Source organism: Dermacentor andersoni, chromosome 5 (genome assembly GCF_023375885.2).
Source record: "Dermacentor andersoni chromosome 5, qqDerAnde1_hic_scaffold, whole genome shotgun sequence".
In the NCBI taxonomy this organism is placed as follows: Eukaryota; Metazoa; Arthropoda; class Arachnida; order Ixodida; family Ixodidae; genus Dermacentor; species Dermacentor andersoni.
In genome coordinates, this window is record NC_092818.1 from 28,678,391 (window position 1) to 28,750,479 (window position 72,089).

Consider the following 72,089-nt stretch of genomic DNA (forward strand, 5'->3'; position numbering starts at 1 on the left):
GCCTTGTCGGTGGTGTCTTGCGTCGTTGACAATCTCGGCATGTCTTGACGTAACGGGCGACGTCGGCGGTCAGACGCGGCCAGTAATACCTTTCCTGTATTCTCGACAGCGTCCGGGAAAATCCGAGGTGCCCAGCGGTTGGATCGTCGTGTAGGGCGTGCAGTATCTCTGGACGCAGCGCTGACGGTACAACAAGAAGGTAGCTGGCGCGGACTGGTGAGAAGTTCTTCGTCACGAGTAGGTTGTTTTGAAGCGTGAACGAAGATAATCCACGCTTAAATGCCCTAGGGACAACGTCGGTGTGCCCTTCCAAATACTCGACTAGGGCTTTTAGCTCCGGGTCCCCTCGTTGTTGTTCGGCGAAGTCTTCCACGCTTATTATGCCAAGGAAGGCGTCGTCATCCTCGTCATCTTGCGGCGGTGGGTCAATGGGGGCGCGTGATAGGCAATCGGCATCTCAGTGTTTTCTTCCGGACATGTATGTTACAGTGATGTCGTATTCTTGTACTCTGAGGCTCCACCGCGCCAGCCGTCCTGAAGGGTCCTTTAAGTTAGCTAGCCAACACAACGCGTGATGGTCGCTGACCACTTTGAATGGCCTGCCATAGAGGTAAGGGCGAAATTTCGCTGTAGCCCAAATGATGGCGAGGCATTCGTTTTCGGTTGTAGAATAATTGCCTTCCGCTTTTGACAACGACCGGCTACCGTAAGCTATCACGTGTTCATGTCCATCTTTTCTCTGGACTAGGACGGCACCGAGGCCTAGACTATTGGCGTCAGTCTGTATTTCGGTATCGGCGTGCTCGTCGAAGTGCGCAAGTACGGGCGGCGACTGCATGCGTCATTTGAGTTCTTGAAATGCGTCGGCCTGCGGCGTTTCCCACTTGAACTCGACGTCACATTTAGTTAGCTTTGTCAGCGGCTCAGCGATGCGTGAAAAGTCCTTGACAAAGCGCCTATAGTAGGCACACATGCCAAGGAATCTGCGCACTGCCTTCTTGTCGGTTGGCTGCGGGAACTTTGCGATGGCAGCTGTCTTCTGTGGGTCGGGGCGTACTCCTGATTTGCTGATCACGTGGCCTAGGAACAAAAGCTCATCGTAAGCGAAACGGCGCTTTTCCGGCTTCAGAGTGAGCCCTGATGACCTGATGGCTTCTAACACTGTCGCAAGCCGCCTAAGGTGATCGTCGAAATTTCCGGCGAAGACAACGACGTCATCCAGGTAAACAAGGCACGTCTGCCACTTCAGTCCGGCTAACACCGTGCCCATGACGCGCTGAAACGTTGCAGGCGCCGAGCACAGTCCGAATGGCATGACCTTGAACTCGTAGAGGCCGTCTGGCGTGATGAAGGCAGTCATTTCGCGATCTCTCTCGTCGACTTCTATTTACCAGTAGCCAGATTTGAGGTCCATCAACGAGAAGTATTTAGCGTTGCAGAGCCGATCCAATGCGTCGTCTATCCGTGGAAGGGGGTACACATCCTTCTTCGTGATCTTGTTCAGTCGACGATAATCGACGCAGAAGCGTAGGGTTCCGTCCTTTTTCTTTACCGGGACTACAGGAGAGGCCCACGGGCTTTTCGACGGTTGGATGATGTCGTCGCGCAGCATTTCGCCGACTTGTTGCCTAATAGCTTCACGTTCTCGCGTCGATACTCGGTAAGGGCTCTGGCGGAGTGGTCGAGCGCTCTCTTCGGTTATTATGCGTTGCTTTGCAACTGGTGTTTGTCGAATCCTCGATGACGTCGTAAAGCAGTCTTTGTATCGTCGGAGAAGACTTCTGATCTGTTGCTGCTTACTCATAGGAAGACTTGGATTCACGTCGACGTCTGGTTCGGGGACAATGCTCATCGGGGTAGATGCGGCTGAATCCGAGAGGACAAATGCATTGCTGGTTTCCACAATTTCCTCGATGTATGCGATTGTCGTGCCCTTGTTGATGTGCTTGAACTCTTGGCTGAAGTTGGTTAGCATAACTTCCACATGTCCTCCGTGGAGTCGAGCGATCCCTCTTGCGACGCAAATTTCACGGTCGAGCAGTAGATGTTGGTCGCCCTCGATGACGCCTTCTACGTCAGCGGGTGTTTCAGTGCCGACGGAAATAATAATGCTGGAGCGCGGCGGGATGCTCACTTGATCTTCGAGCACACTCAAAGCGTGGTGACTACGAGGGCTCTCCGGCGGCATCGCTTTATCTTCCGACAGCGTTATTGACTTCGACTTCAGGTCGATGATTGCGCCGTGTTGGTCCAGGAAGGAACGGCCGTCTCCCTTTCAATGTTAGCCACCTCCTGGGAAAGGAACTCAAGAATACATACAGACTGGTCTGGTGTCCAGGACACGCAGGCCTGGAGGGGAATGAGAGGGCTGACGCTCTAGCTCGAGAGCTCACGAACCGAGCGGAGCAACCATCGCACTCCCATTCACAACCCGCCGCTTCACAGGGATGCCGTCGCGAGGAGGAGAATAACGATCTGACACGTATGGCACCACGCGATATTCTTGCTCACCAGCGCGGCATGCGGCAAAAATACGGCGCACCCCACACATCTTTGCAAGGGGAAGACGCAATAGATCTCCGCAGGATTCAAACGGGGGTCTACCCAAATTTATTAAGATTGAGCAAAATTTTCCCAACGATGTACGGGCGTGCCTGTCCGTGGTGTAGCGACTCACCACCGTCTTTGTACCACATCTCATGGGGATGCCAAAATAGACCGCCGAATTTAAATGCCTACTTAGTTAGGTATAATCTAACCAACACACTGGAGCAATGGGAGGCACAACTCGCCAGCTCAGACCCGAAGGTGCAGGAGGCTCTTCTTGGTCACGTTCGGCTAGCGGCAGAAGCCAGTGGAGCCCTGGACTTGGGGCACCACCCATCAAGCTCCTAATCCCCTATCCCCATTTCCCCAGTTCAATAAAGTTATTCTCTCTCTCTCATTTAAACAACTTGCGGTGGATGGAGGAGCACTGCGTTTTTCCAACGCGGCGCGCGTTCTGAAAACAAATTTTCTCCGTGGCTGCAACGCTAGAGCGGCAACGCGTGGAGCATTTTCTTGGTGGGTTTCGTGAGGCTGGCTGCACCGTAAACGCGATTGCTTTTCTTCGATTGTGCGTGGTTCATCCTACACGGAAGCGCAACAATGCCTGGTTGTTGTTGCGCACCAAACTGCAAGTCCAATTATGACGGAGGACCAAGCGTCCGGGTGCACAAGTTCCCATCTGACCAAGCCACTTGGGAAGCATGGACGAGAGCAGTTCCTCGGCAGGACTTCTCGCCAACGAAGTACACAGCGGTAAGTATTTCTTCTCTCTGTGGTTATTCTGGGTTTCCAGATGAATGGGTTTCGTCAACATAGTGCGCAGTGTATTCTTGCACGCGTCCACAATAGATGGGTCTCTGCACCTGTCGACGCGCTTGTAAATTCAACGTTTTCGTCGAGCTTCATACCTGTAACTGCTTTCTTTTTTTTTATTTCAGCTCTGTGAAAAGCATTTCTCGCCATCGGATTACTTGAAGACGACATCTTACACGGACGTCAAGACAGGAAAAGTAGTCGAAGTTGCCACGAAAGACATTCGTCTGAAGAAAACTGCAGTTCCTAGCTAGTTTCCCAATTGCCCTGCCTATTTATCGCGTCCGCAAGCGTGCGTTCAAGAATCGCCGCGTGCGAAAAGAGCGCGCTTGGAAGCCACATATTTGCAAAAAGCAATAATACTTTCTCAGCAAACCCAAGCAGAAGAGGACGCCAAAAAGGTGGTTGGTAGCTTTGCGGACTTGCTCAAGGCCTTGCCAAGCTTTCAGAGTTCGGGCTTCTGGACAGTTTTGAACAAGGGCTCCAATGTTTTCTTTTTGGACTTGTCACTTCAATTTGCTCCTGCAGTCCGTACTTCGGTGATCGTGTACACCGACCTGCGCGTCGAAGTATATTTTGGTGAAACGCGTGTGAGGAAGTGTGGTGATGTGTTAGTTCCTGAAAAGCTGTGGGACTAGAGAGATTTGAAAAGTGTGTTACACATGATCGAAGAGACACATAAGGATATCAGCACTGAGCGTTCTGAAAAGGCCCGTCATCTACTGACACTGGTTTCGACATTGCTAGAGGAAGTAAGTGGACAACATTTTTCACGCGAGTTGCAAGAATGGCATTTGGAAATGCTTAAATTCTTGAAGAGTCAAGTTGATCTTGTTTTGAATAATGCTGGCCGATATCCCCCCGATTTATTGGTTTTTGCTAGCCTTTTGTTCACAATTTCATCTCATGCACACAGATTCCTGAGAAGTTCGATGAAGCTTAAGATGCCGCATCCTGATACGATCAGAAGACTGTGTTCATCGTACGATGTACGCCCTGAAAAGGAGCAGCAAGAATGTAGCTTTCTTTCCTATGCATAGCGTATTGTAAGCACATATAAAGAGCATGAAAAGACTAACTTTAATTATTGATGAGATTCACCTGCAATCACTTTTTGATTACAAGGCGGGCTTTGTTACTGGTGCTGCGGTAAATTCATGGACTGCAGGAAAAACTGCCCACGTATTTATGATACAGAGTCTGCTTTCTTCAAACAAGGATGTTGTACACATTCTTCCTGTGGCACAAATCGATGCTAAGGCGCTGCACGACTTCCTTCGGAAGATTGTTCTTGATCTAGAGGCATCTGGTTTTAGAATAATCGCAGTGATCTCGGATAATAACTCTATAAACACAAAAGCCATGTCCTACTTCGCTAAGACGGCAAGTGTCAGCATTGTTTACCAGCATCCTGCTGACCCATCACGACCCCTGTTTTTCGTGGTGGACCCAGTTCACATACTAAAGTGTATAAGAAATAACTGGCTGAATGAAAGAAACATTGGCAAATGCATGTACTTTCCTGAACCGAAGAGTGATGAGGCTGAACCAAAGGTACTTACAGCATCTTTCAAGGTATTATGCCAGTTGCACGAAGGTGAAAAGTATGAGCTCTTGAAGCTAGCGCCAACGTTCACTTTGAAGGCACTGAACCCCTCGAACATGGAACGGCAGAACGTTAAACTGGCCTTAAAGATTTTTAACTCATCTACTGTTGCTGTTAGTGTCGCAACGTTCCAGCATGCAAAGGAAACATCTCAATATGTCGACACCATTTTGACTTGGTGGAACATTATTAATGTCAAGACGCCAAGAAAAGGACAGCGGTTGCTAGATCAGTTGCAAGGTCCAATAGTTTCATCGTCGTGTCCTCAACTAGAATTCTTAGAGAGAATAGTTCAATGGCTTGATCACTGGGGAAGCCTCAAGCATGACAATGGCCGCCTGATACGTGAAACGCACAAAGCTTTCAGCCACACTACCCACGCCTTGCACGAACTTGCCATATACTGTCTCGAAGAGCTTCATTTCGAGTATGTTCTTTTGGGCAAATTTCAAACTGATAGTTTGGAGGATCGCTTTGGATAGTATCGGCAATTGTCTGGTGCCAATTACCACGTGTCTATAAGGCAGATATATGAATCTGAAAACAAATTGCTTTTGCAGAAGGTTCTGGGCCTGCCAGATTTGGACATGCTACTACCACCGAGGGCGAGCACGTTGGAGACAAGTGTAAATTGAGGAAACGGCCAGTTTCACGTCACTGTGACTGACTCTGACATTGAAAAAAAAACATTAGGGCTACCGGCACTAACATATGTTGCCGGCTATTGTGCCCGTGTAGCTCTAAAAAAGTTGACATGCGCATCTTGCAGTGAAAGCCTTGTGATGCAAGACGTCGATCTAGATGACCCTGAGAATGCATTAATCACGAAGATGACGAGGGGTGGCCTGAAGTTTCCACGAGCAGTTGTAGTTAATGCTGTACTCTTCACTGAAATTACATTGTACAAGCTCAGGACACCAGAATATGCCGTACGATTTTTCTGGCTTCCTAGGCAGAAAGATGCTCTTGTCGGCCTTGTGTTCGCTACGCTTCATGACTTTGAGGATGTAGATGTGTGTGATTTCGGTCATCCTGCACAGGAGGTAATGGACATGTTGTAAGTGCTGCAGTGAATACACTGCTGAACAACTTGTGCCGCACAGAAAGCGACAAATTACGCAACGCCAAGAACGACCGAAAATTGCACACCTTGAAGGCCTGAGGTATGTTTCTCATTATTTATTTTTATTCATGAAGCTCTGAATCTGGATCCACGAATAGCGATGTTTCGTTCTCACATCAGTTAACAGACGTCAAGAACAAACTGGATCAGCTTACAACAATTGTAGAAGCACTTGTGGTTAAGATGGAAGAACTTCTGGAATTCAAAACCTCGGGAGAAAAGCTGAATGAGTCTGTTGGGGTAATACAGAAGTCTATTGAGTTTCTGTCCTCAAAATACGATTCCGTACATTCGGCGGTGTCGGATAGCCAAGCTGAACTTGGCCAGCTTCGTGCCCAGTGCGAGACGTTGTCATCGACAGTCTCTTCTCAGGCTGCAGCCCTCCACAGTATGACCACTGAATTCAATGCCCTCGAGCAGTACACCAGAAGGTGTAATTTTGAGATACACGGTTTCCCCGTTCAGCATAACGAGGACCTGATATCTGTACTGGGTCAAGTGGCGGAAAAGCTTGATATAGAGTTTCAGCCTTCAGAAGTTTCTGCTGCACACAGGCTACCAGCTCGCAAGGATTCCATCCCGGCCATTCTTGTGCAAGCACAAACTGTAGCGATCAAGCAAAAGTGGCTCGATTCTCGCAGTTGTCTCCCAAGTCTTGTCTTTAATGGAATGGCTCCAAATCCTCGGCTATATTTCAACGACAATCTCACACGCGCTAACCGAGATTTATTTCGTCAGGCTCGCCTAAGAGGGAAGCAAAAGGACTACAAGTTTGTCTGGACACGCAACGGAAGGGTGCTGGCCAGAAAGGCTGAGGGTGCTCCTGTCATTCGCATTGATACTTCCATTGACCTCGAAAAGCTCGTATAAATATGGTTGTAGCTAGACCACTCTCGTTTTATACCTTCTCAGACGTTCATAACTTTTTTATTGCTAACACCGGTAATGCCTTCACTGCCACCCATGTTAATATCCGCAGCATCCGTAAACACTGGAATCATTTTTGCGCTTTAACTTCGCCTTTCCTGTCCATCTGTGACGTCTTTGTTTTGACAGAAATTAATGTTCCTGCGGACGCTATGTCTTCTTATTCTATACCAGGTTATAAGTTGTTTTCATACACTCGCACGTTGCGTAAAGGTGGGGGCGTGGCGGTATTTGCGAAAGACAAATGGTCTGTATCAGAAATACCGCTTTCCTTTTCGCAAGCTGAAGTTGTTGCTCTGCGACTATGCTCATCTGGGACTTCATTGCTTCTTTTGTCTATGTACCGGCCGCCTTGTTGCAATGTTCGCTTATTCTTATCAGAGCTTGACACAGCCCTATCATCCCTATCTCTTGACGAAAACGTGTGTGTGCTAGGCGATATAAACATCGACACCCTCCGCCCCACTCTGCCACCGGTCGCCGATTATCTCGATCTATTATCTAAATGGGGATTAGAAGGCATTATACATCAAGCAACGCGTGAAGAATTTCTTTGTGGAAAGTTGGTTCAATCCTGCATTGACCATATTAATGTTCGGTGCTCCAATTATGTGATGCAGGCAGCTGTTGTTGAAACTAAGGTCGCTGATCATTACTTCGTCTGTTGTCGTCTTGTAGAAGATGCCACGCCTTCGAAAGTCACCAGCACGAAAAAGGAAATTTGCATTGTTGATCCTAAGCTCTTTGACGAATGCGTCACAAAGCATGACTGGCAGTCCATGTTATATACACTCTCTCCAGCTGATATATACGACCGTTTCGTTCAGATTCTCCACAATTACAGAAACAAATGCACCCGGTTTGTAAAAGTGAGATTACGTCGAGAAGAGAACAAATGGCTATCGCCACAAATTTTAGCGGCAATTAAGGAAAAAGACCTTATGTGGGCCCAAGCTAAAAGGGCTCCAAATTGTCCGGAGCTACTACTGAAATTTAAAACATGTAGAAATCGAGTGAATTCCATGACTCGGCTAGCAAAGCGAAATCATATGCGCCAAAAATTCAAAGAAGCTCGTTCGGACGTGAAAAAGACGTGGTCTCTTGCAAATGAATTAAGAGGTAAATTCAAACATGATGGTCGCCTGTTCCCACTTGAGCCCCATTTTTCTGCAGATGGAGCAACTGTTTCAAATGAATTTAATACATACTTCTCGCAGGTTTCTGGTACTGCTAAACCACACCCTGATCACTGTACTTTAAGGAACAGCGTATACAAATCTGCACACCTTCCTCCTCTATCAGAACTTGATCTCAGATCAATTCTTTTTAATCTAAAGACTGGTAAATCACCGGGCGTTGATGGCATTACTGTGGACGAATTACGCAGAAATTTCGACGCTGTTAAGTATGTGCTGTTATCACTGCTGAATCACATTCTAACCAATGGTATTGTACCTACAGAAATGAAAAAGGCCATAGTCATACCGCTCTTCAAGAGTGGTGCACGAAATAGATACGAAAATTATCGCCCAATTTCAATTTTGCCGTGTATCTCTCAAATATTAGAAAAACACCTTCTGCAAGTCATGTCATCGTACCTCGACACCAGTAGCATTATTTCAAGTACGCAGTACGGTTTTGTTCCAGGCAGAGGCACACAGGCTCTCCTAGAGGATATTTCAGACATTATAAATTCAGCTTTTGATGCTAACCAGGTCGTATGTGCTCTTTTTCTTGATGTTAGCAAAGCTTTCGACAGTGTTTGCCATAGTCTTTTGTTATATAAACTTTCCTTGATGGGATTTCGTGGGCCTTTCCTAAAACTACTCTCTAACCTTTTGGAGGATAGAACGCAGTTAGTCTCCATTGGTCAGTACCGGAGTAATACAACTTCAATAAAAGCCGGAGTACCTCAGGGATCTATATTAAGTCCACTTCTTTTCAATCTATATGTGAATGACCTTGCCGCTGCTACCCCTATTTTTACATTTCAGTACGCAGACGACACAGTTATCTTGTCTCAAGCTCCCCGTTTTTCAGATGCAATCTCCCTTTTACAAGATGCAACGATCAGCGTTATGAACTGGTTTAATAACAATGTCATTAAAGTAAACGTCTCGAAAACACAGCTTATATGTTTTCATAATCCTTTGAAGAAGGTCAGTTTAAACTTTCCATTACTGGCACACTCTTCATCTTGCTCCCCCTGCACCTGCTCACCCGTTCCATATGTTTCAACAGTGAAATACCTCGGCGTTTTCCTCGACAGTGACTTCACATGGAATACGCATCTGGCCCATATATGCTCAAGATTACGTGCAGTTTCAGGTACATTATACCATATCAGATATTACATGCCACTCTCAGTTCGTAAAATGGTTTTGCAAGCTTTGGGTTACGGCATGCTTCGCTATGGGATTACGGTGTACGGTCACTGCGCGATTCGATGGAAAAATAGAGTCAACTCTATCCTTCGATCAATTCTGAAAATTATTGGTTATGATTTAGGTTTAACCACCGGCATCGACCTTTTCAAAGCCTTAAGGTTGCCAAATTTTAACGCCCTTCTAGCGGAAACGGCCATCCTGAGGCATTTCTGGTCGCACAAATACAAGGTTGAATATGTTCCTGCTCGTTGTCTCCGGCCGAAAGACCGTTTTCGGGTGCCTCGCTGTTCTACCAAGTACGGTCAGCGCACTCGTCATTACTTCATCCCTTCCTCTCTCAATAAACTACCAGCAAGCGCCTTTCGCGCGAAATCAAAGTATAAATTAAAACAAATTCTTCGTCGCATTAACCTCTAATCCATTATGCGGTTGGTTTCTTTCATTTGTATTAAAACCCTACATAAATTTAGGGTCAATTTATTTGTTTCATTTTACGCCTACTGATGTGTGTGAATAGAGCCTGGAAAGAATACTTTCGTTTTGTTTCAATGCCCTGCTCCCTGCTGACCTCATATGTATATTCCTGTCTCTTTTTGGTTCCTATTTTCATTTTGTCTTTTTTGGCTGTTGTCAATAGGATAATTGACGGATTTTAAGTGACATACAAATGCCTGATGTATGTTTTCTTGCTCTGTTTAAGTATTGTGGGTTATGTTACTTTTCATCGCAGGATACGTGGTTTGTGTGCAATTTTTTGCCTCCTCATTGCTGTTTGTGTATATCCCTTGTGTCCGTGCCTGTTAACAATGCTTCTGCATATCTTGCGTTATCCGCGATATTACATCGTGTTAAACGCTGTCTGTCGGCTCTGCCCTTCAAGCCCAATGCGGCTTTGGCAGGCCTATTATGTATTAGTGTTAGCGGAATTCTGTGTCAATAAAGTATTATTATTATTATTATTATTATTATTATCTACGTATGTTTGTGTTGACATCTACGTTGTTTGGTTAAAAAGAAAGCTTTGGCGTAGCTAGGACTTATTTGCCTACATTATCGAAATTTAAACCCTGCATTTTGGCGAATTCAAATGTTAGCGTTTGAGTGCATTGTGCTACCTGTTTATGATTCGAACTCTCCAGGCTACCGCAATCCATTAATTGCATGTTTTCCTTCAGGACTGAGAGTGGGCCTCTCGTTTCTGACTTACCTTTTGCCCAGTATCTCAGCATTTTATGAAGACCAAAAAGGCCTGCAAACAAGGTCGGTGGAAATAAAAGAACCACAAGAAATGGTACGACAAAGACGGAAGCTTATTCTATTTGACAATTAGTCGTGCGTGACCCTATAATAATAAAATTTTCACAATAAAATGAACCTCGATATTCGTGTGTCCAGCGAGGACTGTTTTACGCAATGCAAGAGTGAAAATGATAATTGCATATGGAAGATTTAAAATGCTTGTTTTTGAATGCAGTTCTTATCATTTGTGAATAAAGTATATTCTGTGTCTTCAATATGCAGTTTTCCTCTTTCTTTCTTTCCGTCTAAGGTTGAAGTGACTAAGCAGCATGCAGTTTGCTTGTCTTAGTCTCGACCAAACATCACAAGCACAATAAGGCCGGTCGTGTTGTGATACACGCAAAAAAAAAAGAATGTCGCTAGTCAAGTAATCTAACGTATGAAATAATCTTGCTTTCTATGGTGGTGTTGACTGCAGTGAACCAGCGGCTCCCCCTTAATTTTTTGCGTCAGCTATACGTGTCTTGCTTTGGAGCCGAAGCATATGCATTTATAGGTTGCTGTCACTTTAAAGACAGCACTAATTTTCCCATGCCATAGTATTCGCGGCGCGCAAAGAGACGCCCTGCAAGCGCAACGAACCTAGGTGCGGAGACGCCGATGGCGTCGACTGTCCGGCCCATCCGACTAGCGTGACGTCACACCGGCGCGCGGAGGCCTTACATTTTTTTCTAGGTGGCTTTGGTCTAGCAAAGCAACATCGGTGCCACACGAACGCTGTTCGACTCAGCGCAGGCTCTGCCGCTCAGGGAGCGGTGGCCCTCCCGCCGGCCAGCATCTCGCCCACTGGCAGCAGACGCCGTCGGACGCCCACGTCCACCTTTGTCTCCGCGATCCTCCGCACCTTGCCACGGACGTCTCACCTGGCCGGAACTCTCGCCTCGTTCGGCCCAGGACCTTGGAACTATTTCCCACCTCGTTCGAACACTGCGAGAGTGCGCCTCACGCCACCGTGCTCGTGCACTCATTGCCTTCTTCGTTCTTCACGGATCTTGGTGGCAGCTCCGATCTTCAAGCGGCACCTCGCGGCACTCAGATATAACACCATCTATTCGGGACAAAGAAGCATAGCTTTCATCATGGAGGAACGAAACAAAGTAGGATAGGCCCTGACGTCAGGTTTTTGAAGCCCTCAGTGCAACCATGTTGGTATGCCATCTCCCTTTGTGCGTCCAGCCAGCTCGTCGGAGCTGATAGGCGAGAGTTTTGAAATTGCATTGCTACGAGCGGCTGGAAGGGTGTGCTGCTGACGCACATCAGAACAAAGCCCGCGAAATTTCGGTAACAGTTTTAGTGGAACATACGCACTCCTGTGCTTATCCTCAGCACATTGAAGAAGACGAAGAACCGCGACGTGAATAGTTGAGTGTGTCTCATACTGGCTGACACTCAGATCCATACATCTTAAACACAGCTTTCAAGGTTATACAAGGTTACACACCACGCTCCAAAGTCAGCTCGCCTCCCGAACAAAATGTGTTTTGAGAAAGACACTGGCGTAAAAATCTTATTTCACTCTTCAGAGGCCGAAAACAGCAGCGAGAGCTTCAGGAGCGCGGTTTCTATGCGAACTTTGACATTCGGGGTAACAATCCCAGTGCTCCTTGGCGAAAACTATGTGACTTTCGCCAAGCTTTCTAGAGCATGTCCGTGCTGGCTGAGGCCCTCCTCATCCGAAGGTATCGCACCTCCTCATCCGAAGGTATAGAGCACTTGTTGCAGTCGGGGGTGTACAATACAGCACATGAAGTAATTGAGGCCCACCTGTAAGGCCAATGTGCCAGAATAGCCAGAAAGGAAACGGGACGCAAAGTACTGGAAGATCTAAATATCGGCGGTCCACTATACGGCAACATGACAAGACATTCCGAAAGAGTGCAGTGGCAATTTTGCGACACTGCCCCTTCCAAAAAACATGCATCTAGAACATCATCAAAAAGCCAAGAAGGTGGACGAGATCTATTTGAAATTAGAGGAAGCCTTCTTCGTTGATGCTGCGGATCTGGTGGGAGGAGTCTCCACCATAGCTGTGGTGCATCAAAAGCAGACGGTCAATGGACTTTTTGTTCGGCACGGGGAAATTGCGTAATTGGAAGAGGTTCCGATCACCATGGCAGCTTCCCATCCTAGTTCCGAATACATGATTACGGACTCGCAAACTGCATATAGAAATTGCATCGGGGCCCAATTGCACCGCTAGCTTGCAGGATCCTGGAACAATCTATGGTCTTCGTTTCGCGCAATGAGCTGATTTGGGTGCCAGATCACGAAGGTGTAGAGTGAAATGACTGTGCACACGCTGTCCTTTGATCTTTTCTCCGCCGGGGTCCCTCCTCCTCCCTCGCCGAAGATTCAGACTTCCAAATGCCAATAGTAACTTCTGTCGATATATTACACCACTTGCGCTTATAGCGACGAAATTACCCGGGTCCGACCAAGCGATTAGATAAATCAGAAAAATGTCATTTACGAAGATTACAAACCATGTCACTTATTATGCAAAAAAGAGGTGGGGCGTGCAGACAGGACACAAGAGTAGAGAAGTGGACAACACGAACGCCGACTATCAAGTGAAGGGAGCACTGAGGCAAAAAAGGAAAGGAGACACAAAACTCATCTGCGCAAGCTCAGGAATGGCATCACCACGTGTCAGTCAGGTACATGTGTCGGTCCATGTGAGAGACAAGTGTTAAGGCAATTAATGTCTTCCTTCTGTAAGGTAATCGAAGGCGGACTCACGCACGCACTTCCTTCTTTATAGATATGCCATGGCTCTACCATAAGACGCGTATCTTCATTCCTATGCCTGTACAACATCACGTATTCATCTAACTCTGGCGTGCAGTTACAATCTTGGCAACGCAGGGAAAGGTAAAAGGCGATCCACCGGTTAACGACCTTTTATGCTCCATTAGCCTTTGATTGATACACCGCCCCGTTTGCGCTACGTAGAACTGGCCACAGCTACGGGCAATTTTATAAACCACACCCATACGACAGTCAAACCTGTTATTCCTATTGCGCTTCACTGGACAAATATCTGTTCTTTTTTTGCTTTTTACCTGCCCCTTTTCCCTCTGCACGGCAGCGCATATCTTATCTAGCTCATTGGGAGCAGTGAAAGCAACATTAACATCATATCAACTTGCAACTTTTTTTAAGCCTCTGCGACACTGAATGAATGTAGCAATAGCCACTACTCTTTTTTTTTTTTTTGCTATTACTGCTTTCTGTAATGCCGTCCGTCCCCCTCGAAACCGACTTTTTTAGGCGCTCAGCCACAGTGGCCACTGCTAGACCAGGATAACCTGCTTCTAATAGGCGCCGGGACCTGCGCATTAAAACTGGTGCTCATTTTGTGCATGCAGGATCTGGTGGGAGAAGACTTAAGGCACGACATTGCAATTCCGTTTTTTACTACTTTGGAATGCTTGGATTGAAAGTTTAGCCATGGCTTCGAAGGTCTTGGGGAGTACTGCCAACAAACGTGATATTGTTCTAAGACCAAGGAAATGTAAAAAAAAAAAACTGAATCACGCGTCGCTGAGGAAATTTCTTGCTAAACTTTAATCCTCCTCCATAAAGTTTAAATTGCTCACTTACTGAGGTAGCAGCGGAATCGAATTCTTCCCTATTGCAAAAAATCAGGTAATCATCAACGTAACGAAATATCTTGATAGCGCTGTCACCTACGGCTTTCTCTAAGCAGCTGTAAACGTTACTCAGGTAAATATTGCTAAGAATAGAAGCAACCTTCAGAAATGCCTGATTTCTGCAAAAAAAACGCCATCTCTCCACCCAATCAGCGCCGACTTCAATTAATTCAAAGAATTTCTAGAAAAGCTACCGTGGAAACACCGCATCTGTCAATAAAAGCCGACTTTTGCACTTGTTCTTGAATGCACTCATTTACGGAATACAGCAACTCGTCGTGCGGCAATGAATAATACAGGTCTTCGATATCCATACTAAAAGCTGTACAATGACCAGGATTTTCCTCTCTTAAATACTAAACTAGTGCCTGAGAATTACGCTAGCAAAAGGGGACTGAAAAAACTAGTGAAGCTAAGCGGTTCTGTAGGTGACTAGCGACACTGACCTGCCACGTCCCTTTCACTGAAACTATAGCACGAAAAGGAATTTCTTGCTGATGGGTCTTCAGCGAAAAAAAAAAACAGTTCTATGGAGAGGGATTTTGCTTTCTTGACATTAGAGACTACCCTATCAAGATTATGTCTTGACACGAGGTCAACCGCATGTTGCTTAGCTGCCGAAGGCTTAAGTTCTACTGGCTGTAAATTCTTTTCTATGGCTGAAATCACCTTTTCTGAAAACATGTCATCTGGCATAATTACCAAATAACCTTCCTTGTCAGATATTACTGGTCTAAGTTTATGCTCCGCAAGACAATTAACTAACGGCCGGGCAGGGTCAGACGTCTTAAAATGACAATTTGATTGTTTAATGCTAGCAATGCAATCTGAAATGCAGCGCGAGCGTTCGTCTTTCGGGACGAGCCTTGTTATACAGCGCGGCAGGCTTAAAACGTCAAAGGGTTTTATGTTAGGCTTAAAACAGTGCTTAGGACCTAAAGCAAGGGTTTTTCTAAGGGGATCGCCTATGGTGGCGTTTCCAAGGACCAGTACATTATTTGAAGTTGAAATATTAGAAAGGTGTTCCCTCTTGCTTTGTTGAAGCTCCGGAAATTTCATCCTCCACAGGAAGTCCGCGTGTTGCACGGCTAACGTATTCCAATCTTCGTAGGGGCGGTTCCAATGGCGTCCGGCTGCCATAATGAATCCTTACCAACTAGCTCAACTTTCTATCGTTCTAAGCGTCATTTAATAACCCAGTCATTCCGCCTAGATGGTATTGAGTCACAATTCTTTTCCACCGACTGTAAATTATGCGGGCCGAAGGCAGATTTGTACCATATGGTATGGGCGTTCAAGGCTAGTAGTGCCTTATGGACAATACAACAGCCAACTTGCGAAGGATCTGAGGCAGCCCTGTCCCACTCAATCCTCCAGGACCAGCGAGCCCTCGTGGGAAGAGCCAGGGCGGTGGCGTCAGCCAATGGAAATCCGGAATAAGAATCCTCCCACCCTTCTCCCAACTCCCCTCCCCTTTTATTGTCAGTAAAATATTTTCATCATCATCATCATTGATGCTTACCCGAGGAACCTGAAACAATTGACCACTTTCTATGAGCATGCTTGTCAAGTTAAATAACAGGAACGAATACGAATTGTCATTCTGGAAATTGGGTATTTGTTAAATTACTCAATATATCCTCACCTTCGGGCCTTCTTCATTGTGCGTTAGCGACAAGAGCATCTTCATGACAATTTGCGACTATCTCTGCGACACATAAATCTGGCATATTATTTGTTGAATTTAATAATTGGATAGCTCATGAGGACGCTAATTGTGTGTTCGAATTTATTCTAGTAGCACCAAAAAATAACAATGAAATTGCTGTTTGGTTATACTTACAATTATATTTATCTCTATATATACCAGGTAAATCCATTCCTAATTACCGTAAACGTTATGTCTATGTCTCACCCTGGTTTACTTTTTCGCTTAGATAATTCTCTGTCCGCCTTCGCTCCATTCTTTTACCGTCGGATACATGGGTAATTCCCCATAATGGGTCAGTGCCACACGTGACGAAGAAACTATGCTTTGAGGTGTTTGAAGTTACAGCCTACAAGGATGCTTGATAAGTTGCGGACATGTCCATTTCATCATCATCAGCCTGGTTACGTCCACTGCAGGGAAATGCCTCTCCCATACTTCAACAACCCCGGTCATGTACTAATTGTGGCCATGTCGTCCCTGCAATCTTCTTAATCACATCCGCCCACCTAACTTTCTGCCGCCCCCTGCTACGGTTCCCTTCCCTTGGAATCCAGTCCGTAACCCTCAATGACCATCGATTACCTTCCCTCCTCATTACATGTCCTGCCCATACCCATTCCTTTTTCTTGACTTCAACTAAGATGTCATTAACTCTCGTTTGTTCGCTCACCCAACCTGCTCTTTTCTTATCCCTTAACATTACACCCATCATTCTTCTTTCCATAGCTCGTTGCGTCATCCTCAATTTGAGTAGAACCCTTTTCGTAAGCCTCCAGGTTTCTGCCCCGTCGGTTAGTACTGGTAAGACGCAGCTATTATACGCTTTTCTCTTCAGGGATAATGGCAACCTGCTGTTCATGATCTGAGAATGCCTGCCAAAGGCACCCCAGCCCATTCTTATTCTTCTGATTATTCCCGTCTCATGATCCGGATCTGCCGTCACTACCTGCCCTAAGTGGATGTATGCCCTTACCTCTTCCAGTGCCTCGCTACCTATTGTAAATTGCTGTTCTCTTCCGAGACTGTTAAACATTACTTTAGTTTTCTGCAGATTAATTTTAGACCCACTCTGCTGCTTTGCCTCTCCAGGTCAGCGAGCATGCATTGCAATTGGTCCCCTGAGTTAGTAAGCAAGGCAATATCATCAGCGAATCGCAAGTTACTAAGGCATTCTCCATTAACTTTTATCCCCAATTCTTCCCAATACAGGGCTCTGAATTCCTCCTGTAAACACGCTGTGAATCGCATTGGAGATATCGTATTACCCTGCCTGACACCTATCTTTATTGGGATTTTGTTGCTTTTTTAATAGAGGACTACGGTGACTGTGGAGCCACCATAGATATCTTTCAGTATTTGTACATATGGCTCGTCTACACCCTGGTTCCGTAATGGCTCCATGACTGCTGAGGTTTCGACAGAATCAAACACTTTCTCGTAATCAATGAAAGCTATTATAAGGGTTGCTTATATTCCGCACATTTTCTATCACCTGATTGATAGTGTGAATATGGTCTATTGTTGAGTACCCTTTACGGAATCCTGCCCGGTCCTTTGCTTGACAGAAGTCTAAGGTGTTCCTGATTCTATTTGCGATTACCTTAGTAAATAGTTTGGAAGCAACTGACTGTAAGCTGATCGCTCAATAATCTTTCAAGTCTTTGGCGTCCCCTTTCATATGGATTAGGATTATGTTAGCGTTCTTCCAAGATTCCGGTACGCTCGAGGTCATGAGCCATTGCGTATACAGGGTGGCCAGTTTCTCTAGAACAATCTGCCCACCATCCTTCAACAAATCTGCTGTTACCTGATCCTCCCCAGCTGCCTTCCCCCTTTGCATATCTCCCAAGGCTTTATTTACTTCTTCCGGCGTTATATGTGGCATTTCGAATTCCTGAACTATTTTCTCTTAAATTATCGTCGTGGGCTCCACTGGTACTGAATAAATCTCTATAGAACTCCTCAGCCACTTGAGCTATCTCATCCATATTAGTAATGATATTGCCGCCTTTTTCTCTTAACGCATAAATCTGATTCTTGCCAATTCCTAGTTTCTTCTTCACTGCTTTTAGGCTTCCTCCGTTCCTGAGAGCATGTTCAATTCTATCCATATTATACTTCCTTATGTCAGCTGTCATACGCTTGTTGATTAACTTCGAAAGCTCTGCCAGTTCAATTCTAGTTGTAGGGTTAGAGGCTTTCATACATTGGCTTTTATTGATCAGATCTTTCGTCTCCTGCGATAGTTTACTAGTATCCTGCCTAACGGAGTTACCACCGACTTCCATTGCACACTCCTTAATGATGCCCACAAGGTATTTGTTCATTGCTTCAACACTAAGGTCCTCTTCCTGAGTTAAAGCCGAATACCTGTTTTGTAGCTTGATCTGGAATTCCTCTATTTTCGCTCTTACCGCTAACTCATCGATCGGCTTCTTATGTACCAGTTTCTTCCGTTCCTTCCTCAGGTCTAGGCTAATTCGAGTTCTTACCATCCTGTGGTCACTGCGGCGCACCTTGCTGAGCACGTCCACATCTTGTATCATGCCAGGGTTAGTGTCGATTTAAAGCGATGCATTAAGCTTCCTCGACACAGTCACCAGTATGCTGCGTTCGTGACCCTTGATTTAGCTAAAGCAGGCGCAAGTGTGGAGCACGTCATACTCCTTAACATTTCATTTAGCACGATTTTTTTCCGGTATATTCATTTGAATTATTAAATTTTTAAAATATAGGAAATTATCATGTTTTGAAGGTTGCTTTTTTACGAAAAAATATAATTGTCACTGCTTGTCACCCGTTCACCATCGGCGCGATGCCGTCGACGGGGTATACAAGCGGGTTGGCCGTTCTGTACTCAAGCGGACAAAGCGAATGAATGGATGAAACCACGTTTATTCCACATTAAAATGCGCTGAAGACGCTGCGGTGGAAAGAGGAAGGGTATTATTGCAAAAGGGGAAGGGTAAGGCTGCCACTGTTTTATTAATGAACGTCCTGGAGGCAGCTATGTGGGGACCGCATGACGCTTGTGGCTGTCGCAGCAGAGCCGATCGCCGACGGGTGGTGCTGCAGGGTCCTGAAGGAACAGCAGCAGTGCTCGCCAGAGCTCGATGGCATGGTCCGGAGACGTGGTATCCGATCAAGCCGACGTCCGGAGAGAAGAAGGCGAGGGTCCCCGCTGTATGGTGGCCAGGGCTCGAAGCGTTGGTGGGATGTAGAGGGGGCACTCCCAACAAAGGTGGTTTAGATCCGCAAGACATGTGCTCATGGAACAGAACCCACTTACGGGTGGTGGCGTGCCCGCCTTGTGGAAACGGTTCAACAAGTGAGGAATAAGGAGGGTGCTTGTCTGGATTCTCCGAAGCAAGACTGACTCTCGCCGTGTGAATACCTTCGGTGGAAGTGACGGTATAGAGAGTGGATTGCCCACTGCTGCGAGGTAGGCGGCACGTCGTTGTTTGGTCGCATGCTTGTCTGCCATTAGGTCTGCTACCTCAGGTGTGGTAGCTAGGAGAGGATAAGGATTATCGGAGGCTCAGGCTAGCGCGGTAGAGAGATGAGCGCGCGCCAGTCTATGAGCCTTCTCGTTTCCGGGGATACCGCATTGCGCAGGGACCCAGTGAATGGTAACATCGTGACCACAGTCGCGGAGCAGGCGTGCTTGGTGCCGCACCTTCTGCAGTACGGGACCTGTGTAAATAACATGAGCACATGCCTGATGGGCAGCATGATAATCTGTGTAAACATGGTGGCGAACAGGCTTAGTTTGAGACGAAGTTGCCAGGGCCCACTCCAAATAATCTGGGATGGCCATTGTTGTGTCATCACCTCTTAGATAAAACCTGTAGTGGCACTCTGACGTCACTGAAGTCTTGAATCGTGTATATTAGATAGAACGCACGTGCTTGTGTGTGTGTGTCTGTGATGTCACTGATTAGTGGCACTGTATAGCTATATAAGACGGCCACGTAAGGGCCTTGTGGTTCTTTTCCGTTGTATTGCAAGTGGCAATAAACATGTGTTCTTGCAAGTAGGCTGCTGCGTGCTTGAAGACAACAGTGGTGTCGAAGATGGTGTTCTCATAGCGGATGATAACCAGGCCACGGCTGAAGCGCTGATTGCGGCTCCAGCAGTTTGGGAACAGCGGGCGTCTAGGCGGACTACCACAGCATGGCTTCCTTCGGCCGCTTCGAGCCGTTCATGGAGGAGGGAGACGAAGACTTCGAATCTTATGTGGAACGCTTTGAACACTACATCCGTGCCACCGAGGTCAGCGACGACTTGAAGGTATCCGCTTTTGCGACGGCCTTTGGAAAACAGACTTACCGCACGTTGAAGAATTTGTTGGCCCCAGTGAAGCCCAAAGTGAAAACATACGACGAACTGGTCAGGGCTCTCAAAGGGCACTATTCACCGACGCCCTTGGTGATAGCGGAAAGGTTCCGGTTCAACCGTAGGTCGCAGCAGGAAAACGAACCAGTTGCTACGTTAGCATTAGAACTGAAAAGTTTGGCTGCATCCTGTGAGTTCGGGCAATTCCTGGATGACGCTTTGCGGGATCGGTTCGTGGCCGGTCTGAGAAACGAAACAGCACAAGCTGAGCTCCTGAAGAAGAGTACCCAGACGTTCCACGCTTCTTATGACCTTGCCAAAAGGGGGGGAACTCGCTCGCACCGAAACAAGGAAGAATCATCCTAAAGACCTCAGCGAGGTGAACTTGGTCCAGCAACCCCAACAAAGAAAACCCAAGGCCTCTGCATGGGCAAGACGGGCAGCGAGCAAGAACACGGAGCGGCAAGTCGAATCAACTGACTGTTTCCGTTGCGGATCAACGCACACCGCCGCAGCCTGCCCCTTTCGCAAATATCGATGCCGGGCCTGCAAAAACGTGGGACACCTGGCAAGGGTCTGCAGAACGACACCACGTTCGGTACACACCCTTGAAGAGAGCACTGGTTTAGAAGGCTCGTGTGACTCGGACAGTATAAGTGGTGAGGACGATATTTTGCTGAGCCATATTTTTTCATGTAACAGTAATGACGGTAGCTACATTGTGAAAGTTAGGATTGCAGGTAGGAATGTGATAATGCAAGTTGACGGAGGAGCATCTGTGTCTATCGTACCAGAAAAGATGTACCGGCAATATTGGTCTGATTTACCTATAGAAAGTTGGAGTTTACGGCTAAAAACGTACGGAGGTGTCCCGCCGGCAATTACAGGCAAGTTGACTGTGCGCGTAGAGCACAATGGTCAAACAGCGACCTTGCCTTTAATTGTAGTCCAAACACCACAAATGTGTGACACTTTGTTGTTGGGACGTAATTGGCTTTGAAAGCTTTGAAGCTGGATTGGACGAGCGTGTGTAATATCGGTCTTGATAAATCAGCCGCTGTCATCGAAGAATTTTCGGAAGTGTTTGAGCCGGCTCTAGGACTGATAGGTGACACATCGGTGAACTTTGTGCTAGAAGACAGCAGTACACCTGTTTTATGTAAGCATCGACCTGTGCTATTAGCACTCAGGGATGCCGTAGCACAGGAATCTCATTCACTAGTGGAACCCACCTAGGCCTTTTTCGATACACTCGTATGCCGTACGGAATAACACGTGCTGCGTCTGTTTTCCAAGCAATGATGGATGACATGTTAAAGGGTTTAGACAGAGCTTCATGTTATCTTAATGATGTGTTAATAGCAGGAGAAACAACGGAAGAATGCTACAATAAGGTCGAAGCTGTGCTGACACGGTTCAGGGAACGGGGTGTGAAATTGCGGAAGGAGAAATGCAAGTTTTTTGTGAATGCGGTGACCTATTTGGGTCACGTGATTGATGACAGAGGAATCCGTCCTTCAGAAGACAAGGTGCGCGCTATCAAGGTAGCACCAACGCCAAAAAAACAAGAACGAGCTACGCGCCTACTTATGCTTGTTAAATTTCTATGGGAAATTCGTGCCGAACATGTCAGCACAGCTTAAACCATTATATGACTTGCTAGCTGAGAATGTTAAGTGGAAATGGACGGCTTCCGCAGAAAAAACCTTCAAGGAATCCAAGGGCTGGCTGCTCAGTGCCTCCGTACTCGCCTACTATGACCCTTCCAAGGAGCTAGGGTTGGTTTGCGACGCGTCTTCGTATGGTTTAGGCGCAGTCCTTTTTCACAAGGAAGGATCTGAAGAAAGACCAATCGCTTTTGCGTCTAAGACTCTGACTAATACGGAGCAGGCGTACGCCCATGTCGAAAAAGAAGCCCTGGCTGTCATGCACGGGCTAAAGAAGTTTCACAAGTACCTTTTCGGGCGGAAATTTGGGATCTACTCCGACCATCAACCCTTAGTGGGGCTATTAGGACACGGTAAGCCAATTCCTGCTATGTCGGCGGCACGCGTGCAGCGTTGGGCCTTACAGATTGCTGCTTATGACTACAAATGGGTTTATCGCACATCGCGGGATATCGGCAACGTTGACGCACGTTCACGCCTGCCGCTTCCGAACACAGCTGGCGGGTGCACAGATGACGTGTGTGACGTATACATATGTTTTTCTACGCTGGACGAGATCCCACTCTCGGCAGAAGACATTAGAGGAGAAACAAGCAAAGACAAGCTGTTATCAAAGGTGTTCTTTTACACGGAGGTCGGCTGGCCTTCAAAAGTGTCTGATGACGCTTTGGCGCCATATTTTGTGCGACGAAGTGAGCTTTCATTTGACAGAGAATGCGTGACGTGGGGAAATCGAGTGATAGTGCCAATGTCTCTTCGCGGAAAAGTGCTATCGTTGTTGCATGAAGGCCATCCAGGAATGGCACGTATGAAAATGCTGTCTAGAGGCCACGTGTGGTGGCCCCGCCTTACGCAAGACGTTGAACAAACAGTGAAAAAATGCGTCACATGCCAGTTGACCCAAAATGCGGCACCCAAAGTTCTTGTAATGTCATGGGGAGTGTCTAGGCGCCGGTGGAAGCGTGTGCACTTAGATTTTGCTCATCGTGACCAACATTGGTTTGTGGTCCTAGTTGACTCCTATTCAAAGTTGGTTGAAGTGTTTGTCATGAAGTCAACTAGTAGTGAAAAGACAATAGAGAAGCTGCGCACAGTATTTGCCGCGTACGGGTTACCGGAAGAAGTGGTCACAGACAATGGCCCGCAGTTTACATGAGCACTTTTCGAGACATTCATGAGACGGGATGGAATTCGGCACACTAAATCGCCTCCTTTTCATCCAGCATCGAATGGCAGCGCGGAACGTTGTGTACAGACTTTAACAAAAATCTTATTAAGCAGGTCATGGACGAACAAAGAAATGGGCAGATGAAGTCTCTCCAGCACCGGATCGACCAGTTCCTATTCAATTATAGCAACACTCCAACAGGGGTCACTGAAGACACACCAGCCCAGCTATTCATATCGTGGAAACCTAGGACAAGGTTGAGCCTTCTCCATCTGGATATCCAGCAAAGGATGAAAGAAAAACTTAAGCGAACAAATCAGTCGGCAAATCTGCGACGAGGTGCGTGGAGGGACTTCGAGGAAGGAGAAGGCGTCCTTGTGCAGGGTCTACGACCCGGGGAAGGGGAGTGGTTGAGCGGCGAGGTAAATAAACCTGAGTTCAAGCACTTATGTGGTCGGGATAGGGAACGAAGAGCGGTACGTTCATGTTGATAATCTGCGACCGCGAACATTTCAGGACTGCTTCCCGCAATCGGTTCATGCACCATCTCCAAACACGCCAGCATGTAGCCAAGACATTGTGTCTCGCACGTCTCAAGCTGCACATCCTGTCAACGATAGCAAAGCGCGAGAGACGGTTCAGGCACCGTCTCCAAACACCGAACCGCCAGCATGTAGCCACGACATTGTCTCTCGCAGCTCTCTAGGTGCACACCCTGTAAACGACGAAGGTGAGCAAAAGACGCCTGACAGCGATCAAGTAGGTGAGAAGGCAGTAGCTACCGACGAACAGGCCACCCCTGCGGACCCATTGTCTGCAGGCGAGGAGCCCAGCGGTGGCGCATCGCCATCTTCCAACAGGAGCTTCGACGCAGCACCAGGCAAAGACGACCGCCTGACCGCTGCTAAGAACACTTCAGGGGGGGAAGGGAGTGTTGTGTCATCACCTCTTAGATAGAACCAGTAGTGGCACTCGGACGTCACTGAAGTCTTGAATTGTGTATCTTTGATAGAGCGCACGTACTTGTGTGTGTGTGTGTCTGTGATGCCACTGATTAGTGGAACTGTATAGCTATATAAGACGGCCACGTAACTGCCTTCTGGTTCTTTTCCCTTGTATTGCAAGTGGAAATAAGCATGTTTTCTTCACATCCTCGAAAGATAAAGTTGGCCAAAGCCTGTCGCTACGAGCAAGTAGAACAATGCCATTGCAGGAAATGCAGAAACTGCAGCAGCAGCAACAAACGACGACCGATGGGACGAACTTGCCGCCACAGCTGCTGCCTGACGCAACACCCTACAAGCAGCTACAAACAAGGGATTTGCTTTTGCCATGTGCTGAGGCAAACGAATTTGAGAGAGACTTTTATGGGCGTGAGGTAATGGCCACTCTTTATTTTCCGCTTTCCTCCTGCGCTTTCTGCCCCATGGACCCGCTGCAACTTCCTCATCCTCGTTCTTCCTCGCGCTCGCTTCGCTTTCGCCGTCTTTCAGCCCCCTCTGCCCTCCGCGTTCGCTGTTTCATTCTTCGCCCGGCTCATTTGCACGGTTACGACGCCAACGTTCGAATCCAGGAGCGGGTGCGTTAAAGGTGCGCTTTTAAAATAGAGAAACTGAATGGCAGAGTGAATGTACATTTGCGCAACTAAAGTTAGCTTTAAGACGAATGTGCAGGCAAAGCTTCAAACGCGTCCATTCAGCACTGTTCATAAAACATTCATAAGCACGAGCTCGAAAGCGTTATAGGACCGTTAAACACAATGTTTCCCAGTCTCCTTTTAAAAACTACAGGCACTACCGAATTAACACTCGGGAGCAAAGTGCAGAATGTTGAGTCTAATAGTGGGGCGAATATTTTGAAAGTTTAAAAAGGCTTTGAAAGGTTTCAGAAGTTGCGCAGTTACTGAATAGCAATTTTCATGCTATTCTCCTGCTTAGCACGAGGGGAACATACTGGTATTTCCTCGTGTAGTCTGTGAAATAAACAATGTTACTTCCTTATACCAGGTAAATAAATACGGAAGGTTATCTGTTTAGTGCAAGAAATGTTCAGTGCTTCGGTCAACTTCGGTTTTTGCTCTCCGTTATTAAAGCACGCGTTTTAGAGCATTGCACATCTTACAAGAATCATAAAACTTGTCCGTGGTACTGATAGATCTGCAGCTATCTAGGTAAAGCTTAATAAGATCAAAGAAACTTGCGCGTAATGCGTACGCATTGTTCGAATACATTTAGGTACCGGCTTTGCAAACAATACAATATATTGTGAGGAAGGCCCGTGACGGGATAGGTCCCATCTTCATTATTCTAAGAGCAGCTAACAGGACCTATACTGAGCTTCCGGTGAAGGAGATAAACTCTACTGCCAAGTTGGTAATGTTTAGTAGTTTCATGAAATGTGACAAGTACATCGTTCTGCTGAGTTACTTCCTGCCCCTTCGGAACTTCGGAGCTTCCGAAGGACCAGATCGTTGAGATCGGACCAGACCAGCTTCGTGGACCAGATCGTCGAGCTTTCGGAAGCCCTCGAGACGTGATATAATAAGAACGGTGGCAAGCCCCCTACTCTCGAGTAGAGGCTGCCTTTGGAGCGAGGTTACACGATTCGAAAGCTCTGATTGCGTCTGTCGCATCGGTGTAAATGTAGACACGTTCTTCGCCACACAAGGCCAGCGCAACCGTGATTCGCTGGGCTATGCCCGGGGTGGCTGTCCATACCGAGGTGGAGGAGGGAAGCACCCGCCACCCGTCTATAAGCGACAACGCAAACATTCCCTTTTTCCCGTACGACGCCGCATCGACAAAGACCGCAGAGTTCTTGTCACCCCTACTTTATTCAATATGGCTTCTGCACGAGCTTCACGTTTACACTCTTTATGCTGTGTAAGTACGTTTCGCCGCACAGGCCCCGCCAGATAGGTCGTCCTGGTTTTCCATGTGAGTGTTATCTACCGGTCCTCCATTATTCTACGAGGCAAGCTAACCAAGTCAAAGATTCGGCTACCGTGATGGTGGCGAATGTAATTTTCTGTATTTGACGGGAACAGTTCGTGTGTGGTTTGAACACCACGAAACAGTACTCTGGGACTGGGAGACCTGCAAGCAGAAGCTGCGAAATCTCTTCGGAAAAGCGTTGGGTCGCAAGGCAATCGCGAAGAAAGAGTTGACATCACGAATTGAAACGTCAACCCAGGGTTACGTCATCTACGTACGAGACGTGATGGCATTCTACTGCAGGACCGACGGTTAAATGCCTGAGTCTGAAAAAGTCGCGCATGATTTAAATGTATCGCCTATAACTCCTTCAGTCTAACGATTTGAAACAACCGCACTTTGATTAATGAATTTATCACGAAGTAGAAGCGTTTCGAGCGCTTTAATAGTCGCCGTATCTAGCAGTCATTTGCATGGCTTCCCAATACGGCTGCAACATCGTGTTGTGAGCACCGACAGGACATTCCTGCGCAGCAGCAACTGCAGCCTTCATAGCAGCTGAGGAGGATTGTGGGCCGAGAGCCGGAAGCGATATGTACCCTCCTGGCAACGATACAAGAGCTCTTATGGTCACCCTAGTTCAAGGTATTGTAAGCCAAGAACTCTCCAATGTCGGCTTACAATGAGTGCGGTGGCCAGTTCGCAGCCGACTGAATGTCCTTCATTCGTACATACCTAAAATTAATGGCACCGTCGAGGTTCTCGCAACATGGCAGAGTGGCGAATACCGGATGATCGACCTATTGGCTTCAGTGTTCACCACCTTGGTCACGTCGCTCGATACTGTCGCAACCACTGGGCCTCATTGGCTTTCTCGAACAGCCCTCGTCCAGACGGCTGTTTTCGCCATATCCAGCCGCAAGCCGAGCGGAACTTGCACGCCATTGCGGATACGAACACATGGCGCCGTCGTTTACCTTCGCGCAACAGTTACCAGTAAGGTTCTCCCCAGAGTTGTCACCCGTCATCCAGGTCACCCAGGTCCATTCGCCTGCTGCCGTCTTTTCAAACTACGCCCGTACCTCAGGAAAACTAAAAGATGCAGCTCCCGCTGCTGACGCTGAATTTTCCGCCAAAGCCTCTCACCCTGCCGCCCAGACGCAATATAGTCGACGAAGTTGACCGAGTATATGTCCCAGCGCTCTTTGATACTAGAGCCCATATCTCGGTAATGCGCAACGATCTTCGTTGTCGCCTGAAGAAAATTCTCACTACTGCTGCATCCCGTGTTATGAAAGGTCACCGACGGAGCAACTCCCATTATTTATGACATGTGTACTGCCCCAATAGGTGTTGCTGGTCTGAACACGTCCATTTTATTTACTATTCTTGATTTGTGTTGCCATGACCTGGTCTTCGGCTCGACTTCTTACAGGACCATTCAGAACTGGTTGACTGCTGTGCTGCCCTTCTCCAGATCGAGCTGCCCAATCAACGCTGTCGTCAAAAATAAGCTCAACCTGATTTATGTTCTGCAGGCTTCGCACAGTTGCCACCTCAAGCAGGCATGATATACCTTTGACGTGCGCCACAACTGTTCCTGACGGTGACTATGTGCTCACGACAAATATCCGTGTTCTGCCACGCTCGGTTGCCGTTCCTCACACCATTGTGACAATTGCAGACAATTGCGTATTCCTTCCTGTAATAAACTTCGGTTCACGTACGGAAGATATCCAGGAAGGCTTGTCGCCTTGTAACGCTTCTCCGATCGACGATATTGCCATCTCGGTATTGGGTGTTCCATCCTCGGCTGCAGCCCCCTGCTGCCCGATCGGTTCCGCAGCGCCCGATCCTGGCATAGTTTCGGTGATGATCGCTCATGACCTGCTTCTCGAACACGCTGCGAAAATCTGCGGCGTCCTCGTGTCTAATGGCGACATGTTTGAGCTTGAGGATCTCCCACTGGGACAGACTTCCATTCTGACCCATAAGATTAAAACGAGTGATGCTGGCGCGCTCTGCCGACGTCACTATCGCGTGTCTGACCAGAACGCCACGTTATCCAAGGTGAAGTAGACAATATGCTAACCGAAAGTTTAACTGTGCCTTCTTCTAGTCCTTGGGAATCACTGGTGGTCTTGGGGAGGAAAGACAATGGCAGCTAGCGATTTTTGTGTCGACTATGGTCAACCGAACAAAATCACGAAACAGGATGTGTGCCCTCCCCTGCGGAATAATGACGCTCTGGACTGCTTTCACGGCTCCAAATACTTATCTTCAATTGACCTCTTATCCGTTTATTGGCAGATTGCTGTGGACGGACTCGACCGTGAGAAGACCGTTTTGGCTACACCGGACGCCTTTTACCATTGTAAGGTAATGCCTTTCAAACTTTGTAGTGCTCCAGCAATTTTCGGAAGAACGATAGACTCTCTCATTCCGGGGCCAGAGGTGGTCCACCTGCCTATGTTATCTAGACGAAGACGTAGCATTTTCCCCTACGTTTGACGGCCACCTCAGTCGCTTGATCGCTATTCTTCAAATGTCTAACGAGGCTGGCTTTTAACTTAACTCTTCTAAGTGTCATATTCGACACCACAAAGTCAAAGTTCTCGCCACATTTTCAGTGATACCAGTATACGTGCTGATCCTGATCCGGATAAGATAGACGCAGTCAAGAACTTTCCTGTACCCTGCTGAGCAAAAGATGTGTGCAGCTTCGTGGGGTTATGCTCCTATTTCCCTCACTTGTTAAAAAGAAATTTCTCTCTCTCTCTGGATTTCACCTGGCCACTGAGGGACCTTCTCCAGAAGAACGTTCTATCGTGGTCGAGAACAAGCCGTCGCCTAATGCAGCCTCATCCGCTTGTTAACAACGCCTCCGATAGTAGGCCACTTTTTTCCATGTGTACTAACGTAAGTTCGCACGGACGCCAGTGGCCATGGCATAGGTACCGTCCGCGCGCCACAGCAAAATGGAGTCGAGCTGGTCATTACCTACGCCAGTCGCCTCTTGTGAACTTCAGAGCTCAACTTTTCTGTCTCTGAGTGCGAGTGCGTCGCTCGGCTTTGTTTGGCTCGTAATTGTTTGGCCGTCCATTTTCTGTCATCACACATCCCCATGCACTCTGATGGCTATCGTCAATAGAAGGCGCGACTAGTTACCTTTGTAGCTGGGCACTCGGAGTTCAGGAGTATTCTTTCGTTTTGATGTACAAGTCCGGCCGTTTACATCTAGACGCCGACTGTTTGTCTCGTCATCACATCCATATTTCTTACAACGACGAACAGGACGCCCACACCTAATTAAATTAGATTATGGGGTTTTACGTGCCGAAACCACTTTCTGATTATGAGACGCATCGCAGCGGAGGACTCCGGAAAGTTCGACCACCTGGGGTTCCTCAATAGGCACCTAAATCTAAGTACACGGGTGTTTTAGCATTTCGCCCCCATCGAAATGCGGCCACCGTGGCCGGGATACCCACACTTGCTTCCCGGCCATTTATAGATTTCGCGACATAGTTACTGAGCAGCGAAACGAGGACTCTTTCCGGTAGATCCTTGAGCTTTTCACTTCAGCACAATCTGACCGCTCAACCACAAAGTCTGACTTTCATAACATTCTTTATCGACGCAACATCAGCTCTAATAGACCAGTTTTGCTGCTAGTTGTCCCTCATCATCTCCGTTCTACTGCTCTTTTTAAACTCCACGACGCACCCACTGCCCGACACCTATGCACCTCCCGCACTTACGACGGAGTTCTAGATTGCTCCTTCTAGCCAGGCATTTACCGCTCTGTGCGACGTTACGCTGCGCCTTCCGACACCTGCCAGCGTCGAACGAGGCCATGCGCGTAGCCTGCTGGGCACCTTCATCCAATCAATGTTCTCACGGAGCCTTTCTACCATGTCGGCACGGACTTCTTCTTGTCCCCTTCCCTACATAGATATCAGGGAACAAATGAATGGCCGTTGCAACAGACTATGCGACCCGCTATGCTATATATAAGTGCCCTGCCCACCAATTGTGCTACAGGTGTCGCACACTTTTCACTTCAGGACGTCATTCTTCACCATGGCATGCCAAAGCAGCTGTTGAAAGATCGTGGCCGCTAGATCCGGTCCGAAGTTGTCAGACGTACTTCGTTCATGCTCCACCGAACAGAAGCTCGAAACTGAATATCACCTACAAATGAACGGAGTGACTCAACGGCTAACTCGCGCCCTACAGAGATGTTGTCTACGTTCATTTGAGGAGGCCACGGTGAGTGCGAAAGCACTTAGCCCTAAGTGACATTCGAATACAATTCGTCAAGTCGGAATACCACCGTTTTTTTTTAATTTCTGCTTCTTGTGTGGTCGCCATCACACTTTGCTTTTTGACGCCTTGCTACCTTCGTTGTCGCGACACATCACGGAATAATGTCACGTGATAGTGATGGTCCCGGGCACAGCAAGAAAACTGTGAATGACGAAACTGACTTTATCAGACGAACCTGTGCCCAAAAAACAGGCTGCACTCAAAGCTCTACGAACGCGACGAACACAGTCGGCGATTGTCGAAAATCTGATCTGGGGATCAAGCGCCTAGGCTTTTATGCATGAGTCGGCGAAGGTTCCAGGTTATTCGCTGGGGCCGGCGCGTCTACCATACAGTTCTACAGCATTCGCGTCGCACAAACATGAAATCAGATCACACAAGTTTCGGTGAGAGCAAGCAGTAAAAATAACCATGGATAACATTCGAGAAACTTCCGATACATGCAGGCGTGTCCTGCGCTGTGCAATAACATCTGTTAGACGATGAAACGCGGTCACCCGGAAAACTCAAACAAGTACGCGTGTCAATGCCGCGCTCTCAATAAGCATCGTCCCGATACTTCAAACCAAACAGGACAGATAAAAACAAGAAGGACACTTAATAAACAAAACCAGCGTAATGGGGTGTACTGAACAGTTCGGATGGTAGCGTCTGTTCGGGCTCAGCAGACGCTACCTCCGGGCTGACTCCCATCATGAGCCGAGACGAGTGGGTCATAGAATTGTTTCAGACGGCGAACGGGAACAACATCCCGTCGACGGCGGCACTTGTCGGATGTCGGTGTAAGCGGCTCATTGCTTCAACACTAAGGTCCTCTTCCTGAGTTAAAGCCGAATACCTGTTTTGTAGCTTGATCTGGAATTCCTCTATTTTCGCTCTTACCGCTAACTCATCGATCGGCTTCTTATGTACCAGTTTCTTCCGTTCCTTCCTCAGGTCTAGGCTAATTCGAGTTCTTACCATCCTGTGGTCACTGCGGCGCACCTTGCTGAGCACGTCCACATCTTGTATCATGCCAGGGTTAGTGTCGATTTAAAGCGATGCATTAAGCTTCCTCGACACAGTCACCAGTATGCTGCGTTCGTGACCCTTGATTTAGCTAAAGCAGGCGCAAGTGTGGAGCACGTCATACTCCTTAACATTTCATTTAGCACGATTTTTTTCCGGTATATTCATTTGAATTATTAAATTTTTAAAATATAGGAAATTATCATGTTTTGAAGGTTGCTTTTTTACGAAAAAATATAATTGTCACTGCTTGTCACCCGTTCACCATCGGCGCGATGCCGTCGACGGGGTATACAAGCGGGTTGGCCGTTCTGTACTCAAGCGGACAAAGCGAATGAATGGATGAAACCACGTTTATTCCACATTAAAATGCGCTGAAGACGCTGCGGTGGAAAGAGGAAGGGTATTATTGCAAAAGGGGAAGGGTAAGCCTGCCACTGTTTTATTAATGAACGTCCTGGAGGCAGCTATGTGGGGACCGCATGACGCTTGTGGCTGTCGCAGCAGAGCCGATCGCCGACGGGTGGTGCTGCAGGGGCCTGAAGGAACAGCAGCAGTGCTCGCCAGAGCTCGATGGCATGGTCCGGAGACGTGGTATCCGATCAAGCCGACGTCCGGAGAGAAGAAGGCGAGGGTCCCCGCTGTATGGTGGCCAGGGCTCGAAGCGTTGGTGGGATGTAGAGGGGGCACTCCCAACAAAGGTGGTTTAGATCCGCAAGACATGTGCTCATGGAACAGAACCCACTTACGGGTGGTGGCGTGCCCGCCTTGTGGAAACGGTTCAACAAGTGAGGAATAAGGAGGGTGCTTGTCTGGATTCTCCGAAGCAAGACTGACTCTCGCCGTGTGAATACCTGCGGTGGAAGTGACGGTATAGAGAGTGGATTGCCCACTGCTGCGAGGTAGGCGGCACGTCGTTGTTTGGTCGCATGCTTGTCTGCCATTAGGTCTGCTACCTCAGGTGTGGTAGCTAGGAGAGGATAAGGATTATCGGAGGCTCAGGCTAGCGCGGTAGAGAGATGAGCGCGCGCCAGTCTATGAGCCTTCTCGTTTCCGGGGATACCGCATTGCGCAGGGACCCAGTGAATGGTAACATCGTGACCACAGTCGCGGAGCAGGCGTGCTTGGTGCCGCACCTTCTGCAGTACGGGACCTGTGTAAATAACATGAGCACATGCCTGATGGGCAGCATGATAATCTGTGTAAACATGGTGGCGAACAGGCTTAGTTTGAGACGAAGTTGCCAGGGCCCACTCCAAATAATCTGGGATGGCCATTGTTGTGTCATCACCTCTTAGATAAAACCTGTAGTGGCACTCTGACGTCACTGAAGTCTTGAATCGTGTATATTAGATAGAACGCACGTGCTTGTGTGTGTGTGTCTGTGATGTCACTGATTAGTGGCACTGTATAGCTATATAAGACGGCCACGTAAGGGCCTTGTGGTTCTTTTCCGTTGTATTGCAAGTGGCAATAAACATGTGTTCTTGCAAGTAGGCTGCTGCGTGCTTGAAGACAACAGTGGTGTCGAAGATGGTGTTCTCATAGCGGATGATAACCAGGCCACGGCTGAAGCGCTGATTGCGGCTCCAGCAGTTTGGGAACAGCGGGCGTCTAGGCGGACTACCACAGCATGGCTTCCTTCGGCCGCTTCGAGCCGTTCATGGAGGAGGGAGACGAAGACTTCGAATCTTATGTGGAACGCTTTGAACACTACATCCGTGCCACCGAGGTCAGCGACGACTTGAAGGTATCCGCTTTTGCGACGGCCTTTGGAAAACAGACTTACCGCACGTTGAAGAATTTGTTGGCCCCAGTGAAGCCCAAAGTGAAAACATACGACGAACTGGTCAGGGCTCTCAAAGGGCACTATTCACCGACGCCCTTGGTGATAGCGGAAAGGTTCCGGTTCAACCGTAGGTCGCAGCAGGAAAACGAACCAGTTGCTACGTTAGCATTAGAACTGAAAAGTTTGGCTGCATCCTGTGAGTTCGGGCAATTCCTGGATGACGCTTTGCGGGATCGGTTCGTGGCCGGTCTGAGAAACGAAACAGCACAAGCTGAGCTCCTGAAGAAGAGTACCCAGACGTTCCACGCTTCTTATGACCTTGCCAAAAGGGGGGGAACTCGCTCGCACCGAAACAAGGAAGAATCATCCTAAAGACCTCAGCGAGGTGAACTTGGTCCAGCAACCCCAACAAAGAAAACCCAAGGCCTCTGCATGGGCAAGACGGGCAGCGAGCAAGAACACGGAGCGGCAAGTCGAATCAACTGACTGTTTCCGTTGCGGATCAACGCACACCGCCGCAGCCTGCCCCTTTCGCAAATATCGATGCCGGGCCTGCAAAAACGTGGGACACCTGGCAAGGGTCTGCAGAACGACACCACGTTCGGTACACACCCTTGAAGAGAGCACTGGTTTAGAAGGCTCGTGTGACTCGGACAGTATAAGTGGTGAGGACGATATTTTGCTGAGCCATATTTTTTCATGTAACAGTAATGACGGTAGCTACATTGTGAAAGTTAGGATTGCAGGTAGGAATGTGATAATGCAAGTTGACGGAGGAGCATCTGTGTCTATCGTACCAGAAAAGATGTACCGGCAATATTGGTCTGATTTACCTATAGAAAGTTGGAGTTTACGGCTAAAAACGTACGGAGGTGTCCCGCCGGCAATTACAGGCAAGTTGACTGTGCGCGTAGAGCACAATGGTCAAACAGCGACCTTGCCTTTAATTGTAGTCCAAACACCACAAATGTGTGACACTTTGTTGTTGGGACGTAATTGGCTTTGAAAGCTTTGAAGCTGGATTGGACGAGCGTGTGTAATATCGGTCTTGATAAATCAGCCGCTGTCATCGAAGAATTTTCGGAAGTGTTTGAGCCGGCTCTAGGACTGATAGGTGACACATCGGTGAACTTTGTGCTAGAAGACAGCAGTACACCTGTTTTATGTAAGCATCGACCTGTGCTATTAGCACTCAGGGATGCCGTAGCACAGGAATCTCATTCACTAGTGGAACCCACCTAGGCCTTTTTCGATACACTCGTATGCCGTACGGAATAACACGTGCTGCGTCTGTTTTCCAAGCAATGATGGATGACATGTTAAAGGGTTTAGACAGAGCTTCATGTTATCTTAATGATGTGTTAATAGCAGGAGAAACAACGGAAGAATGCTACAATAAGGTCGAAGCTGTGCTGACACGGTTCAGGGAACGGGGTGTGAAATTGCGGAAGGAGAAATGCAAGTTTTTTGTGAATGCGGTGACCTATTTGGGTCACGTGATTGATGACAGAGGAATCCGTCCTTCAGAAGACAAGGTGCGCGCTATCAAGGTAGCACCAACGCCAAAAAAAACAAGAACGAGCTACGCGCCTACTTATGCTTGTTAAATTTCTATGGGAAATTCGTGCCGAACATGTCAGCACAGCTTAAACCATTATATGACTTGCTAGCTGAGAATGTTAAGTGGAAATGGACGGCTTCCGCAGAAAAAACCTTCAAGGAATCCAAGGGCTGGCTGCTCAGTGCCTCCGTACTCGCCTACTATGACCTTTCCAAGGAGCTAGGGTTGGTTTGCGACGCGTCTTCGTATGGTTTAGGCGCAGTCCTTTTTCACAAGGAAGGATCTGAAGAAAGACCAATCGCTTTTGCGTCTAAGACTCTGACTAATACGGAGCAGGCGTACGCCCATGTCGAAAAAGAAGCCCTGGCTGTCATGCACGGGCTAAAGAAGTTTCACAAGTACCTTTTCGGGCGGAAATTTGGGATCTACTCCGACCATCAACCCTTAGTGGGGCTATTAGGACACGGTAAGCCAATTCCTGCTATGTCGGCGGCACGCGTGCAGCGTTGGGCCTTACAGATTGCTGCTTATGACTACAAATGGGTTTATCGCACATCGCGGGATATCGGCAACGTTGACGCACGTTCACGCCTGCCGCTTCCGAACACAGCTGGCGGGTGCACAGATGACGTGTGTGACGTATACATATGTTTTTCTACGCTGGACGAGATCCCACTCTCGGCAGAAGACATTAGAGGAGAAACAAGCAAAGACAAGCTGTTATCAAAGGTGTTCTTTTACACGGAGGTCGGCTGGCCTTCAAAAGTGTCTGATGACGCTTTGGCGCCATATTTTGTGCGACGAAGTGAGCTTTCATTTGACAGAGAATGCGTGACGTGGGGAAATCGAGTGATAGTGCCAATGTCTCTTCGCGGAAAAGTGCTATCGTTGTTGCATGAAGGCCATCCAGGAATGGCACGTATGAAAATGCTGTCTAGAGGCCACGTGTGGTGGCCCCGCCTTACGCAAGACGTTGAACAAACAGTGAAAAAATGCGTCACATGCCAGTTGACCCAAAATGCGGCACCCAAAGTTCTTGTAATGTCATGGGGAGTGTCTAGGCGCCGGTGGAAGCGTGTGCACTTAGATTTTGCTCATCGTGACCAACATTGGTTTGTGGTCCTAGTTGACTCCTATTCAAAGTTGGTTGAAGTGTTTGTCATGAAGTCAACTAGTAGTGAAAAGACAATAGAGAAGCTGCGCACAGTATTTGCCGCGTACGGGTTACCGGAAGAAGTGGTCACAGACAATGGCCCGCAGTTTACATGAGCACTTTTCGAGACATTCATGAGACGGGATGGAATTCGGCACACTAAATCGCCTCCTTTTCATCCAGCATCGAATGGCAGCGCGGAACGTTGTGTACAGACTTTAACAAAAATCTTATTAAGCAGGTCATGGACGAACAAAGAAATGGGCAGATGAAGTCTCTCCAGCACCGGATCGACCAGTTCCTATTCAATTATAGCAACACTCCAACAGGGGTCACTGAAGACACACCAGCCCAGCTATTCATATCGTGGAAACCTAGGACAAGGTTGAGCCTTCTCCATCTGGATATCCAGCAAAGGATGAAAGAAAAACTTAAGCGAACAAATCAGTCGGCAAATCTGCGACGAGGTGCGTGGAGGGACTTCGAGGAAGGAGAAGGCGTCCTTGTGCAGGGTCTACGACCCGGGGAAGGGGAGTGGTTGAGCGGCGAGGTAAATAAACCTGAGTTCAAGCACTTATGTGGTCGGGATAGGGAACGAAGAGCGGTACGTTCATGTTGATAATCTGCGACCGCGAACATTTCAGGACTGCTTCCCGCAATCGGTTCATGCACCATCTCCAAACACGCCAGCATGTAGCCAAGACATTGTGTCTCGCACGTCTCAAGCTGCACATCCTGTCAACGATAGCAAAGCGCGAGAGACGGTTCAGGCACCGTCTCCAAACACCGAACCGCCAGCATGTAGCCACGACATTGTCTCTCGCAGCTCTCTAGGTGCACACCCTGTAAACGACGAAGGTGAGCAAAAGACGCCTGACAGCGATCAAGTAGGTGAGAAGGCAGTAGCTACCGACGAACAGGCCACCCCTGCGGACCCATTGTCTGCAGGCGAGGAGCCCAGCGGTGGCGCATCGCCATCTTCCAACAGGAGCTTCGACGCAGCACCAGGCAAAGACGACCGCCTGACCGCTGCTAAGAACACTTCAGGGGGGGAAGGGAGTGTTGTGTCATCACCTCTTAGATAGAACCAGTAGTGGCACTCGGACGTCACTGAAGTCTTGAATTGTGTATCTTTGATAGAGCGCACGTACTTGTGTGTGTGTGTGTCTGTGATGCCACTGATTAGTGGAACTGTATAGCTATATAAGACGGCCACGTAACTGCCTTCTGGTTCTTTTCCCTTGTATTGCAAGTGGAAATAAGCATGTTTTCTTCACATCCTCGAAAGATAAAGTTGGCCAAAGCCTGTCGCTACGAGCAAGTAGAACAATGCCATTGCAGGAAATGCAGAAACTGCAGCAGCAGCAACAAACGACGACCGATGGGACGAACTTGCCGCCACAGCTGCTGCCTGACGCAACACCCTACAAGCAGCTACAAACAAGGGATTTGCTTTTGCCATGTGCTGAGGCAAACGAATTTGAGAGAGACTTTTATGGGCGTGAGGTAATGGCCACTCTTTATTTTCCGCTTTCCTCCTGCGCTTTCTGCCCCATGGACCCGCTGCAACTTCCTCATCCTCGTTCTTCCTCGCGCTCGCTTCGCTTTCGCCGTCTTTCAGCCCCCTCTGCCCTCCGCGTTCGCTGTTTCATTCTTCGCCCGGCTCATTTGCACGGTTACGACGCCAACGTTCGAATCCAGGAGCGGGTGCGTTAAAGGTGCGCTTTTAAAATAGAGAAACTGAATGGCAGAGTGAATGTACATTTGCGCAACTAAAGTTAGCTTTAAGACGAATGTGCAGGCAAAGCTTCAAACGCGTCCATTCAGCACTGTTCATAAAACATTCATAAGCACGAGCTCGAAAGCGTTATAGGACCGTTAAACACAATGTTTCCCAGTCTCCTTTTAAAAACTACAGGCACTACCGAATTAACACTCGGGAGCAAAGTGCAGAATGTTGAGTCTAATAGTGGGGCGAATATTTTGAAAGTTTAAAAAGGCTTTGAAAGGTTTCAGAAGTTGCGCAGTTACTGAATAGCAATTTTCATGCTATTCTCCTGCTTAGCACGAGGGGAACATACTGGTATTTCCTCGTGTAGTCTGTGAAATAAACAATGTTACTTCCTTATACCAGGTAAATAAATACGGAAGGTTATCTGTTTAGTGCAAGAAATGTTCAGTGCTTCGGTCAACTTCGGTTTTTGCTCTCCGTTATTAAAGCACGCGTTTTAGAGCATTGCACATCTTACAAGAATCATAAAACTTGTCCGTGGTACTGATAGATCTGCAGCTATCTAGGTAAAGCTTAATAAGATCAAAGAAACTTGCGCGTAATGCGTACGCATTGTTCGAATACATTTAGGTACCGGCTTTGCAAACAATACAATATATTGTGAGGAAGGCCCGTGACGGGATAGGTCCCATCTTCATTATTCTAAGAGCAGCTAACAGGACCTATACTGAGCTTCCGGTGAAGGAGATAAACTCTACTGCCAAGTTGGTAATGTTTAGTAGTTTCATGAAATGTGACAAGTACATCGTTCTGCTGAGTTACTTCCTGCCCCTTCGGAACTTCGGAGCTTCCGAAGGACCAGATCGTTGAGATCGGACCAGACCAGCTTCGTGGACCAGATCGTCGAGCTTTCGGAAGCCCTCGAGACGTGATATAATAAGAACGGTGGCAAGCCCCCTACTCTCGAGTAGAGGCTGCCTTTGGAGCGAGGTTACACGATTCGAAAGCTCTGATTGCGTCTGTCGCATCGGTGTAAATGTAGACACGTTCTTCGCCACACAAGGCCAGCGCAACCGTGATTCGCTGGGCTATGCCCGGGGTGGCTGTCCATACCGAGGTGGAGGAGGGAAGCACCCGCCACCCGTCTATAAGCGACAACGCAAACATTCCCTTTTTCCCGTACGACGCCGCATCGACAAAGACCGCAGAGTTCTTGTCACCCCTACTTTATTCAATATGGCTTCTGCACGAGCTTCACGTTTACACTCTTTATGCTGTGTAAGTACGTTTCGCCGCACAGGCCCCGCCAGATAGGTCGTCCTGGTTTTCCATGTGAGTGTTATCTACCGGTCCTCCATTATTCTACGAGGCAAGCTAACCAAGTCAAAGATTCGGCTACCGTGATGGTGGCGAATGTAATTTTCTGTATTTGACGGGAACAGTTCGTGTGTGGTTTGAACACCACGAAACAGCACTCTGGGACTGGGAGACCTGCAAGCAGAAGCTGCGAAATCTCTTCGGAAAAGCGTTGGGTCGCAAGGCAATCGCGAAGAAAGAGTTGACATCACGAATTGAAACGTCAACCCAGGGTTACGTCATCTACGTACGAGACGTGATGGCATTCTACTGCAGGACCGACGGTTAAATGCCTGAGTCTGAAAAAGTCGCGCATGATTTAAATGTATCGCCTATAACGCCTTCAGTCTAACGATTTGAAACAACCGCACTTTGATTAATGAATTTATCACGAAGTAGAAGCGTTTCGAGCGCTTTAATAGTCGCCGTATCTAGCAGTCATTTGCATGGCTTCCCAATACGGCTGCAACATCGTGTTGTGAGCACCGACAGGACATTCCTGCGCAGCAGCAACTGCAGCCTTCATAGCAGCTGAGGAGGATTGTGGGCCGAGAGCCGGAAGCGATATGTACCCTCCTGGCAACGATACAAGAGCTCTTATGGTCACCCTAGTTCAAGGTATTGTAAGCCAAGAACTCTCCAATGTCGGCTTACAATGAGTGCGGTGGCCAGTTCGCAGCCGACTGAATGTCCTTCATTCGTACATACCTAAAATTAATGGCACCGTCGAGGTTCTCGCAACATGGCAGAGTGGCGAATACCGGATGATCGACCTATTGGCTTCAGTGTTCACCACCTTGGTCACGTCGCTCGATACTGTCGCAACCACTGGGCCTCATTGGCTTTCTCGAACAGCCCTCGTCCAGACGGCTGTTTTCGCCATATCCAGCCGCAAGCCGAGCGGAACTTGCACGCCATTGCGGATACGAACACATGGCGCCGTCGTTTACCTTCGCGCAACAGTTACCAGTAAGGTTCTCCCCAGAGTTGTCACCCGTCATCCAGGTCACCCAGGTCCATTCGCCTGCTGCCGTCTTTTCAAACTACGCCCGTACCTCAGGAAAACTAAAAGATGCAGCTCCCGCTGCTGACGCTGAATTTTCCGCCAAAGCCTCTCACCCTGCCGCCCAGACGCAATATAGTCGACGAAGTTGACCGAGTATATGTCCCAGCGCTCTTTGATACTAGAGCCCATATCTCGGTAATGCGCAACGATCTTCGTTGTCGCCTGAAGAAAATTCTCACTACTGCTGCATCCCGTGTTATGAAAGGTCACCGACGGAGCAACTCCCATTATTTATGACATGTGTACTGCCCCAATAGGTGTTGCTGGTCTGAACACGTCCATTTTATTTACTATTCTTGATTTGTGTTGCCATGACCTGGTCTTCGGCTCGACTTCTTACAGGACCATTCAGAACTGGTTGACTGCTGTGCTGCCCTTCTCCAGATCGAGCTGCCCAATCAACGCTGTCGTCAAAAATAAGCTCAACCTGATTTATGTTCTGCAGGCTTCGCACAGTTGCCACCTCAAGCAGGCATGATATACCTTTGACGTGCGCCACAACTGTTCCTGACGGTGACTATGTGCTCACGACAAATATCCGTGTTCTGCCACGCTCGGTTGCCGTTCCTCACACCATTGTGACAATTGCAGACAATTGCGTATTCCTTCCTGTAATAAACTTCGGTTCACGTACGGAAGATATCCAGGAAGGCTTGTCGCCTTGTAACGCTTCTCCGATCGACGATATTGCCATCTCGGTATTGGGTGTTCCATCCTCGGCTGCAGCCCCCTGCTGCCCGATCGGTTCCGCAGCGCCCGATCCTGGCATAGTTTCGGTGATGATCGCTCATGACCTGCTTCTCGAACACGCTGCGAAAATCTGCGGCGTCCTCGTGTCTAATGGCGACATGTTTGAGCTTGAGGATCCCCCACTGGGACAGACTTCCATTCTGACCCATAAGATTAAAACGAGTGATGCTGGCGCGCTCTGCCGACGTCACTATCGCGTGTCTGACCAGAACGCCACGTTATCCAAGGTGAAGTAGACAATATGCTAACCGAAAGTTTAACTGTGCCTTCTTCTAGTCCTTGGGAATCACTGGTGGTCTTGGGGAGGAAAGACAATGGCAGCTAGCGATTTTTGTGTCGACTATGGTCAACCGAACAAAATCACGAAACAGGATGTGTGCCCTCCCCTGCGGAATAATGACGCTCTGGACTGCTTTCACGGCTCCAAATACTTATCTTCAATTGACCTCTTATCCGTTTATTGGCAGATTGCTGTGGACGGACTCGACCGTGAGAAGACCGTTTTGGCTACACCGGACGCCTTTTACCATTGTAAGGTAATGCCTTTCAAACTTTGTAGTGCTCCAGCAATTTTCGGAAGAACGATAGACTCTCTCATTCCGGGGCCAGAGGTGGTCCACCTGCCTATGTTATCTAGACGAAGACGTAGCATTTTCCCCTACGTTTGACGGCCACCTCAGTCGCTTGATCGCTATTCTTCAAATGTCTAACGAGGCTGGCTTTTAACTTAACTCTTCTAAGTGTCATATTCGACACCACAAAGTCAAAGTTCTCGCCACATTTTCAGTGATACCAGTATACGTGCTGATCCTGACCCGGATAAGATAGACGCAGTCAAGAACTTTCCTGTACCCTGCTGAGCAAAAGATGTGTGCAGCTTCGTGGGGTTATGCTCCTATTTCCCTCACTTGTTAAAAAGAAATTTCTCTCTCTCTCTGGATTTCACCTGGCCACTGAGGGACTTTCTCCAGAAGAACGTTCTATCGTGGTCGAGAACAAGCCGTCGCCTAATGCAGCCTCATCCGCTTGTTAACAACGCCTCCGATAGTAGGCCACTTTTTTCCATGTGTACTAACGTAAGTTCGCACGGACGCCAGTGGCCATGGCATAGGTACCGTCCGCGCGCCACAGCAAAATGGAGTCGAGCTGGTCATTACCTACGCCAGTCGCCTCTTGTGAACTTCAGAGCTCAACTTTTCTGTCTCTGAGTGCGAGTGCGTCGCTCGGCTTTGTTTGGCTCGTAATTGTTTGGCCGTCCATTTTCTGTCATCACACATCCCCATGCACTCTGATGGCTATCGTCAATAGAAGGCGCGACTAGTTACCTTTGTAGCTGGGCACTCGGAGTTCAGGAGTATTCTTTCGTTTTGATGTACAAGTCCGGCCGTTTACATCTAGACGCCGACTGTTTGTCTCGTCATCACATCCATATTTCTTACAACGACGAACAGGACGCCCACACCTAATTAAATTAGGTTATGGGGTTTTACGTGCCGAAACCACTTTCTGATTATGAGACGCATCGCAGCGGAGGACTCCGGAAAGTTCGACCACCTGGGGTTCCTCAATAGGCACCTAAATCTAAGTACACGGGTGTTTTAGCATTTCGCCCCCATCGAAATGCGGCCACCGTGGCCGGGATACCCACACTTGCTTCCCGGCCATTTATAGATTTCGCGACATAGTTACTGAGCAGCGAAACGAGGACTCTTTCCGGTAGATCCTTGAGCTTTTCACTTCAGCACAATCTGACCGCTCAACCACAAAGTCTGACTTTCATAACATTCTTTATCGACGCAACATCAGCTCTAATAGACCAGTTTTGCTGCTAGTTGTCCCTCATCATCTCCGTTCTACTGCTCTTTTTAAACTCCACGACGCACCCACTGCCCGACACCTATGCACCTCCCGCACTTACGACGGAGTTCTAGATTGCTCCTTCTAGCCAGGCATTTACCGCTCTGTGCGACGTTACGCTGCGCCTTCCGACACCTGCCAGCGTCGAACGAGGCCATGCGCGTAGCCTGCTGGGCACCTTCATCCAATCAATGTTCTCACGGAGCCTTTCTACCATGTCGGCACGGACTTCTTCTTGTCCCCTTCCCTACATAGATATCAGGGAACAAATGAATGGCCGTTGCAACAGACTATGCGACCCGCTATGCTATATATAAGTGCCCTGCCCACCAATTGTGCTACAGGTGTCGCACACTTTTCACTTCAGGACGTCATTCTTCACCATGGCATGCCAAAGCAGCTGTTGAAAGATCGTGGCCGCTAGATCCGGTCCGAAGTTGTCAGACGTACTTCGTTCATGCTCCACCGAACAGAAGCTCGAAACTGAATATCACCTACAAATGAACGGAGTGACTCAACGGCTAACTCGCGCCCTACAGAGATGTTGTCTACGTTCATTTGAGGAGGCCACGGTGAGTGCGAAAGCACTTAGCCCTAAGTGACATTCGAATACAATTCGTCAAGTCGGAATACCACCGTTTTTTTTTAATTTCTGCTTCTTGTGTGGTCGCCATCACACTTTGCTTTTTGACGCCTTGCTACCTTCGTTGTCGCGACACATCACGGAATAATGTCACGTGATAGTGATGGTCCCGGGCACAGCAAGAAAACTGTGAATGACGAAACTGACTTTATCAGACGAACCTGTGCCCCAAAAACAGGCTGCACTCAAAGCTCTACGAACGCGACGAACACAGTCGGCGATTGTCGAAAATCTGATCTGGGGATCAAGCGCCTAGGCTTTTATGCATGAGTCGGCGAAGGTTCCAGGTTATTCGCTGGGGCCGGCGCGTCTACCATACAGTTCTACAGCATTCGCGTCGCACAAACATGAAATCAGATCACACAAGTTTCGGTGAGAGCAAGCAGTAAAAATAACCATGGATAACATTCGAGAAACTTCCGATACATGCAGGCGTGTCCTGCGCTGTGCAATAACATCTGTTAGACGATGAAACGCGGTCACCCGGAAAACTCAAACAAGTACGCGTGTCAATGCCGCGCTCTCAATAAGCATCGTCCCGATACTTCAAACCAAACAGGACAGATAAAAACAAGAAGGACACTTAATAAACAAAACCAGCGTAATGGGGTGTACTGAACAGTTCGGATGGTAGCGTCTGTTCGGGCTCAGCAGACGCTACCTCCGGGCTGACTCCCATCATGAGCCGAGACGAGTGGGTCATAGAATTGTTTCAGACGGCGAACGGGAACAACATCCCGTCGACGGCGGCACTTGTCGGATGTCGGTGTAAGCGGCTCTATGACATGGTTGACCGGAGAGGTGCGTTCGACGATTCGGTATGGTCCATCATGCTGCGAGAGAAGTTTTGTCGAAAGTCCAGACGTGGTAGAAGGCACGGAGAACAAGACAAGTGTGCCAGGAGCGATGTTTGGATTCGCAGCGTCGCCATCATGTTTGGCTTTTTGTCGTTGCTGTTCGGCGGACGTGAACTTTCGGGCTAATTGCAGGCATTCCTCGGCGTATCGGGCGACGGTTGAAACGGGAGCACACCCTGACGTGTTTGGTGTATAAGGCAAAACCGTATCGATGGTATGAGAAGGATCGCGACCGTAGAGAAGAAAGTATGGAGAAAATGTTGTAGCACTGTGTGTAGCCGTATTAATTGCATACGTGAGAAATGGGAAGATGATGTCGCAGTTTGTATGCTCCGATGAAAAGTACATGGCGAGCATATCACCATGGGAGCGATTGAAACGCTCCGCAAGCCTTTTAGTTTGAGGATGGTATGCATTGGTGGTCCGGTGAACTATGCGGCATTGAGCAAGCAGAGCCTCAACCACCTGCGACAGAAACACACGGCCTGTATCACTCAGCGGCTCCCGAGGTGGACCATGGCGTAGAATGAAACGATGGAACAGAAAGGATGCAACGTCACTGGCGGTCGCTGTAGGTAGAGCAGTGGTTTCAGCATAGTGTGTAAGGTGATCAACTGCGACAATATTCCATCGTTTTCTAGTGGGTGTTAGCGGTCGCGGCCCGTTGGCATTGTGGGCACAAGCGGACAAACGTTTTGACAAAAGTAAACATTCCTCGCCAGTAGTAACGTTGCCGCAGGCGCTCATACGTCTTCAAAACGCCTGCGTGTGCACATTGTGGGTCAGTTTGGAAAGACGCGCACATTTCGGAAAGGAAATTTCCAGGGATAACGAGGAGGCACTTGCGACCATCGGGCTGGTATTTGCGTCGATACAAGAGGTTATCCCGGACAGCAATATGGGAAGCCTGGCGACGCAGGGAGAGGGAGATGGGAGATGCAGGCGAGCCAGAAAGGAGATCCAAAAGAGAGGCCACCCAGGAGTCCTTGCGCTGTTTTGATGCGGAGGAGTTGATGTCGACTGAATTTACCGCCTTAATGGTGGAGAGGGAGGCCGTGTCGGCTGGCAACGGAGAGCGGGACAGACCTTCAGCTTCAGTCTGCTTGCTACCTGAGAGGTATATGACGTGTATATTGTATTCTTGAATGCGCAGAGCCCAGCTTGAAAGGCCTGCCGTATAAGTAACGGCGAAACTTCCAGAGTGCCCAAACGATGGCCAAGTATTCTTTTTCTGTGACGCTGTAATTGCGTTCCGCTTTGGTCAGCACACGGCTGCCGTAGGCAACGACGTACTCGGAGAAGCCAGGCTTGCGCTTCGTAAGGACAGCGCTTAAGCCAATACCACTGGCATCGGTATGCACTTCAGTTGGGGTGGTGGGGTCCTAGTATTGCAGTACAGTACGAATGCGGTGTCGCATGCAGGAGACCAGGAGAATATGTAGTTGGCGCCACTTAAGGGTAGTGTCAGAGGTGATAAAATCCAGAGAAAATTGCGAACAAAGCGTCTGAAGTAAGAACAGAGGCCGATGAAGGCGCAGAGTTCTTTGAGTGTCTCAGTTTTCGGAAACTCTGCCATATCGCGAAGTTTTGATGGGTGGGGGCAAATGCCGTCTTGTGATACGACGTGACCTACCATCATGAGCTTGCGCCCGACCAAATGGCACTTTTTCAGGTTTAGTTGCAGGCCTGCGTTGGTCAAGGACGTGAACACTTGCCTAACGCGAAGAAAATGCGTCCTGAAATCCGGGGTGAACGCACTGATGTCGTCGAAGTAGCACAAACACGTGCTCCATTTTAGGCTGCACAAGATATTGTCCATCATTCGTTCACACTTAGCAGGCGCATTGCATTGGCCAAATGGCATGCAATGTCGTGTCGTGCACGTGCTCACTGATCACCTGACGCTCCTTGGTGGATACGCGGTACAGGCGCCGCCGTAATGGCGCGTTAGAGCCAGTGTCGATGTGGTGGCTGACGGTTGACGCGCGATCCAGAGTACGCTGAGCAACATCAAAAGAAGAGTGGAACTGGGCAAGCAGGTGAAGAAGCTGGGAGCGCTGCTCAGAAGTAAGGGCATCGGCAAAGACAGGTGCGAATAAGTCAGGTGATGGCGGAGCAGAAGTGGAAAGTACACAGAAGTCAGTGAGCTTTGCACACGAAGCATGCGGCACGTCAGTTATTAATTACCATGTCATCAAGAGGCTGAACATGGCCAAGTGTTTCGCTGCAAAGAGCCGTCAGGGCTGTGGGAAGCAGATTGTAGACAATGATGGCGCTGAAACCGGCTGAAATGTTAAGCGTGGCGAAAGGGAGGGGAACGTATTAGTGGGTTATGAAGAATGCCTAAGGACTGAAGAGGACAACGCCTTCAGAGACAGCGCCATAGAAGACGGGGAGAAAGGCAGACGAGTACCGTGGTATGGCGATGTCTTCCCGAAGAACTAGCTTAGCGGGAAGAAAAGTGGCGCCGACGAGGGGCACGTCACAGAGAGGCGATAATTCGAGTTCAGCACGTGCAAAATTTATGACGGCGTTATTTCGCGAAAGAAAGTCCCACACATGTATCAGGTCGTGCTGCTGAAGGCTGAACTGGCTGGCCGCTGGCTGTGCGGAGAGAAAACTCAGAAAGTGGCGACGTAACTAAGGCGTTCGTTTAGGACAGACACTGCTGCTTCAGCATCAATTAGCGCAGCGGTAGGGACGCCGTCAACAGTAAGGTCGACAACGTTCAAAGGCGACAATGGAGGACTTGTACAGATCGATGGCTACGCAGTTCCTGCCTCCTGAACTGCGGCGCTCAGTTTTCCTCTTGCGTGGAAAGGCTGCACATCGGCGTAGGGAGGCAACTGCAAAAACCCCTCAGAGTGCAGCAAGCGGTGGTGGGAGAGTCGTGCAACATGGCCGGGAATACCGCAGGCGTAACATGTGGCCCTTTTGTCTTGCGTGCGCCAAAGAATAGCAAAGGCAGGCTATCACAGTGGCGCCGCTAACGGCCCGCTTCTTGCAGCGCCATGTTGTCGCAGGTCGATGAACGGGATGATGAACGGGTGGTAGCGGCCGAGGATGCAGCGCAGCGAGTGGTTGTCGAGGAGGCTGCGCGGAGACGGATGCGTAACTAAGTGGCGCGGCGACAGGCTACCGCTGATGCTGCATTGGTAGAGGCTCAGCAACTTGGTCTTCAATGACCCGCCGGAGCGCAGGGGCGAGCTGTGTAGGAGGCTGTTCCTGCAGCGGCTGCTGTTGGGGTAGCTCAGCGAAGGGTATTAGAGAAAGCTGACGTGCAACTTGATCAGAGGAGGCTGTCATGGAAGAGGGGGCCTCCTCAGCTACCGAGGGGCGCCTGGTCAACTCGCGCTGCCTCCTCAACTCGTCGTAGCTTTAGTACAAGTTTATGAGCTCTGCTACGGTGCGCGGACTCTTGGCGAGCAACATTTGGAAAATATTATCGGCGATGCACTTAAAAATGCGCTTCAGTTTGTCATTTTCGGGCACAGAAGCAGCCACACGTTTGCATAGATGGAGAACCTCTTCGATATAACAGGTGAATGTTTCACCGGGTTGTTGCGCTCACTCTCGTAAATTCTGCCCGGCGCGCAACTTGTGGACGGTGGGGCGACCGAAAACTGCAGCGAAACTGGTCTTGAACGCGGACCAGAACTGAAACGCGGCTTCGTGATTTTTAAACCACAAGTGAGCCACTCCCGCAAGTTAGAAAATGACGGCATTTAACTTGGCAGTATCGTCCCATCGATTGTTCAAGCTCACCCGTTCGTAGGTAGACAACCAGTCAGGGACGTCCTGCTGCTCCGTATCGCTGGAAACCGCTGGATAGCGTTGCGAGACAGCGGCAGAGCAGGCAACTGGGGGTGGCGGCTACGTCGGCTGGGGAGAGGAGGCATGACGGGAGGCAGAGTCCGAGACCGGAGTTCCAGGGTGTACATGCTCTTGAGTACCCTGCACCTCCACCAATTGTAATAGGGTTTAGTGAACAGTTCAGATGGTAGCGCCTGTTCGTAACCGAGAAGGCAGATGACGCAGAGCAGGAACAGCTGGTTGCCCGAGCGGCTCACACTCGTGCTAAGCACTGGCGACCCGGCTGGCCCACTGGTTGCAATGAAGGCATGGGAAAGACGATCTGGCTGGCCTTGTTCTTGTGCTCTTCTTCTTCATTACACCAGCAAAACAACAAGGAAGCAAAGTCCAAAGTAACGCACTAATAAATGTCCAAGGTTCAGTACCGTAAAGTCGTAAAGTTCATTACCGCTGGTAGAACAGCTTAAGCCGCACAACATGGACTATTTCAGGCCGTCAGCGGCGCCACTGTGATAACCCAATGCCGTGTGGCACGACCTCATAGTCGAGTGAGCCAATATACCCTGATGATCTTTTAGGGTCCGAAAGAGCGGCGTAATAGTTCCTCGCTGAGTCCTCGTCGGCGTATCGGGGTCCAAACCCAAACTCAGTCGCCGGGTGGGTACTCGAGGTAGCGTCGTCGAAGGTTATAGCGCCGCCTGTCGGTCCTCAGGTGGTTCTTGACGCGTAGGCGGGCGAGCTGCCGGGCGTAGGCGCGCTGTATATATGAGGCGAAATCAAGATTCTCTGCCGCATGGCGTCGAGAGTGGTCGTCGGATTCCAGTCGGAAATCAGGTTGAACGGCGTGAGCTGTGTTCTTTGTCCCGCCGCCATGTTGTAACCAAAGGTTACGTATGGTAGTACCCCGTCGTACGTCTTATGCCCGGCGTCGATGTACATTGCTAGGACGACGGCGCGGGTCTCATTCAGGTACTCCGTAAGACCATTCGTCTGCGGGTGGTAGGCAGTTGTACTTCTTTGGCTTATGTGGCTGTATTGCAGAATGAATTGGGTTAGCTCTACTGTAAAGGCCGTTCCTCTGTCGGCGATGAGGACCTTTGGAGCACCTTGTCGCAGCAGGATGTTTTCGACGATAAATTACGCCACCTCGGATGCGCTACCGTCGGCAGGGCATAAGGTTGAGCGAAGAGGCTGAGGTAGTTCGTCGCCACTAAGATCCACTTATTTTCGGATGTTGATGCGGCAAACGGTCCCAACAAATCCATCCTGATCTGCTGATAAGGTCGACAAGGAGGCTTGATCAGCTGTGGGAATCCCACTGTTCTTATCGGTGGTGTCTTGCGTCACTGACAGTCACGGCACGTCGTGACGTAACGCGCGACGTCGGCACTCAGGCAGGGCCGGTAATACCTTTCCCGTATCCTCGACAGCGTCCGGGAAGATCTGAGGTGACCAGCGGTCGCATCGCCATGTAGGGCGTGCAGTACTTCCGGATGCAGCGCTGACGGAATAAGAAGAAGGTAGTTGGGCGGGAAGCCTCAGTAGTCATGGAGGCATTACGGAATCCGGGTGTAGACGAGCCGTATGTAAAAATACTGAAAGATATCTATTGCGGCTCCACAACCACCGTAGTCCTCCATAAAGGAAGCAACAGAATCCCTATAAAGAAAAGAGTCAGGCAGGGAGATACGATCTCTCCAATGCATTTCACAGCGTGTTTACAGGTGGTATTCAGGGACCTGGATTGGGAAGAATTGGGGATAAGAGGTAATGGAGAATACCTTAGTAACTTGCGATTCACTGATGATATTGCCTTGTTTAGTGACTCAGGGGACTAACTGCAATGCATGCTCACTGACTTGGAGAGGGAAAGCAGAAGGGTGGGAATGAAAATTATTCTGCAGACAACTAAAGTGATGTTTAACAGTTTCGGAAGAGGGCAGCAGTTTACGATAGGTTGCGAGGCACTGGAAGTGGTAACGGAATACATCTACTTAGGACAGGTGGTGACCGCGGATCCGGATTATGAGACTGAAAGAATCAGAAGACTAAGAATGGGCTGGGGTGTGTTTGGCAGGCACTCTCAGATTATGAACAGCACGTTGCCATTATCCCTCAAGAGAGAAGTGTATAATAGCGAAGTGTTACCGGTACTCACGTACGAGGCAGAAACCTGGAGGCATACGAAAAGGATTCTAATGAAATTGAGGACGACGGAACGAGCTATGGAAAGAAGAATGATTGGTGTAACGTGAGCAGATTGTGTGAGGGAACAAACGCGAGTTAAAGACATCTTAGTTGAAATCGAGAGAAATAAATGGGCACGCACAGGGCAAGTAATTAGGAGGGAAGATAACCGATTGTCATTAAGGGTTACGGATTGGATTCCAAGGGAAGGGAAGCGTAGCAGGGGGCGGCAGAAAGTTAGGTTGGCGGATGAGATTAAGAAATATGCAGGGACAACATGGCAACAAATAGTACATGACCGGGGCAGTTGGCGAAGTATAGGAGAGGCGTTTGCCCTGCAGTAGGCGTAACCAGGCAGATGATGATGATGAGTTGGCGCGGACTGGTGAAAATTTCTTCACGAGTAGATAGTTTCGAACCGTGAACGAAGACAATACGCGCCTAAATGACCTAGGGGCCACATCGGTGTTCCCTTCTAAATTCTCGACGAGGCCTTTTAGCTCCGGGTCTTCTTGGTGCTGTTCAACGAAGGCTTTCGCGCTTATTATTCAAAGGAAGACGTCGTCATCATCGTCATGTGGCGGAGGCTCAATGGGGGCACGTGATAGGCAATCGGCATCAGAGTGTTTTCGTTTGGACCTGTAGATTAGAGTAATGGCATATTCTTGGAGTCTCAGTCTTCACCATGCTAGCGGTCCTGATGGATCCTTTTAATTAACTAGCCATTACTACGCGTGATGGTCGCTGACGACTTTGGATGGCCTGCCAAGTAGTAAAGGGCGGAATATTTCTTTAGCTGGAATGACTCAGAGGCATTCCTTTTCAGTGGTAGAATAATTGCGTCCCGCTTTGGCAGCAACCAGCAAAGGTAAGATATCAGCCGTTTAAGTCCGTCTTTTCGTCTGGACTAGGCCGGGACCAAGACCTAGGCTACTGGCGTCAGTGTGGATTTCGGCATTGGCGTCCTCATCAATGTGCGTAAGTACTTGCGGCGACTGCACACGTGTTTTGAGTTCTTGAAGTGCGTCGGCCTGTGGCGGTTCCAACTTCAACTCGACATAGCATTTGGTTAGATGTGTCAGCGGCTCAGCGACGCGTGAAATGTCCTTGACAAAGCGCACACATGCCAAGGAATCTACGCACTGCCTTCTTGTCGATGTTCTAGTAACCTTGCGATTGTAGCTGCCTTCTGCGGGTCAAGGCTTGCGCTAGATTTGCTGATGACATAGCCTAGCAACAGAAGCTCATCGTAAGCGAAGCGACATTTTTCTGGTTTAGGAGTGAGTCCTGATGACTTAATGGCCTGTAGCACTGTCGCAAGTGACCTAAGGTGATCGTAGAAAATTCCGGCCTAGACGACGACATCATCCAAGGGCACAAGACAAGTCTGTCGCTTAAATCCTGATAAAACCGTGTCCATCATGCGCTCAAGAAAAAGAAATCAAGGAAAAATCAAGAAAAGAAATGGATATGGGCAGGACATGTAATGAGGAGGGAAGATAATCGATTGACATTAAGGGTTACGGACTGGATTCCTAGGCAAGGGAAGCGTAGCAGGGGGCGGCAGAAAGTTAGGTGGGCGGATGAGATTAAGAAGTTTGCAGGGACGACATGGCCACAATTAGTACATGACCGGGGTTGTTGGAGAAGTAGGGGAGAGGCCTTTGCCCTGCAGTGGGCTTAACCAGGCTGATGATGATGATCATGCGCTCGACCTTTGCAGGCGCCCAGCACAGCCCAAATGGCATAACCTTGACCTCATAGAGGCCCCCTGGCATGATAAAAGCGGTCTTTCGCGATCTCTCCCGTCGATTTCTATTTGGTAGTAGCCAGAGTTGACGTCCGTCGACGAGAAGTATTTAGCGTCGCAGAGCCGATCCAATGCGTCGTGTATGTGTGGGAAAGGGTATACATCCTTCTTCGTGATTTTGTTAAGTCGACGATTCGACGAAGAAACCTGGGGTTCTGTCCTTTTTCTTCGCCAAGACTAAACGAGATGCCCACGGGCTTTTCAACGGCCGGATGATGTCGTCGCGCAGAATTTCGTCGACTCGTAGCTGAATAGCTTCAGGTTCGCGAGTCGAAACACGATAAGGGCTCTGGCGGAGTGGTCGAGTGCACTGTTTGGTTAATATGCGTTGCTGTGCGACTGGCGTTTACGGAATCTTCAATGACGTTGAAAAGCATTTTTTGTATCGTCGGAGAAGCGTTCTGAGCTCATGCTACTTACTAATGGACACACTAGGACTTATGGCGAAGTCTTGTTCGGGAACTATGGTCGTCGAAGTAGATGCGGCAGGATCCGAGAGAACAAACGCATTGCTTGTTTTCCCAGCTTTCTCCATGTACGCAATTGTCGTGCCCATGTTGATGTGCATGAACTCCTGGCTGAAGTTGGTTAGCATCACTTCCGCTTTCCCTCCGTGGAGTCGAGCTATCCCTCTTGCGACGCAAATTTCATGGTCGAGCAGTATACGTTGGTCGCCTTCGATGATGCCTTCTACGTCAGCGGGTGTTTCGGTGCCGACGAAGATAGTAATGCTGGAGCGCGGCGGGGCGTTCACTTTATCTTCGAGCACTCTCAAGGTGTGTTGACTCCGAGAGCTCTCCGACCATATCGCTTGATCTTCCGACAGCACGATCGATTTCGACTTCAGGTCGATGAATGGACCGTGTTGGTTCAGGAAGTCCATGCCGAGAATGAGGTTTCCTGAACTTTGTTGGAGGGTAATGAAGGGGACATGGTTAGTAACTGTGGTCATGAACGCTAATTTTTGCCATGCAGATTCCAGTCGCCGTAATGAGGTGTCCTGTGGCGGTCTGAATTTGAGGGCCTTGCCATGCAGTCTTAACTTTCTTCAACTGGATGGCGATGTGTCCACTCATGACGAAGTAACCCGTTCCTGTGTCCACAAAGGCGGTCACTGCGTGGCCGTCGAGAAGCATGTCGAGGTCGGTGGTTCTTTGTCTTGCGTTACAGTTGGGTGTTGGCGTCGGATCATGGCTGCGTCGCGGTGACCTGTGGTGGGTACGCGGCGTCGTCAGGTCGTCTTGCGTGGGCGTATTGTTTGTTTCCAGATTTGGTTTGGACAGCGGCGTATCGTTATCCTGTCGAGACAGTCTTTTCGGGGTCTTCCTCGGTGGCGGAATATCTTCGTAGGTTCGGCGAACAGCAACCGCACTTTAATCGGTGTCTGCTTTTAGTTTTCCGGATATGGGCTCGCAGAGCGGCCGCGGGCTAAGCCAGTGGGTGGACGGCGCTGCGGCGACAGGTAGCGGCCTCGTGATGGCGAACGGGACGGTCGTCGAGAAGTTTACTGACTGACGGCGAGGTAGTCGGCGATGTCACGTGGTTGCTCTCCATGCTGTGGATGTGGCGCGTTGACGGCGAACTTTTGGAGTTCTAAGTAGTGGTATGGGCATCGGTGGTATGCATGGCCAGCTTCTCCGCTGTGATGGCATAGCGGGCAGTGGTTGAGGGCTCGCCAAATGTCCGTCTTTCTAGTTTAGCTATGCTGGGTGAGGTGTGCGTGCTTGCTGCAGCAGCGGTGGATGAAGGAATTGCGGCGTTACAGGGCCCGGCGCGAATGCGCCGGGGGACCTTGACGGCGGGCGACGGTGACGTAAGGCATCGCTTCCGGCTGGGGCTGTAGCGATTACGGTTGTACTCCAGCAACCCCAATTATCGCTGGACCTCCTCTTTGACGATGACCACGATGGAGGCCACTTGAGGCTGCGACCTAGCGAAGAGCTTCCGCTGTTCCTCGAGAATGTCCGTTGTGATGCTTTCTCGCTTGCCTTCACTGCCGAGTGAGTGAACATCGGTGTAGGTTCGGTGACTGTACCTCCTTGTCTGCATATCCAGCGTCTTCTCAGGAGTTGTTGCTTCGAAAACAAATTCAACAACAGTCCTGGGCTGTTTGCGTTTTTTTACAATTGCTAGTAGGTACAACGAGGCGTGGCACTATAGGCCAAAGCAGGTCACGTGATTTCCGCTGCATTGAAAAAAACAGCTAGAAGCTAAATGTACTGTGGCGTATGTAATGTTAAACAAGATTTCATGAAGCACAAAATACTGTACGCGATGTCCATTGCTGAAATGAACGCTTGTTGGAAAGCTACGACACTTACGGCACCGCAACCTCACCCTGGCAAATGGCGACGCTCTAGGATGAGCACTGCTGATGGAGCTTCCGAGCGTCAATGGAGCACCCCAACCTGCAGAAAGTGAAATGAGAGTAATCTTTTACATCATTTGCTGCGCTGTCTCAACCGGTGCGCTTGACTGTGCTACTAGAAAGCGTGACAAGTGGGCTTGTTGGTATGTTATTTTTGTCGCGTTCGTAGCATTTGCAGCGTTGACGCCAGGTACGCTTCAGCACGAGATGGAATTGTTGGTCACTGCGAGCGCGAGGGATGCAGGAAATGAAGATACAGTGTTTATAATAACAATAATAACTAGAGAGCCAATGCATGCAGCTGCTTATTTAGATAGTCCCTCTGTGTTAACCGAGGGACATGTAGGATGCCGAGCAAATTATGTGTTTTTCTGTTCGCGCTTTTTTGATTGTGCAAAGAGGACAAAATGCGGATAATGGGACACATAAATGAAACATTAAAAACTATTTGATGCAACCTTAAAAAAAACTTTGATGGTTACGCTTTCTGTTGCTTCCTTTCTGTGTTATCCGCATTATGCTTACTGCAGCCTCGGTGGACACTTGAAAAAGAAAACGAGAAACTCCCGGTTGCAGAGGCAAGAATGTTTATTTACTGCATGAAGATACTCTGAATTAACTTCGATCATGCTATTCACAATGACGCCGACAAATTTAATTCCTTCAGGTCATTTTTTACTCAATCAGCTGCATTGGCTATTTTAGAGTTCCAAGAAATATGAAAGGATGTTGAAGACACAATTAAGCTTCTACGGAAAAGATTTGCTGACAGCCAGCTAAATGCGGAAGATCAGCTGTTAAGCCTGCTTGAATAGCAGCGATTGTACCCTTTGGCTTCTTTGTATCGTCTGTGTGGGCACATCAGAAGGTTAAAGGCCATTGTTACAAGTCTCGCCACATACTGCTTGTTATTGTGCCATGTTCATATTGTTCAAACGAATTCTGTCCTTCGGTTTCATGGAACACATTATTCACCATGAGCAGGAAGCAAGGATTCTCAAAGTAATCAATGAGTCTGCCTCAACGAAATCTGCAGTCTCTTCTGATGGTCTTCAACGCACAACATTTGGTGCAGGTAGGCTTTCGGTGAGACCAAGGTGCATGTTGCTCAGAAGAACAGTGATAAGCCATTGACATTAAAAAATGTCAATGTCATTTCACAAAAAACAGCTACCTTTCAAAGCTCAGTATGGGCGGAAGCACCCTCTTCTGTTTGCGATTCTGTTAAACCTACAGTATCAAGCAAAAAATAAAAAGAAGCCTGCTCAACAAAGCTGGGAGATGTTTTGATCACCTCGAGCAAGGGTCTCTGTCAAGAAAATGAAGACACATGTGAAATACAGTATATTTACAGAACGCTTTGCGCCAAAATTGATTGGAAAATAAGGCTTAGCTTGTGCCCTTGAATTGCACTTCTAATTCTCTAATAGCCCAGTCTATCGCGGTTAGTATGACTCTTTGCATGAAGCCAGAGGCGCCTGTAAAGAAACTCTGCTGCTGCAGAAAGTACAGGACTGCACACTTCAGAATATCTAGGACTTCTTTTAGCAAATACGTTGCCTCTCCGTTCCTAATGCTTTGGGCCACTTCTTTGGCCTTCTTGATGAATGCGGTGAGGGAGCTTTTAGTTGTCTCCTCCCGCGTGAACGCGTCCACAGGACTGTTTAACAAAGCTTCTTCAAGGTTCCCTTTAAATAATTGGTGGGCTTCACTGGTTATCCATCGATCGATACCATGCCTTTGTTGGCTCGCGCCATTGCTGGAAGTTGACGGCACGGCGTCTTCATTGGTTTCAGTTGATGCTTTGACTGCATTATATGTACGGGGGCCGGGTGTCGTTACGTTAGTATCACTTGCTCCTTGCGATTGTTTAGTACGGCCTGCGTCTGTTGTCGATACGCTGCTGCAATACGAACAGCTGCTGCAATGTCGGCGGCGGCAGTTGCTGCGACACCGTCGACGCTTCCGCCTCGGTGCGCAACTGCTGCTTGCGCTGTATCTGTGTTTTCCAGCGTGAGCGTGCTGGCGCGGAACCTGGTTGTGTCCGTAGCGGTGATAATGTTCTTTGGTTAGTGCGCCTTTGCAATGGCCGCAGCTGCTGCTGCTGCTGCGGCTGCAGCTTCCGCTCAAGGAGCGGTGGTGGTACCGGTCACGGCTGCAGCGGCGGGAGCGCGAGCGTTCGAGGCAGCAGTTTGGACTTCGACGAAACCGCGCCGAGCGTAGTAGTAGGCGCTTGCTGCATGTGCTACTGCTGCGGCTTCTGCTGCTTCTGCTGCTGCTGGTGCTGCTGCAGCTTCTGCTGAAGGAGCTGTAGCGGTACCGCTCACGGCTGCAGCGCTGGTAGCGCGAGCGCTCGAGGGGGCAGTTTGGACGGCCACGGCACCGCGCCGAGTGTAGTAGCGGGTGCTTGCTACTTCTGCTGCTGCTGCTACGGCTGCTGCGGCGGCTGCTGCTGCTTCCGCCGCTGCCGCTGCTGCTGCCGCTGCTGCTGCCGCGGCCGCTGCTGCCGCTGCCGCTGCTGCTGCTGCTGCGGCCGCGGCGGCGGCGGCTGTTGTTGTTGCTGCCGCTGCGGCGACGCCTCTGGGGGCGGCAGCGTCTTTTCTTGTACTTGAGACCTCGTCCGCAGGAGCTGGTGCCGCAGCTCTTCGCCGTCTTGGCTCTACACCCAGGGCTGCTGTCCTTGCTTGAGATAGACTCTCGGGTAGCCATGTTTGTTCGAATCTGGAACCCACGCGAATGCCTGCGATGCCTTTGCCGCTTACTTGCTAATTTCTCCTGGCGCCTACCCACTACGTGGAATCGATGAAGAAGCCGGTACTGAAAGGTTAAAGGGACGGGGAAAGAAAAATACCCAAACCGAAAAGTGAATCAGGGTGAAGTAAAACATTTAAGAGAATTAGGAAACAAATTCTCCCTCAGATACCAAAATAAAAAAAAAAATTAACTATAGAGAAACAGCATGTTTTGAGCACTTTTTGTGATATTAAAATAATATCGAACTCACAGTCAGTGATTTATTGAGCGCTCCAATTATTGATTTTGAAAAATATTATAGCGGCCTTCTTGTGTCACAGAAATGGCCACGCAGGTGTTCCTGTCGCTACAGCGCAATGAAGCTCCGATGGAGAGGATATTTTTGGTAGTTAAAGAAATATACCCAAGTTTCGGTATGAAAATTCGAATTTATTCCTTTGATTTATAAATCGAAGACATGCTGGAAGAAAGTGATCGATGTTTTCGGGTTCCTGGCAGGTAGGACACAAAGTGGTCGGTGCCAGTCCGGACATGTATAGGTAACAATTGAATGGTGGGATGCAGCGTCCCAATTTAGTAATGGAGATTTCTGATTTACGTGTGAAACATGGTTTATTGTGACATCAAAAAGAGAAATGACTAAATTCTTACCTTTGGATTTCAATTTTGTGGAGCCTTGCAAAAGAGAGAATTTTCTAAACCTAGGCGCAGTCACATAAGCCGAAGTAGGCATAAAAGCCATCACTCGCCCATCAAGAGATATTAGCAGAAGTGCTTCGGAATTTCATTTAAGAATATCCACCAATGACCTGGAACCCATACAAACCACGCCAGGCTTAAGGTTGCAGAGGATTTTCGGCAGCAGCAGCGGCAGCAGTTTGATCGACCGACTCTGAACAATATTTCTGCTGGACTTTTGCAGGGCCAACAGAAGTGTGCGTCGATGCGCCAGTGATCAATTCTGAAATGCTGACAAGACGCAAGTTAACTTCGGCGATACTGCCTGAGCAGCTGCTTGCATCTGCGCAGCATCCTTCAAGGCATCGTGACGTCAACGTGACGAAGGGTATAAAAAGGCGGAACCACCTTCGGGGAGTCATTTTGGCAGCAGCAGCGGCAGCAGCTTGATCGACCGACTCGGAACAATATTTCTGCTGCACTTTCGCAGGTCAGTTGGAAATTTCCTTGGAATGTTTTGCTTAAATTGGTTACCTTTGCTGCTGCTGCTGTCGCCGCTCTGTTTCCTTTTTTTTTCTTCTCATTATACGCTCAAAAAAAAAAAAAAAAAACGCGTGTGAACTTGTGTCTAGCCTTACCTTGTTATGGCTCCGGATGTGTGTCCTGCCTGCAATAAGGATTGTCAAGATGAGGAGGATTTGCGTGTGTTAGTTATACTTACGTATTTCACTTTGGAAAGTGTTCAGGAGTTGCAGAATCGACATTCAGGTCGAAAGGCGAAACATGGCGTAAAGCATGGTGCTGTCCATCATGTCGGACCGCCAACACAATGAGCCGCCAGAGTGGAAGGTCGAACTCTGAACAGGAAACTGATTATGCCAGCTTGATAATGAGCATAAATGACAAGCTGGCACAGCTGATGACACTAAAAAGCACGGTGGAAAGCATTGAACAGTCAGTGCAGACAATATCTGATCAGTACGACACAATTCTTCACACATTAACCGCCAAGATAAGGACATAGCCGAGCTAAGGAAACGAGTGGACATCATTGAGAGTAGGGAACGTTCACTTGGCTCTGAGGAGATAAAGGATATCAATGACCTGGAGTGGCAAAGCAGGAAAATAAACCTTGAATTTCACGGCATACCGGAAAGTAGGGATGAGGACCTGCTGTCGAAGCTTAATGCTGTAACGAGCAGGGTGAACCTTCCCGTGCTAACTATGAATAATGTAGCCACTGTGCTTCGGCTGCCAGCGCCTTAACATAAGGTCCCAGCAATTATTGTCCGATTCGCAAGACAGTCGCAGAAAGATCTGTTCTTCAGCAAGAAGGGAGAACTGAATAAACTAAAAACAAGCTGCTTAATGCTCGAAAATATGACAAAAAGGAACAAGGAGTTGCTCAAAGATTCAAAGAACTGGGCGAAAAACAGCAACTTTAAGTATGTGTGGCACAGAAATGGGAGAATTTTTGTGAGAAAGCGAGACGGAACAAATGCAGTTCACATTGCTTGCACAGCGGATTTGAATAATATAGTATAGTTTCTTTCCTTGTACTTTGTTTTGTTAGTTTTTCACAAGTTACAATGGCAAGTGCACTTTCGTCGTTGCACATGGCGGTAAATGCTTCTTGCTGTGTAATGCCACGTGATTTTTTGGATCTTTCTAGATCTCAGACATTTCAATTTTTCAGCGTTATCGAAAATAAGATTGTGGCGGCCGTATATCGCCCTCCAAGCGGAAATTTGAAATCCTTCGATTTTCTTGACCTTTTTTGTCTTTCGTAAGTGAAAACAAATACGATGTTATTTTAGGAGGTGATTTTAATATTAACCTCCTTGCAGATAACCCCACAAAAAAAGAATTTCAGAATCTAATAAATTCTTTTGCCCTCTTAAACGTGATATGCGATCCTACACGTGTTACATTACAGACTGAATCACTACTTGAACTATTTATAACCAATATGCACATGCCTATTCTGAAAGCAGGTGTAATAAATGCTGATATCAGTGACCACCGCGGTGTTTTTATGTGCGTTCCGAAAAGCAAATTTCCTAATTTAAAAAATATACGAAAGTTATTTCAAGATATGCCGACAAAAAACCTGAACAATTTCAAAGAGAAATTTCGTAATCATGACTGGAGAAATGTTCTTGTGGAAACAAGTGCCGAAAAGGCTTATGTTTTGTGTTTAACGGCTTTTTTGTGTATATACAGCGAGTGTTTCCCTTATAAACATGCACAGGAACGAAGGAACATATGGAAGCCAGGGATCACACCTGAATTGCTGAAGAAAACTTACAAAAAGGATAGGCTATACAAGAAGTTTGAAAAAACTCGAGACCCGGATAGGCTTAAGGCTTTTAAAATGTTCAGAAATAAACTGACGGCGGAAATACGCAGTGCACGTGATCAATATCTCTGTAACCAGTTTTGCTGCTCGATGAATAAGTCGGATTAATTATGGAGGAAATCGAATGGGCTTCTAAACAGATCTACAGGCCCAAACCCAGTAAGAAAAATTCATACTCAAGATAACGAACTCACAGGCACTGATCTAGCAAACGCATTCAACAGCTACTGCACAGAGATAACTAGTAATTTCGTTGATTCTAATAGTCTTCATATAAGAACCGAGAAGTCAATGTTCTTAACACCAACATCAGTATCAGAGGTCATGTCGGTTTTCATGAGCCTAATATTAGCAAATGTTGTGACGCAGACGGAATTGTGATAAAACCGGCGAAGTTAGTGATAGGAGACATAGCAGAGTGATTAGCTCACGTATATAACTTTTGCTTATCTCAAGGAACATTTCCGGGGCAAATGCAACTCGCCAAAGGGAGCGTATTGCACAAAAAAGGTAGTAAGAATGATTTTGCAATTTTAGACCAGTATCCATACTACCCGTTTTCTCAAAAGGATTTGAAAAAATAGTTCTTACTAGAGTGACAAATTTTAGCGAACAATGCAATATCATACACGACGCGCAGTGTGGCTTCCGGAAATATCGATCAACAGAAGTGGCACTGTTAGAACAAAAATAATTTATCCTGCAATCGCTTGAAAATAAAGAAGTAGGCCTTGTAATATACGTAGATTTCACAAAGGCTTTCGATTATTCAAACCACTCTATCCTGCTAAAGAAACTTGAAATGTACGGATTCCGCGGAACGGTTTTATCACTACTGGCATCCTACCTTAGTGAGCGCAAGCAGTACGTATATTTAAATGGCTGCCCTTTTAATATATTACCAATATCTGCCGGCGTACCTCAAGGGTACGCCGGCAGAAAGTACGGATGAGCTGATTCTGAGAGCGAACAGAATGCTTGTGAAATTAGATACATGGGCGCAACTTAACAAATTGAAAATCTACGTTAGTAAAACGAAGGCTGTCATATACCATGTGAAAAACAAGAAAATTAACATTACCTCAGACATTAGGCTGCAACACTCAAAGGTAGAGCTAGTAAGCGCATTTAAAATACTTTGAGTGTATTTCAGCGAAAATATGACCTGGGACATTCATATCGACCACGTTGTGTCAAAACTGTCTCGCATCGTTGGATTGACATACGCCAACAGATACATTCTACCGTCAAAGGTTAAGCTTCTATTGTACAATGCGCTATTCTACTCACATATGAAATATTGCCAATTAGTTTGGGGGAACACAACAAAAGGTAATTTGCAGAGAATCATGATATTACAGAAAACAATGTTACGAAATATTGAAAACGTCCCCATGAGTCACACTTCCCACCCTCTGTTCTTGAAGTACTGTGTAATGAAAATAGACGAGCTATATCCGCATTGCCTGCGTTCACGTTATAAGCTTGAAGTAAAAAATAACAGCTACTCCCTACTATGGTTGGCATCGCTTTCTAAAAGGACCACACCTTATGAGAATCGAAACACACAGCCATGGCTAATCAAAACGTGCAGAACCGGATACGGACAACAAATGGTAAACAGAACCCTACCGCATTTGCTAAATTTCTGCCATAACAACGCTTTCACTCCCGAAACAGCATCGAACCAGAAACTGTATTGTTCTTCTGTGACAAAGCTCCTTTCCCATGACAGAATTTGATGTGGTTTTTTCATCTCTGCGCATGTACGCTATACGCATTGCAATGTACCAATGTACTGTTTCATACTACACCAATGTGTGCCGTTTTACTTTTCGTTTTTTTCTTCATTATGTAGCTCATTTTACTTGCAGTTTTTCATGTTTGTACGTTTTCTTTAACATTGGTCTATCACGCAGTTAACAAACTCTTTATTTCTATAGTTACCTATTCTCACTGTTATCGACAAGTTATTGCTCCATTACTATTACTATTTGTTTGTGGTTTTTATGTTGCCATGCGGAAAATGTTTCTATTTCTTCTATTTTGTTCTCCGGGGAGCTGGGAACTAGTCAAGCTGACTTGTCAGCTTTTTTTCCCGCACTGCCTCAGTTCATGAGTGAAATAAAGATTATTATTATTATTATAATATTATTAACGATTTAAATGTACTGACTACAGTAGTGTCTGAAGATGAAGTAAGTGATGTGCATGCCGACAGTGAATTAGTCATTATAAACATTGTTGTATAATTTGAATGAAGTTTTCGAAGAGCTAAGATGACGGCTGATAGTTGAGCCAGAAATACGGGTGTGATATTCGCAAGGCGCAGCTGTTCCGACCATTATACTGATTCGAAGATAATACCCACACCGGCTTTCTCCTCACTCACTGAAGCATCAGTCGGGATCACGTGATCTGTTCCCGATTGCGGTAAATGATGTTGTAGCCTGCCATTTAAATATGTTATGGGCAGGAACTTGACATTTCATGGAAATATGCCATTAAATTCAAACCTTATATTAGGGAACGAGTCGTTAAGGCGAATGACCTCTCATACATTAAAGTTTAGTAGATCTAACTCAGCTTGCAGCAAAAAAATCTGAGGCCTATTTAAGCAGGAGCAATGCTCATGGAAAAATGTCTTCATTTTATTAAAAAAACTGTGATATTCTCAAAGAATATTCATAAATGTTTAATTAGGTTCTTATTGTTGTAATGCGGATTTGGCAGTGAAGAGCAGGCCATCGTGGTTCTTGATATGAAACATTGTTAGCAATGAATCTTGGTAAACAATGGCAATTCAGGAGAGCCTCCCGCTCTAGAAGAACAAGGGGACTGTTGTCGGTTGGCCCACCAAACAATAGCAGGCATCGAAGTTCCAGTAATGGTCGAATGTAGATGTGATAAATCATTAATAATATTTCCCTGCGTCGGCAGGAGTGATGTCGGCCAAGTTTCCTTATTATGCTGACAGCCGCAGAGCCCTAGATTTAACATGAACAATGTGAATTCTGCAGCCCAGGTTTGCGTCTTATATTACATCTAGGTATTTGATAAAGTCAAGTAACGGCTGACGGTATTGGATCGAGGTATTCAGCGGTATATTTAATGGGCACGCAATCAAGGAACTCATGTTCCCAGAAAAGCTGCTCTTAGACAGGTATGACACCCGCTTACGTGCCTCCTTGAAAGATATGTTTTCTTTGACTTTGATTTTCACAATTTCTTTTTCTCTTTTCCAGGACGGGCAGGCGCGCGAGTATGCGGCATGCTCGCCATCACAGTTGACACAATGTGGAGTGTTCAGGCACGTTTCGGAGGAATGTTCATTGTCACTGCACTTGGCACAAGTCAGCCGGCCTCGACAGTTCTGTGAACTGTGGCCGAAACGTTGGCACTTAAAGCATCTGAGAGGATTGGGAACGTATGGTCGAACACGAAGTTTGATATAACCAGCCTCGATGGACTCGGGAAGGACACTTGAGCCGAAAGTAAGTATCAGGTGTTTCATCTTGATCTTTTTTCCATCTCTCCTCATCTTAATTCGTTTAACATTGATAAAATTCTGGTCACTGAAGCCCTCCAAGAGTTCAGCCTCAGTGAGCTCCATCAAGTCATCGTCAGAGACAACACCACGGGTGGTGTTCATCGTGCGGTGCGGGGTTATAATTATTTGGGTTTCCCCAAATGACACTAGTGTTGACAATTTTTCATATTGTTTTTGATCGCGGAGCTCCAAGAGGAGATCACCGCTTGACATCCTCGACGCCTTATATCCAGGAGCAAAGGCTTCAGTCAGTGACTTCGAAACAAGGAAGGGTGAGACAGTTCTTACTGGTTTATCTGGTTTTGCAGAATTGATGACATGGAAACGCGGGAAGGATTCTTTTTGGCGGCAAAAAAATTGTAAGAATTCATCGGTGCGCCCTCTTTTCTGAGGGCGATCAGGTAGTGGAGGGAAGGAAGTAACCATGTGTGGACGTGTAGTTTTCGGCAGCAACGCCAGCCACCCACCATGGAGTCCAACAAGGGGACGCTGCAGGGCCTGAAAGACAGGGCCTGCAAACGCCAGCTGTACGTTGCCAATATAACCCAATATGACATCACCAAGGTTGGCTACTCACACAAGGTTAACCCTTGCTGCCAGGAAGGTCGGAAGTAATAAAGAAGTGAGAAGGAGACAGGAAAGGTGTAAAGTAAGGAAAAGAGAAGGTTGTATGGAGAGAGAGACAGGAAAAGGCAACTACCGATTTCCCCAGGGTGGGTCAGCCCAGGGGTGCCGTCTACGTGAAGCAGAGGCCAAAGAGGTGTGTTGCCTCCGCCAAGCGGCCTTAATGGTCCGAACACCCGGCATCGGCTCAACCCCCAGGATCCCCGTTTCCCCGGACACGGCTAAGCCGCGCACGGCCAAACGCGGGAGGGTCCAAGCCTCGTTTGCTCGGGTACGTGGTGAAGCAACACACCAAACGCCTGCTGACGAAGACGCCCCTGCAGGGACAAACTGCGTTCGCTAAGGAAGAAGTTTTCAATCCAGGCAAAAATGTAGTGGTTGGTGTTTGCGTTTGCCTAACTTTAAACGAAGTAGAGGGCGATAAAGTCAAATGCTTTCTGAACGTCCATGACTCTAGAGAAAACGAAATATCTGTTGTCAAGAGCATCGGAAAGTTCACTGAGAAAGCAAATTAATTGCCTCTGACACGAAAATTATTTAGAAAACCAATGCTGTTTCATTGTAAAGGATGAATTAGACTCAAGGATATTAACTAAAAATAAGCAAAATAATATTAATAAGCGAAATAACACATCCACCCAAATGTAGCAATTTCTACAACCTCGCTGTTGTAGAAAACTCTGTGCTGGTTCCCGCTCTAACCCAAGACCACTGCTTTTCCAGGGCAGTCGCGCTAAAAAATGAGTTAGCCAGGCGGCTAGTAGATGGGAGGGTGAATTCGAGCTTATCAACAACTCGAAGCTAGGGTTCGAACAGGACGGTGGACTAGTTCGTTTGAATCGATGATAGCGTGTAAGCACGACTGAACGAGGACGAAGAAGAAACAAATACACAGGGACAGCGCTACACTTCCAACTACAGCTTTTCTTTTCACACGCATTGATAAATATATACCATACGAGCGGAAAAATGCCTGACAGCAAAAAAGCACGTTCAGTGGTGCATATCCATGAACCATGCCTGTGCCCAAGGCATGGTCAAAATATACACTGCAGTAGTTGCATTGATAAACCGAGGAATCATCTCTTTTTCAGGTATCGACACTGATGGCTTTCTTACGCACCTTTCCTCTAAGCGTGCAATTTAATAGTCACCCACAATCTTCCTTGATATCCCACTATGAGCCCTATGCAAAACAGAGGTATTTTCAAACATGAGTTTGCAGGGACAATCTCGGCAATGAATGCCGAAATGAACCGAGGTTACCCTAGGAATATTATACAGATGCTCTCGTAGTCTCTCGTTGGTACATCTGCCAGTTCGAGCAACATACGTAATTCCGCACAGAATCGAAGTGGCACCGAGAACGTTATACGTGCAGGTTGCAAATTGTTTCCGATGTTGAGTGAAACATACGTTTCTTTTGTCATTCTCTAAATTAACCTGTCTGCATAGCTTCTATATAAGCTCAGGTGCAGAGAAAACTCCGGCCACATGCGACTCTGCCGCTCTTTTTCTGAGATTATGTTAAATAGAACGAATGCATGATACCAGAGCGGATTTCTTTGCTCTAGCAGCTGTACTACTTCCCTTCGATGCATTTTGATACCTCCTGTTCAAGGCCTCCTCGACAGAGATGAGCATACACATCGGGCAACCAGAATCTGGATGGCACTAGGCGTGGTTTGTGAAACTCGCTTGCACTTTGTGGCAACATGACTTCATCAGACACCTAATGAAACACGGTGTTACTGCTGTGCATTTTATGGCTTTTGAATGAGCGGAGTGAAATGGTATGACTGGCTTACTGCCGCTCGGCTGATAACTCCAGCTGACCTGCTGTGGTGAAAAGTAAAATCCCAAGTCTGAAATCCCTTATGAAATTGCCTACGGAGACTTCATGCGCCAACGACAAAGGAGACAACACTTCAGTGAACGACGTTACGGTTTCTGAAATCGCTAAGTCCAAATTATCTGACTTGTTATTCAAGATATTACAAATCTTTAACAAATCTGACCAGTTTCACATCGGTGTTATTTTTCAGGCGCTCACCAAGAACCTAGTCACGGTTAGCTACATATAATTCTCTAAAGCAGGGTGCAATACATTACACAATGAATACGCTATCTTTTTGTTAGACAACATTTCCCTCCGAATTCGTGTACGTCGAGTTAACATAAAAACTCCGAACAAAAATATGGCACATGCAGTGGGTCATGTATTGCGCCCTGCTTAAGTGACTTATATATTAGCTAACCATGACCATGTTTCTTGATGAATGCCTGAAAAATAACACCGATGTGGGGAAAGTTTTTAGATTTGTGGACGATATTTAATTATTTCAAATAACATGTCAGATAATTTTTACTTGGTGGTTTCAAAAACCGTAATCTCGTTCACAAAGACGATATTCTTGAATGACTATCGGATCATGACATGGTTTTTTGCACGTTAACTGTTCGAAACCAAATCCGCCAAGGTAACACTAGAAAGGGTGTGTATGCATTTAACAAAGCAGACGGTGACACCATGAGAACTTACCTTGCACACGAGTACTACGACTTCAACGAGCTAGTCTCAGAGGGCCCGGCCAACATCGACGAAATTTTGCAGCTGCTCCAAGCATATGTTATGCACAGCTTGTAGCAATTTGTCCCGCAAATACAAAAGAACACCAATAAGCACAACCCATTCATAACACGCGACGTAATTCATTTAAAACGTAGAATAAAAAGGTTGCGGAAATTCAACAAATTATGTCCAGTTTGAGACTTCTGCCAATAAATAAATTCGTTAAACAGACTACCAAACGAAACAACAAAGGCAGGAAAACAGCCCTTCTCCAGTACGACGATTAGCAATACTACCAAAGACTCACCCCAGAAATTCTGGCGTTATGTCAGGCACAACGATAACCGTCCTAAACCGTTATCGCCGACAGAAGAAAAAAAAAAAAACAAGCGGAAGCGTTTACCAAAGCATTACATCCCGTATTTGCCCCCGAGAATGTCATTATGCATGCTTACAGGCCAGAAAAAATAGAGCACAACGAGGAACTGAGCGCTCCAGCGATAACTGAAGCAGGCGAGTTCTCATTATTACTAAATTTAGACGATAAGAAGTGCAACGGTCCTGACGGAACCCCGAACTGTTTCCTGCAACGTTATGCCGAGCATGTAAGTAAATATTTGTGGTACGACGCCGCAAATATGGGGCACGACGCCGCTACGACAATGGGACGCTCACCGCTTCCGTTGTTACAGTTCCTCCGGCTCGGGCTGACCTGCCGGCCTCCTATCATTCTGGAACTCTGCTCCGTGGGTGTGATACATACCTTGGACGCACATGCGTGGTCTCCTTGGTTGAGCCCTGTCAACAATGGTATCGTCGATCTACCGCAGAACGAGGGAGCGGCTACGTGGCATGCGCAACCAACTTTGGCGGATGAGGGCATCATCACTTGGCAGCGCGGGCAATGCACCCTCACGAACATCGGATCCGGCGCGGAATATAAAAGCCCGCCACAACTGCTCTCTGCTGGGCACGACGCCGCTACGACAATGGGACGCTCACCGCTTCTGTTCTTACAGGTTATTTACCTGGACAATACCAGCAGCTGTAAATGCAATAATTGCTGTCTAATAGCGGTGTCGTGCCCAATTGAGCTCTATGACAGTGTCAAACGCGCACTGTGCTTTGTGCGACTTCATGCTTCTTTATGTGTCTCGTTGCGATTGATGCTGTCTGGGGATGTCGAACTTAATCCTGGACCTGAAGATTCTGTGTTAGACATTGTACGCAGGACAGAAGTAAGCCAAAGTGCAATATTGGTGGAACTTAAGGGAATAAAAGAGAAGCAGGACGCCACAGACGTTGAGGTGAAATGCCTTAAGGAAAGAGTCGCAACTCTCGAGCCCACCCTTAGCCAAAGTGAAACTTTTGGGACAGACAAACCTGACAGCATCCAGTCATTTTCACGCCAGTTAAAAGCCATAACTTCAAGGTGCGAGGACGCCGAAAACGGACTGCGTAGATCAAATAGAGATGAGTCCGGTGGACTCATCAGAGATGAGTCCGGTGGAAATTGGATGACTTCAGAACAAGAAGTCGTCAAACTCTGCGCTGAAATGTTGGAGCTTTCTTTATCAAGCGACCAGTCTGTCTGAACGAGTGCACAGATTTAGTCGATTCGCTCATGACAAATGCCGGCCAATAATCGCTAAGCTTGTCACATTTGAAAACGAACAGAACATTTTGGCTTCTGCAAGGAAGCTAAAACGCTCCCGCTTGTCTTTCCGCGAGGATTTCGCACCAAGCAGTCGCTAGCAAGAAAAAAAACTGCGAGAATATGCAAGAGCACAGTACAAACCGTGCAATCTTTTACTTGACAAGATGCGCATTAACAACAAGAAACAAGGTACGATGTTGATCGAGACACCGTCGTATTATGTAGCAGATAGCTAAAGAAATCTACGGGTGCACAGTTCCCTAAACTGCCCCCTTATACTGACTCATCTCGCTTGCTCAAAATATCGTACACTAACATACGCAGCATACTAATTAAGCGCGATATATTTTGTTCCTTTATAGAAGATAGCAATCCCGACATTCTAGCTCTAACAGAAACATGGCTGCACCACGATGTTTCATACAGTGACATTTTTTAAGAAAGTGACATATTCAGCATTTATAGGCATGACCGCAGTGTTAAAAAGGGCGGTGGTGTCTTGCTTGGAATAAATAAAAGGATTTCATCTTATGAAGTTGACACCTCATCATCACTTGAGATTATCTCGGCTGCCTGCCAAACCATTTGTGGAAACAAATTAGTTTGTGTCTGTTACCACCCCCCCGAATTGTCCCTATCATTTGTTGATAAACTACGCGGAAGCATTGTTACTGCCATGCAGAAATGTTCAACTAGTTATGTTTATCTGCTTGGCGATTTCAATTTTTCCCAAATCAATTGGCCATGCTTGTCATCGTCGTGCAAGCACGCAACCGATTTCATTGAATTAACCTTGTACTTAAATCTTTCTCAGGTAATCAATCAACCCACCCGTGACAATAACCTTTTAGATTTGGCACTATCTACCGCACCTCAAACCCTGTGTTCTGTGTTAATTTCTGACGGTTTTAGTAAGCATAAGCTGCTTCAGCTGACGCTCCCAATACCCATGTTATTTACTGGGTTTCAATTTCAAAAACTCGGGATTACAACAAGACTAACTACGTTTTCATCAACACTGAACTTCAGTTATTTCTCAGTGACTCATTCTTGCCGTCTTTTTCCCAACGTTCCATTAACGAAAACTGGATAATTTACAAAGACAAATTACTCGTTCTTGCCGACAAACATATTGCGTACGTTGTGGCAGCGAACGACAAGTCTAAACCATGGTTCAATAAAAACTTCGAACATTACGTAATAAAATAACGTCTGTACCGCAATGCTATCAATCGTGCAAGCGAGTGCTCATGGAACAAGTACAAAAGTTTCGTTTGTGAGTACACTTTAGCCTTACGCACTTCTAAAGACAAGTACTTCGCTCACGACTTACCTTCGCTCCTGAAGACTAATCCGCGAAAATTTTGGCAAACGTTAACACCCACTCACACTTCTGATATTTCTCTGCCCGACGATAAGCAACAACCTATTTCAGACGGGGAATGTTCATCGCTATTTAATGCATATTTTGATTCGACAATTCCGATATTCCAGTGGTTCCGGATTACGATTACCCCTTTATGGCACCCATAAATATTTCAACTGAAGGCATTGTTAGCCTGATTAACGAACTTAAAACCACATCTGCGTGTGGTATAGACAATATTAACACTAAGCTATTAAAACACAGTATCTACTTCAAGTGTCATTCTCTATGATATCTTCAAGCAGTCCTTGTCGTCTGGTGTCTTGCTCCTTGACTGGAAGATTGCGAAGGTTGTCCCTATTTTTAAAACTGTAGATTGACATAGGCCTAAAGACTATCGCCCAATATCGCTAACATCTGTGTCATGCAAATTGTTTCCACACATAGTCGCCTCGCACATTTACACGCACCTAGAAAAAAATTACTTTTTCTTTCCGAAACAGCATGGCTTCAGGAAAGGTCTAACTTGTGAAACACAGTTACTAGAGTTTACCACCGATCTACACAGCAGTATGAACAACAGTCAACAAATAGACGCCATTTTTCTGGACTTCTCAAAAGCATTTCATCGCGTTGCCCATTGCCGGCTCATTTCGAAAATATCTCATCTAGGAATCGACTCACTTACCCTTTCTTGGCTTAGAAACTTTTTATCGCTTCGTCGCCAATTTACCGTTGTTAACGTATGTCCTTCTCCTATCAATGAGGTCACGTCTGGTGTATCACAGGGGAGTGTGTTTGGGCCTCTGCTTTTCCTAATATTTATTATCGACCTACCTTCAAACAGTTCCTCCTGCATACGACTTTTCACCGACGATTGCGTTGTTTGCCGACCAATTAATTCCATTAACGATGATACCGCCTTGCAGCATGACCTTCACATTATTACCGACTGGTGTAATATATGAAAAATGTCTGTTAACCCTTCCAAATGTAATAATATATCGTTTTCACACAAGCGCACTAGCTCCATATTCACATACACCATAAAAAACACGAATCTGTCACGTACCACTACTTACAAATACCTTGGTGTAAACCTCCCTAGCAACCTTTCTTCGTCTCCGCATATCACTACAATTTGCGCAACTGCATCGAAAACCTTTGGCTTTCTGACGCGCAACTTGGAAAATTCATCTGCTGAGGGCAGAAAATAACAGACCTGACATTCGTACGCCCGCAATTAGAATTTGCATCTGCTGTGTGGTCACCACACTAAGAATATTTAATAATCATACTTGAACGCATCCAGAACAGAGCTGCCCAATATAAACTCAGAATATTGATTGAAAATCAAGTATAACGCAGATCAAGCTCGATATTTCTTTACAGACCCTAGACATCCGCCGCAAGATTGCTTTGCCCTGTCTATTTCACAAATATGTTCATTCCGATAAGCCATGCATATTACCCCTCGAAACCCTCGTCCGTACGTCCTCAACATTACATAATCATTTTAGCTTCAAGCGCATTTTCGGTAAAACCACTGCTTTCAATTTATCTGCTGTACCTCGTGCCATATCCCACTGGAATCGTCTTCCCGATGATATCGTCACGATAACTGATCGTAAAATATTTCGTCAACGCCTGTGCGTGCTTCTTACATAATCTCCTTCCCCTTATATAGCTGCTATGCTTGATCATGCTGTGCTTTGTTTTGTTTTTTAGTTCAGCCACTGTACAGTTGTCTTAGGTTTATTTTTGAGTTGTTTCCATTGTACTTAACAGTTTTTTGTTACATTGCCCCCCTTACTCAATGCCCGACAGGGCCTGTAAGGTGTTTCTAAATAAATAAACAATATAAATGAATTTATGCCTTATGTACAATACATCAATATCCGAAGAGTGCCTTCCAGCAGAACGGAAAATTGCTAAAATAGTGCCCGTCTACAAATCAGGCGATATTTCTTGTCGGTCAAATTATAGGCCTATTTCTCTCACATGTACATTCTGTAAAACCTTAGAACATATTATTTTAAAATCCGTTACAGGGTTCATTGAGGCAAACGATGTCCTACATT

General features: G+C 47.5%; 2 pseudogenes; both read left to right on the top strand.

Moving 5' to 3' along the window:
• Positions 1-20,236: 20,236 nt before the first annotated feature.
• LOC140218517 (uncharacterized) lies at positions 20,237-22,340 on the top strand (annotated as a pseudogene).
• Positions 22,341-33,136: 10,796 nt separating this feature from the next.
• On the top strand, positions 33,137-35,241 carry LOC140218518 (uncharacterized; annotated as a pseudogene).
• Positions 35,242-72,089: the final 36,848 nt, after the last annotated feature.